The 72,089-nt window shown below is 36.7% G+C and overlaps 2 protein-coding genes across 3 annotated transcripts; one reads left to right on the forward strand and one right to left on the reverse strand.

Moving 5' to 3' along the window:
- The first annotated feature begins 20,559 nt into the window (after positions 1-20,559).
- On the forward strand, positions 20,560-49,395 carry LOC122046420 (poly(ADP-ribose) glycohydrolase 1-like). Of its 2 annotated transcripts, none has more exons than XM_042607106.1 (11): positions 20,560-20,866; positions 21,052-21,237; positions 23,281-23,384; positions 25,200-25,404; positions 25,498-25,602; positions 38,980-39,140; positions 46,397-46,540; positions 47,986-48,046; positions 48,424-48,597; positions 48,932-48,994; positions 49,076-49,395. In XM_042607106.1, exons 1-11 carry the CDS (start codon positions 20,618-20,620, stop codon positions 49,211-49,213), a joined length of 1,590 nt encoding a protein of 529 aa, XP_042463040.1. In that variant the 5' UTR covers positions 20,560-20,617; the 3' UTR covers positions 49,214-49,395. The 2 variants fall into 2 exon arrangements, with proteins under 2 accessions (XP_042463040.1, XP_042463041.1); XM_042607107.1 differs by having other exon boundaries at positions 39,022-39,140.
- A 6,617-nt stretch (positions 49,396-56,012) lies between these two features.
- LOC122049301 (protein ASYMMETRIC LEAVES 2-like) lies at positions 56,013-57,986 on the reverse strand. Its single transcript, XM_042610701.1, has 3 exons — positions 57,672-57,986; positions 56,360-57,220; positions 56,013-56,178 (listed from the first exon to the last, which is right to left on the reverse strand). The coding sequence occupies exon 2, from the start codon at positions 57,197-57,199 to the stop codon at positions 56,372-56,374; it is 828 nt and encodes a 275-aa protein (XP_042466635.1). The 5' UTR covers positions 57,200-57,220; positions 57,672-57,986; the 3' UTR covers positions 56,013-56,178; positions 56,360-56,371.
- Between the last annotated feature and the right edge of the window lie 14,103 nt (positions 57,987-72,089).

Here is a 72,089-nt window from a genome sequence, read left to right on the forward strand (position 1 = left end):
TTGTACATTGAATTGGGAATCCTAAAGTAGTTTGAGGAAGCTTTAGATCAGCTACAGGTGAATGTTGAGAAATCTTTTGCTTCTATAGGAATGTTGACAAAAACCTTAAGAAGAAACTAGTTGTAGTATTTGGAATTGTCAACTTAAAAGGCTTTAGGAAGGTATCTAGGTGTGAATTTTAATGCCGAAAGGATACTAAAATTCCACTTCTCGTGGCATCCTAGAGAAAGTGTCAAAAAGGTTGTTGGGTTGGGTGAGGAAAACACTCTCATTAATTGGTAGGATTACACTTGCTCATTTGATTTAGTATCCAACCCGACATATATGAAATGTTGGATGTACAAATCAACAATTAGATGGCGAAATAGTAGAGATTTCATTTGTAGAAATAATAATAACTAAAGGAACATATAATTCAATAGGAAACTATTGTGTCATCGGAATAAAGAAGGTGGCGGCCTAGGCTTGCACCAAATGGAATTACATAACTTATCATGTATTGAAAATTTTTGCAATTGCATTCTAATTGATCGAGATGTTGAAGGAAACAAGAATCTACAGCATAGTATTCTAATCCATATGAATACAAAACAGATTCATCCATCAAGATATAGTTTTATCAGGAATATAGCAATATTAACATAAAGCAAACAATGACAAGATAAATAGATGCTGATTGCAGTGGAACTATCGTCGTCAATCATTCCTTCGTCAACAAAATACTGAGATCTTACAAAGAAGCACAAGACGGATCTTCTATAGGGTGTTAAGGTGACAGCATTGTATTCTCCATATTAATGGGATGCAAAGAGAGATGTCACAATACCTAACCCTACAGGGACCATTGTGGCAAAAGGTGAATACGCTCGTCCCCAGCGCCCCCGCCAACCCGTCTCAGGGCCAACACGGAGGAGGTAAATGACAACCGACTACTAGCCTTTGAAATAATGACTAGCGCATAAGGGAGACATTACCTCGACTTTGCCGAGATTCGAACCCCAGACCTCATTGTGACAACATTTTATGTGCTAACCACTAGACTCATCCGATGGGACAAATCCTACAAGGACCATACTCTTTTATATGGTGAGTTTGGATCTGTTATCAACCCATCATTAATAACAAATCCAGTTTCAAGGATTCTACTACACTTATGGACCCACATTCAATAATCCAAGTCCGTGAATACCTTAATTAGATCACTTTATCGGGTTGGTTCCTTAAAACATTAATGAGTATGCTATTAAATCAACATGTACGCCCACAAATTAGGAAATAAATCTAACAATATTTTACTTGGGTTACAGGTGATTCTGCATATAACATACAACCTAAATTCCTTAATTGAGCTCAAAAATGCCATAAGTTGTAAATCAATTTGGTCAATCAATTTCATTGGTATAAAATTAAAGAGATCATAGTTATTCTCATGTAATTGGTAACAAGATCCAATAATAATTACAATACTAATATCATTAAGAACATAAATTAGATGTGGATGTGTAATATAGGACTTGCATGAAATGTGATCTACACATATCAATTCTCAACTTGTCCTCTTGATGACCTAAAAGGGTCATAATTATATTTGCAAACACTTTATATTTAACTATAGTAGCAAATCATGATTGTAACCTTATGATTCCAAAAAGAATCCAATATCATATTTACAAACACCATACACTAAACAACAACAATAAATTATGATAACAGTTTATGACTTTAAACAGAGTCTAAAATCACATTTACAAACATTATATGGTAAACTATATTAGTAAATCATGATGACTGTATTTAGAGTGTCAAATGAAATCTATACATGTATCATACAACTTAAGTTCATGCCCCCGGGACAAGGTTGAGTTAGCTAGTGCGGAGCAGAGTTGCTACCATAGGGCAATAGTTCAAATCTCGGCAAAGTTGAGGAAAAAAAGCCCTCCTCCACATTGGCCAACTACAACTTCTCGATTTATTTCCTCATAGATGGTCGTGGGGCCGATTGTGTGGGGTCGCTAGGGTGACAGATTCTACCTTTTGCTACCATACAACTTAAGTTCGTATGATAAATAAAAAAAATACATGTATCCATCAACATAGAGCATCAACAATAAATACAAATTCCTACTAAATGAATACTTCATCCATATGAAGGAGCCCCATACTCATCACATACTGATGAAAAGCTTTAGGCTGCAAGGCCTTAGTAAATATATCTGCAAACATAGAGTCTTTCCGTATATGCTCTACGATTACTTGACTACTCTGAGCTCTTTTTTTTTACCGCTAGATATTTTATGTCGATGTGTTTAAACTTCGATAAATTGCAATTGTTGTTGACATAAAATATGCAACTTTATTATGAAGTAGATCCTTAATGGCCTATCAATGTCATTAAAGATATGTAATGATGTAATACTATTTTGCAATTAAATGTTGTGATCGGATGCTTCATAGTAAGCTATTAATTATGTCTTCATAGTAGAAGTGACTATTAATGTCTATTATACGCTTTCCATGATATAGTCTTTCCATCTAGTATCAAAATATGGCCCGAAGTAGACCTTCTGTTTTCCAAGCATCGAGCAAAAATCGAGTCTGAATATTCAATCATCTTTTGGTGATCAGACCATTGATACATGAGCATGAATCATTAGTTCTTTAAAAATACTGCATTACTCTCTTCACTCCTTTTCAGTGTTTTGTTTTAGAGTTACTTAAGTATCTGCCTAATATCTCTACTGCATACGTTGTAACTAGATGCGTATAGACTTGTGCATATATGAGGCTCACCATAGCTTATGCATAAAGGAACTTCTATATTTTTTTTATTTCAAGTTTAAGCCATGGACTTTGTTGTAAATAGAATCTATCACCTTTATGCACAAGTGTGTTATCAGGTGTAAAGTTTTGCATGTCATAATCGTATAAACACCTTTTTTAATATAGACATTTTGTGAAAGTCTAAGAATATCTCTTTTGAACAATCACGACTTATTTGTATGCATAAAACAAAGGACATTTCACTAAGATTTTTTCATTTTAAAGTTACCTGATAAGAAATGACTTGATTTTATACAACAAACCTTTATTATTACTAACCTGAATATATCATTCACATACAAGACAAATATAACAGACTTGCTTCCACTAAACTTGACATACATGCATTGGCCAATAGGATTTTCCTAAAAGCCTAATGAGGTAACTATCTGATTAAATTTTGGTACCACTAACAGAATGCTTACTTGAAGCCATAAATGGACTTTTTGAATCTAAATACTAGGTGTTTTTGAGTCGTCAAACTTAAAGTTCTCAATTGCACCATGTATATAGTCTCATTAATTTCTCTATTGAGAAATGCATCCTTTACATCAATTTACTATAGATTTAAATCACAATGAACTATAAGTGATATAATTACTCTAAGGGAGTCTTTCACTGATTGGGCAAGAAAATCTCATTGTAATCAGTGTCCTCCTTTTGAGTGAATCTCTTGGCAACAAAGCAAACTTTATACTTTTTGGCATTGTCTCTTGAATCCTATTTGGTTTTAAATATCCATTTACAACCAATATGTTTCGTACCTTCAGGTAATTCGATAAAATTCTCAAATGCCATTGTCTGTCATAAATTTTAACTCTTCTTACATTACGTTAATCCACCTTTAGGGATATGAACATTGTTTAACTTTTAGGAAAGAGGTAGGATCACTTTCTAATACTATGTTAAACTCATGCTCTTGAAAATAAACATAATCATGACAAATCGTAGATATCCTATCCCTAGTGGATCACTGGTGTTAGTCATTTTGTATGTCACGTGGCACATTAAATTAATTAAAATTGAAAACTCACTTAAACTAAAGATAACACGTGTAGTAAGGAGTCCCAAGTCGTATTTTTCCAAGAATAACTAGTAAATGTGTGTGAATTCTAGAATTGATTCCAATCAAAATCTAATTTCAACTAGGTCAAGAATAGCATCAAAGAAAGATATCTCTCATCTAAACATGATCCATTACCTTCTAACCAAATTAGCCTCAATTAAATTCAAGATCTAATGCATCATTTCATTACATGAATCAATTTCTATCCACAATTCGCAACCACAGTAATAATTACATTCAAAATCTCATCCCAATTTTAAGAACCGAGCCTAACATTTATCACCATCACAATCAAGTTTAAAACTTAACTCAATCACCAAGTCTTCTATACTCAATCACAATTAACAATTAAACTCAAGAGCTCATTCACAATAACAATGAACAGAGATAAACAATCAAAACCTCATGTTGAGCATTCAACAATTAAGCTCAATCACCGCAATAATGGATTCAGTGAATAGATTTATACTTCCTAACTAATGAACCGAAATTAACAAGCTAGAAGTAACTTAAATTCACAACAGAACATGGAATGCAAATTCAGTATATAGCTTAAACGAAATTTAAATTGCAAAAGCTCAAATAGATCGAAATTGCAAGAAAGAAATCAAGTCTAGAATTTTCGAAAAGTAACTCAAACAAAATGAATTGATAAAGAAAGAAATCAGATTATCAGATCTGAGCAGATTTAAGAACAATTCAAAGACAAGATCAAGAAAACTAAACCCTAAACATTCCACAACCCAAATCCGGATCAAAACTCTCCACTCTGCTGTAAAAATAGAGATGCCACTGGGAACGCCTCTTGGGCAATCACTGGTGAAGATCCAAATTCCCGGTTAGTGCTAGCTTACAACCATAGCTACTAGGAATGCCTCTTGAGCTCCAATCAGCTATCACTCTCATCACACGAAGACAGATGCTGAATTCTGAAGATTACGTTACTCGGCCGATTGATCAGATCAACTCAAGTGCAGCAGATGAAGAGGAAGTCAGAATGGATTCTGAAGCTACTGGGAACGCCTCTTGAGCTTCGTCGGTTAATGGAAATCACAGATCGGGGAACACCTCTCGATTTTGTGAGTGTGGATCAGAATTTCAACTCGCGGATTGGGAACGCCTCTTGCCACTCTCTGGACTCAAACGACGACGCCAGAAGCTAGGAGATTGCCGGCGATGAAGAAGGATTGCTCACAGATCTGGAAGTTGGGAATGGGAGCTTTGACGTCACGTCGAAGAAGAAGAAGAAACAGAGTCGTGAAAACGCTGAGCCGCAAGACACTGTAGCTTCTCAAAGCTTTTAAACTCTCCCAAATCTGATCGGACGGTCCAGATTGTTTTAGGGCTTGATCAACGGCCGGATGGACTCAGATCTAGATCAAAACCTCCGGATCTTCATCAATGGGTGAGATCTGCTCTTCATTAGGTCGAATGGACCAGATTCTTGACGGATAGCTCAAATCTCTCCGATCTTTAATGGACGATCCAAATCGCTCTAAGGCTTGATCGACTTGTTTAGCCCTAGATTTGAGCCCAAATGTGGTATGATCTGATCGGGTCCATGACCCTTTTGATGCCTACAAAATAATAGTCGAATATTAGCATCAAATACCATAATAATTTGCTAATTTATAATTAGGTCCAAGATCACATGTAATTTACAAAATATAATGTAAATGTGAGTTTAAGCTATGAATAAACCATTATAACATGCATTATGAATCAAAATAATATAATAGCATCATTGTTATCAAATCCCCCACACTTAATCTTGAACGTCCCGTGAAAATCAAGAAATCTAAAAATAATCTCCACACAAACTCCCCTAGCAATACCTAGAAGATAAAAAGTAATTAACTAAGGTCATCTAAAGATCACAAACAATCATGAATATAATCCAAACAATAATCAGTAGGTATGGTAGCTTCAATCCAATTGAAAATTTAAGCAAGTTGTAATCTCGCAAGGTATTTACCTATTCTAACTCTCACACTCGAAAATGCATATATGTGGAGCTCACTCAATGCAACTCACAACATTTCACTACCATAAGTTTGCTTATTTTCTAATTCTCTATCACTATAAAATATAGCATACATGAATCAAAAGGATTTTATCAACAAAAATTGAAATGGAATCAAAAGAACAATGACAGTGAATGAAATTGGCAAAATAAAAGTATTCAATGAAAAAGTGAAGAGATAAGAGTATTGGAAGAATATACTTGATGAGTTGACCATTTTGATATGAAAAGAGATGAATACCATTTGTCATTACCAATTCAAAATATCAAGTTAACCTCCCCTTCAATTTGATGGCTAACATAGAATCTTGATACTCTATCTTCACCCTTGATACTCTCTTGATATTTCTTTAATGATACATATATTTGCTGTGACATTATATTGCAAATTAAGAACTGGATACTATATTATGTTGATTACTGTCATAGATTATTTTTTTAGTACGTGATGTTAGGGGAAAAAAATTAAAGGATACTATAGGAGACCTTAGGATATTGCCCTTAATGAGAATATAAAGAGAGTTTCAACTTATTACTCATAAGAAGTATGCAACTTCTTAAATAAATTAATAAAGAAACAGGTGTCATATTTACTTTATGGAACTTCGGCATAGAGAAGTTTCTTTATGTTAGATGAGTAATTAAAATAAGTTTCTATAAATTCAGAGCAATTACTTCATGCTTTAAAGAATACTTTTGAATCTTTTTATGCGTTCATATGATTTGGCCATATAGATGATTTTTTCTCACGTGGTAGATTGCGAGTTATTTATCTTATATTTATAGGAGGTACTTTTTAGGTGTACTATAGGTTGTTCATCCTATATATATGTGTTTATATACGTGCATTCACATGATGTATTTCATATTGGATGGATTGTGAGTCGTTCACTCCTTGTATATAAGATACATCACTTTTATGTGGATTGCAGATTGTTCACCCTATCTATGTATGTATAGGTGTATACTTATGATGTATTTTCATTATGAGTGGATTGTGGATCGTTTACTCTCTTAGACGATGCATCTTTCTCGGTGGATTGTATAGTCACTCGCTTGGATATTTTATTTATACAAGATGTGTTCGTATTAAGTGGAATGCAGGTTGTTCACCTTTACTTATACGACACAACCTTGATGCGTATATTATTTGTCGTTCACACATTCAATAAATTGAATTAAGTTATAACATAAAATAAGAAAATAATGTATGAAATGTTGAAAAATGAGAAATTTAGAGAAAACTAATAAAGTTAATTAAGAAGGGAATAAAAGGACAAATGACATGAAAACAAAAAGATAAATGGTAAATGATGTTTTGTCCTATTTAATAATACTTTTCATGCATGTCTTTCTTATCTCCACTTTCCACTTTGTGCTCACTCTCCTTTCTCTTTGGCTTTCAGATTCATAGACTTGAGGCAATTTTCGAGCTTGACAGTATTACAAATAGTTGCTTAGAGATGCTCAGTGAAGATTTTGGAGATGATTTTTATAGAGTCCATCCAGTTCATTTTTGTACCACATATTTTGGGTTGTTTATGCATTTATTTATTTTAGTATTTTTTTTTCATTTCATTATCTACATGTGGTCAGTTTGTCAGTCAGGTCATGAGCATAGTAGAATCTTATGTTTACATTTTGTGATTTAATAAAGTGTTGCATGTTCATATTCGGACAACCTAGTGTACCCTTCTCGCGTATTATTTATGATTTTGATGCATGGATAAATATTATTTGAGCAAGGAGGCTTTCTCTTATATAGGGATAAAGTCTCCAAGTTATAACAATATTTATTGATATCAGAGCCTCAGTTGACGATCCGTGTTTAGAAGTTCATGATTATACATTGAGCTCTTGGATGGTCTATAGAATCATCTCCAAACTTACTCAAGTGTCTCTAAGCAAAATAGAAATTGTAAATTTATTTGTGTTACTTGACTAAGTATAATTGTTACCTCACCTTTTAGTTCATCGTAGACTATGGTGTGAGGACAAACTTCTACATTTCGTGGTCATGGTTGTAAATGTACTTGTGCTGTTGGAGAGCTTGAGCGAGGTTGATCACACCCTTCCATACCAAAGAACATCTTGAATCGACATGTAGCTCAAGGCTCAGAACACCCAATTGAGCATCATGGTGAGCCAAAGGCTAGCTCAACAAAGGACTCTAGAAACGATTCAGGCACACCTACTAAAAGTATTCCAATTGGTAAGGTTAGGATAGTACAACTTGCAAAATCAATCAAAGATCGATGCATTCCATTTCATGGTACTACTAATCCATGGAAAGCTCGTGGTTGGATACAAGATTTAGAGGACACATTTGACTATATAGCCTATCGGGATTTGAAGAAGGTACAATTGACCACCTATTTCTTCCGAGGATGAGTAGTGGTTTGGTGGCTTGTGCAGAAGCAAACTTTTAGGACTGGGTCCATAACTTGGAAGCAATTCAAGGAGGCATTTGAAAGTAAGTATTATCCATAGGTTTTTAAAGATGTGAGACATCAAGAATTTTTTAGTATTCGCCAAGGAGATAAAAATGTAATAGACTATCATACTAAATTTGACAAGTTGACAGAATTTTGTTCATCATTAGTAGCAACAGATGTAGATCGTCAGAAATATTTCATTCAGGGACTTGTGCCTTATATCTAGATTAATTCGCACGAGTGTCCAGGAGACCTTAGACAGAGCCATTTGTATTAAAGTAACACAATGAAGATTAAATAAGGAAAAGGAACAACACTGAAATAAATCCTAATCAGAGCATCGAGGAAAGGAACAACAATGTGATAGATGAAACTCTCAAAACAAGGAACAAGACAAAGGAAACATCGTGAAGGGTTCCCCTCGATTTAAGAAGAAAACAAAGAATATGAACACATCATTTTAGGGATCCTCACGCTCGGCTAACACTCACTAGAAGAGAAGATCAAATGATTTAGAGGTTGGTAGTCAGAATCGATGTTATCGTTGTGGACAAGATAGACATCTGACTTCACAGTGTCACCTAGATCAGGAAATTTGTTTCTATTGCAAACTATCTGGTCATGAAAATAAAGATTGCATGTTACGAGCACAACATATTAGTATTAGTTCTAATACCAATTATGAGATGATTATAAATTGCTCCTTTTGTATCATATTTCATTATTAATAAAAGGCAAAGTTAGTTATTATATTTATTTCAGTTCAATGCTGATTGAATAAATATAATAATGTCCTTGGGTAGTAGATTCTTATCTACAACATATCAATTGGTTGAATTGATAGTGAAATATTGTAGATATACATAGAACACTACTCTTAAATATTTTTAGTCAAGTATTAATATACAAGGATAATATTAATACGTTGAGACTAACATGTAGGTCAACAGATGACTTAATCTCACAAGTCATGGATATGAGATATCAGATTGTCACATGAGTATATATTAGATAATATATACTGAATGACCTACCATGAGAATGTTTCATGGATCGTTATATGAGTGTCATAAACATTCTCATGTAATTATTGGTATGAATAGTCTTAGACATGAAGTTACCACGATTCCCTACATAAGGAGTTGTGTACTTCGGTATCGGTAAACGTCACCTGTAACAAGGTGGACAATAAAGTCGATCACTGAGTATACAATGAATTATGCAGAGGGATGTGAGTGATGTAGATGAGATCTATCCCTTCTATATGACGAAAGCGATATCTGTGGACCCCTTGATTAGTAGGACATAAGAAAGCATGACCATACGCAAATGAGTTAATATGAGATATTGATCTTATTTGATTGAGTGTGTCTACTTAGAGATCAAAAAATATAAAGGTTGATAAGAGGATAACACAGTCTATACCTCATTGATCAATCTAGATATCAAGGATAAAGGGACCAAGTCATACAAGATTATAGTTACAGACAGGTTAGGTCGGATCTCGACTTTCTCGTCACTTGGGTAGCAATGATGCCTTGCTAGATGTCGCTCATTGCTTATGTATCTAAAAATTAATTTGGATACATTGCTAACGTTACGAGAATCTATTGATTCACACACAAAGAACAAGTTAATTTGGAGATGGATTCATATGATAGATCATTAGATTAAATCTAATCCAAATTAGACTCATTGAGTTAGACTCAATTAAATCTAATTTGAATTAGATTCATGGAACCAATTTGGATTGATAGATTGATATGGTTCAATGAGTTAGCCTCATTGGGTGAACTTGAGTTCACCAAGGAAGATGAATAGTCACCAAGGAAGATGAATACTTAATTTTGAACTATTGGATTAAATGGTCAATTTTGAGCCATTGAATTGGAAGATGAAAGGGCAAAACCCTTTGATATTCATGAGATGGATATAAATATGATTTATGGATGATAAATTTTGATAAGATGAAAACTTTTCTTTTTCTTCTTCCTTCTTCCTTATCTTGGCCGAAACTCACCTTCCTGGTTGCTAGCACAACCTAAGGTAGTTTTTCTTCTCCACTTTGAGAGTTTGTGAGACAAACAGAGACACTTGTTCGTGTGGATACTGAAAGAGGCATTGACACTTGATCATGCTGAGATCATAGCTGTTGGGAGATCGTGTGCATACACCAAAGGTATAACTATCATGAAACTTAGTATAGATGCTTGTTTATTCTTCCCTTCGTATGGATCCTCTTGATAAGGAACTAGATATTTTTTCGCTGTGCTTTCGCATGTTTAGCACCTTAGTTCCTTACACAACATGATTCCAAGAAACCTCAGACACAACCAAGATAAATATTCCAACAACGTCAACCCCAACCACAACAACAAAAGAGTCAGCAGAGATATCAACCAACTTGGTCACAACCACATACTTCTTAGCAACAATATCCACAATCACATATATACCAGTTACATGCACAACCAGTACCTTCATACCAGTCTACCCAATACTTCTATTCTACTTAGCCAACTCAACTTCCCACACAACCCCTTTTGACGTGCGTATCCTCTAGAGCCCCATCTCAGGAGTCTGCTACTAGACGAATTTATGTGATGACTAATGAGGATGCACAATGAGCTAATGGATCAATTATCAAAGGTATCATTTATGTTTATAGCTTATTAGCAGACCTATTGATTAATATTGGTAGGGCACATTCTTTTATCTCTCCGAGTTTTATGATTAAGATAGGAAAACAACCAGCATCACAACCATTTAGTCTAGCTATGTCGAGTCCGTCAAGAAAAGTGCTGATAATAGACAAGGGCATTAAAGAATGCCCTTTTGTATTTGATGAACATTCTCTCATCATAGATTTATTAGTCTAGAAATGTCAGAATTTGACATTATTCTAGGGATGAATTGATTATCTAAAAATAATGCTTCAGTAGACTGTCGAGAAAAGGTGGTGAGTTTTAGTCCTCCCAGACAACTTTCTTGAAAACTCACTAGTGTTCAAGATCAAAGTTTACTTATCATCTTAACATTACATGCCCAGAAATTGTTGTCTAAAGGTTACAAGGGCTATCTTATATCTATGATTAGTATGAATATTCCTTATTCGAAGCTATTATATAAAGTTCATGTGGTCAGGGAGTTTTCTAATGTATTTTTAGATGACCTACCTGGGTTACCTCCGGTATGTCAGATAAACTTTGCTATTGAACTATAACCCAGTACGACTCTAATATCTAAGGTATCATATCATATGATACCAAAGGAATTGGAAGAGTTAAAAGTTTAGTTGCAAGAGCTACTAGACAGGAGTTTCATTCAACCAAGCGTATCCCCTTGGGGTACTCCAGTTCTTTTTTTGTTAAAAAGAAGGATGGTACAATAAGACTTTGTATTGATTATAGACAACTGAATACAACAACTATAAAGAACAAATATCCTATTTTATGAATTGACAATCTCTTTGATCAATTGAAGGGCACTTGCATTTACTCCTAGATTGATTTGAGGTTAGGATACCACTAGCTGAAAGTCAAAGAATCAGATATACGGAAAACGACTTTCAGAACACGTTTGGCCATTATGAGTTTCTAGTGTTGCCTTTTGGACTCACTAATGCCCTAACATCTTTCATGGGCTTAATGAACAGAGTATTTTTAGAGTACTTAGATCAGTTCATGATTGTGTTCATTCATGACATTTTAGTGTATTCAAGATTGGAGGATAAACATGAAGAACATTTGCATATAGTGTTGGAGACTTTGCATATAGAACACCTTTATGCAAAATTCAGTAAGCGTGCATTCTGGTTACCTTCCATTAGTTGTATGGGATAGTAGTTTCTAGAGAAAGCATATCAGTGGACCCACAAAAAGTGGAAGCAATAATCAAGTGGGAGACACCTAAGACGATATTTAAAGTTCATAGATTTCTAGGCTTAGCAGGCTACTATCATCGTTTTGTAGAGAGTTTTTCTAAGATTGCAAGACCTTCGACTCAACTTACAAAGAAGGGGGTCAAATTTGCATGGAATGAATTTTATGTAGCTAGTTTTCAAGGACTCAAACAAAAACTAGTTAGTGCACCCATTCTTATCATTCCCTCAAGAGAAGATGGGTTTATGCTTTACACAGATATGTCAAACCAAAGGTTGGGAGCAATGTTACTGCAACGCGATTGAGTAGTAACTTGCCTCCCAACACTTGAAAAGTCATGAGAAAAACTATTTAGTACATGACTTAGAGCTAGCAACCATTATACTTGCTCTGAAAATGTGGAGATATTATCTTTATGGTAGCACATTTGAGATTATAAAAGTCTAAAGTACTTATTCACACAAAAAGAATTAAATCTGAGTCAAAGGAGATGGATGGAATTTTTGGAGGATTATAACTATAAAATAAATTACCATCCAGGCAAGACAAATGTTGTAGCAGATACATTGAGCCAGAAGTCTAGAGGAGTGTTAGCTCATTTCAGGGTAGTAGTTTTCCATCAATTTTCGTAGTTAGATTTAACTGAGTTGGGCCAAACACAAAGAGATATCTTAGTCACTCTTATGGCACAATCTCCACTTGTTGAACAGATCAAAGAGTGTCAGCTAGAAAATAAATATCTATAGTCAATTGTTACAGAATAAGGACATGGTCCAAAATTAGGTTATTCTCTTGATGATAGAGCCCTATGGTTTCGTGATAGATTGTGTGTTCCAAAATCACACAGAGTTAAGTAAAACCTCTTACGAGAAGCCCATCATTCTCAATTTGTAGTATATTCGAGTTCGATTAGAATGTACAAAGACCTTAAGAAAAAATACTGGTGGTGAAATATGAAAAGAGATGTAACCGAGTTTGAGGTACATTGTTTAGTCTGTCAATAAATTAAAGTAGAACATCAGAGACCTACTAGAATTCTACAAAAGATTTGTATCCCCATATGGAAATGGAAACATATTATCATGGATTTTATTGTTGGATTACCGAGATCCAAGAAGGGTCATGATGCAATTTGGATAGTTATAGACCAATTAACTAAGTCAGCACATTTCTTACCCATTCATCGCACTGATGCATTGAGTCGCTTAGCATAGTTTTATTACTAAGAGATTGTGAAACTACATAGAATTCCTTTGAGCATTAATTTGATTGAGACCCTCATTTTACATCTAAATTTTGGCAAAACTTACAGAAGACCTTGGGTATTGAGTTATGTTTCAGTTTTGCTTTCCACCCCTAAATAGATGGTGAATTAGAGTGCATTATTCAAACCCTAGAGGATCTTTTACAAGCTTGCATGCTTGATTTTAGAGGTAGTTGGGAGGACTACTTACAGTTGGTGAAATTCATCTATAACAATAGTTTTCATTCAATTATTCAAATAGTTCCTTTTGAAGCACTATAAGGTCAAACATGTAGATCACCTGTATGTCAAGATGATGCAAAGATGGAAAACGTCAATTACTTGGTCCACAAAGTATACAGCAGGATGCAGAGATGGTCAAGATGATTAGATAAAGATTGTTAACAGCTCAAAGTTGTCAGAAAAGCTATGCAGATAAAAGACGCTGAGAAGTAGAGTTCTCTGAAGGGGATCACGTATTCCTTCATGTATCTCCTATTAAAAGTGTTAAGAGATTTGGTGTTAAAGGCAAGTTAGCACCTAGATTCATTGGGCCCTTTTAAATTCTTGAGTGGTGGACCCAGTGACTTATAGGCTTGCTCTGCCACCTTCACTTGTAGGAGTTCATAATGTATTCCATATTTCAATGTTGTAAAAATATATTTCAGATCCATCTTATGTGCTAGATAGTTTGACAGCACCTCTGTATCCAGATGCTACTTTTGAAGAGCATCTAGTCTGTATCTTAGAGCATAAAGAGCACCAACTTCGAAAGAAAATAGTGCGTTGAGTGAAAGTAGCATGACAACACCACTTTGATAAAGAGGCTACTTGGGAGCATGAGGAGCACATGCGAGCACGATTTCCTTGTCTTTTTTTCCTTTAGGTAAACTATTAAATTTAGATGACCAAATCTCTCTCTCTCTCTCTCTCTCTCTCTCTCTATATATATATATATATATAGGTATATATATATATATATATATATATATATATATATATATATATATAGGTATATATATAGGTATAATTGTAATTTTTGAAACTTTTTGGAGTTTTTCACAAAAATGCAAGTAAAAGAAACGCTCATAGCCAAGCCTTTCCTTTATATCTTATCTAAACCTAAACCTTAAATCTCCCAAAACAAAACAAATCTCATCTCTACTCACCCTCACGCTGCCATCATTGTGGTCGTTGTCATTGTCGTTGCTCGTCGACGCCGTTGCTCGACTGACGCTGTTGCTCAGCTGACGCCGTTGCTCAGCCATTGTCGGCGTCGTTACTCTTCCGCCACTTGGTGTGGGGAGCTAGTGTCGCGGTTGGTGCTCCACAGTGAAGATCTTTCAGTTTAAGGTGGAGTTTTCTGTTGAGGATCGATGTCTCAGCTAGAAGGGGGGTTGAATAGACGATCACCCCAACTTTATTTTCTTCCTACAATTCGTTAGTGCATAGCAGAATAATAATGAAAATAAAGTAAGAAGAGAAAGCAAACTCTAACAAGATTGTTTAATGTGGTTCGAAGATAGCTTGCTCTTATTCCATGACTTATCTTTTAGGTCGATTAACCATATCCATAGATGGATTAGTCTCCGACAATCTCTGGCTATGAATACTCCTTCTCAGTGGAGCAAACCTCCCACAAGACACTCTTCTTCTTTACAAGATGGAAAATAAGATTAGAAAGAAGAGTGTATACACTCTTGGAAGCTTGAGGACAAACACTTAGGAGTATTCAACAAGAATCAGTAATCTCCTTCATGCCCTGAGCTTCCTTTAAATAGAGAGGAAAGAGTTGATCCCATGTCAACTCATTTCCTGCACCAGTCAACTGATCCATATATCAGTCGACTACTATAACAACACAGCCAATAGGTCTCCACATAATCTTTAATTATGCTTAACAACTCCCTACTAGTCGACTGACATCTCCATCAGTCGGCTGGTCTTCACAACTATTGGGCACAGAACCATTCTGTGCTCTCGTGAATTTGGACCAGTCGGCTGGCCTCAGTACCAGTTGACTAATCCCTTACATTTACTCACACTCATCCTCTTCGGAGTCGTCCTTGAAGCCCTCTTCCTCAGCCTTCGTCCCTTAGATGCACTCGAGCCAGCGGCTCCTCTCTGTAACATCTTTCATGTTGCCTTAAAGTCCGCTTCCCTCGTCTCGACTCCATTGCTTCTTGTCTGGCGGTCTCTCAGATGCACCATCCTTCACCGATCACAGGGAGCCGAACCTTAGGATGATTCTTTACTAAACTTGGCCGCACCAAGTTTCTCATATGTGGTTCACCAAATCCTGCACGACTTAAACACATCAAACATATATGAAACCTAACTTAAATTCTTTGACACATATATCGTAATCATAATCATACCTGATCAAACTTAGGTTGATTGAACGCATATTTTTTTACTTGTTTCTCCAAACGATCTTGTGCATGATTAAACCTACCTCAGAGATCATACATATACTTAATAATTTTTTATTGTTTGCTGAATTTGAAAACCTAGATCCTATGAATTTTAATCTCATGTCATTCCTATATTATACATGACCAGAATAAGCTACTCCCTAGCACTTCCTATCATAATTTTCCAATATGTAATATTTTCTATATCATGTTGTATCTTCCTTGATATCACGTTCTTAGCTATTAGCCTTTATTCTGTATTTTTGTTTTCCATTATTCCAGTAGCTTTGGTAGCATGTCTAAGTTAATTGAACTTTGCTAACCATTAATGTCTCAACCTCCCCAAATGGCTATTATGTTTCTCTTACAAAAATTTTGGGTATCATGTGATATTTCTTTAATGATACATATGTTTGCTGTGACATTATATTGCAAATTAGGAATTGGATACTATATTATGTTGATTACTGCCATAAATTATTTTTTTTAGCATGTGATGTTAGAAAAAAAATTTAAAGGATACTATAGGAGAACTTAGAATGTTGCCCTTAAAGAGAATGTAAAGAGAGTTTTACATCAGTACTCGTAAGGAGTATGCAACTTCTTAAGTAATTAATAAAGAAATAAATGTCACATTTACTTTATGAAACTTTGATCTTGAGAAGTTTCTTTATGCTAGATGAGTAATCGAAATAAGTTTATATAAATTTAGAGCAATTGCTCAGTACTTTAAAGAATACTTTTGCATCTTTTTGTGCGTTCAAAGGCTTTGATCAAATAGAGATGATTTTTCCTTATGTGTTATACTGCTAATCATTCATCCTATGTTATATGAGGTACTTTTCAAGTAGCTTGCAAGTCGTTCATCTTATATATATGTGTGTATTTGTATATGTATATTCACATGATATATTTCATATTGGATGGATTGTGGATCATTATATTCACTTCTTGTATATATGATACATCACTTTTGGATGAATTACGGGTCGTTCATCTTATCTATCTATGTATAAATGCATACTTATAGTGAATTTTCGTTATGAGTGGATTGTGAGTCGTTCACTCTCCTATACGATGCATATTTCTCGGTGAATTACTGGTCACTCACTTGGATATTTTATTTATACAGAATGTGCTCGTATTAGGTGGAATGTAGCTCGTTGACCTTATACAATACAAGCTTGATGCATATATTGCCTGTATATTCACACACCCAATAAATTGAATTGAACTGTTAGATAAAATAATAATGTGTGAAATATTGAAAAATGAGAAATTTAGCGAGAACATGTAGTTAATTAAAAAGGGAATAAAAAGACAAATTATTGGTGCGAGAAGCATCCGACGATCGAACCTAAGTTTTGATAATGACAAAGGGATTCAAAGTTAAGATTCCTTGTTATCTAATGTGCTTAAATGAGGTTTCAGGAAAGTCCTAACTGCGGTTAGGCAGGTGGAAAAACCTAAGGGGCGGTAACCTTAGGTCCTAGGGGGTGATAACCCTAGGTGAAGGAAAATCCTAAGGGGCGGTAACCTTAGGTCCTAGGGGGTGGTAACCCTAGGTGGAGAGAAACCCTAGGGTGCGGTAACCCTATGTCCTAGGGGGTGGTAACCCTAGGTGGAGAAAAATCCTAGGGGACGGTAATCCTAGGTCGTAGGGGGTGATGACTCTAGGCAGAAAGTCCAGTCAGTCTGGAGGACCGGACTTGTACCAGGTAATCTCTCCCGAGGGGAGTAGGTGAGGACACATTCCCCGTAGAGGGAACAGTAGGCGTCGGGTCGACCTAGGGTTTCCGGTCGGAAATCCGAAGTCAGACCCGGACAGTCCGATGACTGTCAACCACTTAATTTATCATGTTTATATATGTTCTAACTTTGTCTTGCAGGGTACGGTGTTGTTTTGGGACTAACATATCTTGCAGGTACAAAAGGAACAAGTTAAGCCTCGGATGAACAGTGTCCGAGGCGTCTCCATGGCGCTTGAAGGCGAGACGTGCAAGCCGAAGCCAGCTATGCAGAGGAGCTGAAGGCGTCTTCATGGGGACTGAAGGCGCCTTGGACCGCGGCTTGGAGGTGCCTTGGAGTGGCTTGAAGGCACCTTCAAGTGGATGATGTGCGACCGGATCAGTGCTGATCCACGCGGATGACTCGGCGGGTTGGAAGCGCCTCGGATGGGCTTTAAGGCGCCTTTAGCAGTGAATAAAAGGAGGTCTCGAGCAGCAGTCTAGCACTTCTTCGAAAAAGCAATCCTTCTGCATCCAGCTGCTAACGAGTCCATCCCGAAGTGCTGCAACAACATCCCGACGTCCCGGAGCTCTGAATCTGCTATTTTCCAGTGTCGTTGGTATATTTAATTTCTGTTTATTGTACTTAAATTGTAACATCTTTTCGATATTATAAGTGTTGCCCACCATAAACGCTCAACGAGCGTGGACCTTGAAGTAGGAGTAACCACATGCTCCGAACCAAGTAAACAATCTGTGTTTGCGTGTGTGTTTGCTTTTATTTTTCCGCTGCGTATTCCGACTCTGTTTTTAAATCATACGAAATAGCCACGAACGCTATTCACCCCCCTAGCACTTCTCGATCCAACACAAATGACATGAAAATAAAAGATAAATGATAAATGATGTTTTGCTCTCTTTAATAATATTTTTCATGTATATTTTTATTATCTCCACTTTACACTTGAGGCAATTTTCAAGGTTGGTTAGTATTACAAATAATTGCTTAGAGATGCTCAGCGAAGGTTTTGGAGATGATTTTACAGAGTTCATCTAGTTCATTTTGTACTGCATATTTTGGGTTGTTTATGCATTAGGTTATTTCAGCATTTTTTTTTTTCATTTCATTATCTACATGTGATTAGTTTGTCAGTTGGGTCATAAGCATAGCAAAGTCCCATGCTTGCATTTCGTGATTTAATTGGACAGCTTGGTGTATCTTTCTCGGATATTATTTATGATTTTGATGTAGGGATGAATATTGTCTGAGCAGGGAGACTATCTCTCATACAAGAATGAAGTCTATGGTTCATGACCGATCAAGTTTCTATGAAAGAGGCGAAGACAATTCCTAAAATTGGTGCAACACTATAGGGTGGTGATTTTGAACTACTGGGATTAAGAGTCCTTCAAAGAGATGAATCGTTAATTGAAGGATTTCTACTCAAAGGAGGTCCTACCTTTATGCTTGATGTAGAAATGCAAACGGTTGAACTAGAAAGCTTGCACACATGAGACGAAGGATAAAATCATTCGGAAGATACATGACTTAATAACTTGTTTCTGCAAAAGGTCATAACTTGTGAAAACAACCAAAATTGATACACTCGAAGGAAGCCTGTATGGGTAAAAAGCCCTTTCCTCACCTTGTGCGGTTAGGAAAGTTCTCCCAACTTAATGCTAGTGCATAGGAACTTCCTTGAGCAGAGGCATCCTAGTTGAGTTGATTCTCTTCGATCTCAATCTTCATGACAACCACAATCATCATACCCTGCGGGGTCCAAAAATACTCCTGGTGAGGCAGTTTGCATCGAACGTGACATTTGACCAACGACCCAACCATATCAGGTGTATGATTTCATTGTTGTCTCCTCTAGTACTGCTTAACCTTTTCTTGCCCAACCAAGCGACTCCCACATGTGTAGCGGCCTACATGGCTCGTGTGTTGGCCCACAGGGGTCTCCTTTCTCTTCGGCTATATAAGGGCGAGCGATGGTAAATGAATGTATGATTTTTGGTGGTAAAGGCTTTTCCCCCCACTCGAGTTCTCTTGTATTTTCCCCGTGCATCTATGAACTTTCATTCTCAGCCCAGGACTACCTTAATTGTCGGAGGGATCACATCGGCCACGGCGATGTCCACTGACGTATGTTGATGGAATGGATGGCTGAAAGGCGAACACAACAATGTGAAAGGAGGGGGAGGGGAGAGGCCCGAGCTTAAAGGACACCATCAATTCCCTCAAATCCCTGTAGAGATGTAGGTCTTGCATCAAAGCTACATTGATAGAGAATGAAGAATTGTGATAATTTATTGTGCAGCATGAACATAACAAGATTACTTATAAACTTTAATTTTATATATAACCCACGAATTGACTTAACTTTTATTTTTTTCTTTTGCCGGTATACAAATCTTTTAACTTTTCTCAAATATTTATTTATGTAAATCTATATTTATTTTTTCAACAATTACCTTCTTGAAAAAACTTGAAGACGCTAAGGAATGAATCATCTTTTATCACATATTAATTCTTTATGATATTTACTAAGTAAAAAATTATATTTTTATTTGTTGCTAAGAGGGCTCAAATTGGGCACCTCCTCATGCAACATGATATCAACATGCTAACCACTAGGGCAAAGCAAGAACAATAAAAATTAAAATAGAGTAAATTTTTTATAATGACTACCCCACCACTAAATGACCCCATATCCTAGAAATCCTGAAAAGATTTTTCAGAGAGACACCAATTTATTTTATTGCTAAGAGGACTCAAACACGGTGCTTAGGCAACATTATGTAAACATTACATTTTTATTAAGCCTAAGATATTTATTCAAGATGAATTATGTAATGGATATTTAAAAAATAACTTTAATTTTCAATTATTAAGCCTAAGATATTTTAATTTTTAATTATATTTGTTAGTATACTATAAATAGGCGGTTCCACCCCCAGTCCACACGGCGGCGGTCGTCACGTTGGACTTCGCTCGGGTCGAGTAGATGGAGACGAGAGGCGATCTCGCCTCCATCCTCCCGTTCCTCCCTTTGGTTCTCCGCTCCTCTTCCCTATGCTGGCCCTCCGGGGCCCTCGGATCGCTCAAAGCTCTCGCCTTGGGCTCCGACGTCAGTCGCATCCGCTCCGGCGAGGTCCTTTTTGACGCCATTCTCGACCTGAGGGAATCCCTCGGTCTCTCATCCCAACCCTTGGCCTACGGATCCGCCTCTGGATTCTCCTCCTTCTTCGATGAGGTGTTTCCACCTTCATCTCTCTATATCTTTAATAAAGGTTTATATCGAGGGCCGAAAATGATTTTTTTTTTCCTTCTTCTTTTGACTATTTATTTCAAGCGAATAATGAGGGTTCAAATTTGGCAAACGATGAATTTGAAAGCCCAAATTGCTTTCTTTTTTTGGTAATCCTTTTATTTTGGCAGCTGATGTCAAAGGAAGATTCGAGGATATGGTTCGACAATGTTGTTCCTGAGATGGCTAGATTGCTGCTGCAGCTACCTTCTCTCTTGGAGTCGCATTATCTGAAATCCGATGAGCTGTTTTCTGAAGGGAAGTCTGGCATCCGCATCATGGGTCCTCAGGAACCGGGCAGAGTGTTTCTTAGTCAGGTGAGACTCGGTGAGATCAACATAACGATTCGTATTTACCTTGTCAGTCGATTTTTTTTGTCGAGTAAACTTAAATTTAATTTTAATTTTCTTTTGTCATCCACATAGTAAATTCTTATTAAAATTCTCTGTCATTCAAGGGCCATCAAGTAGAGAAAATAATATAAAATTCTCTATCACTCAAGTGTCATGAAGTGGAGGAAACAATATGGATTTATACTCTTCGTGTGGTCATGATATCTTGTATCTCTGAACCCCTATAAAAATGTGGAGTTTGTCTGTGAATGATAACAAGTTCTCTAGTTTGTTTCATTCCTCAAAGATTCTCCCTCTCTCTATTTTTGTCCTAAAAACAGCAAAGTGATATGAAAGCTCTGCCAACCTTCATTCACTCATCTTAGAAACTTTGACAATTGAAGCATACAAATGAAGCGCCTACTTGAATCCCAAAATATTTGATATGTTATTGAAGGTCGTATGGAGCTGCAAGAAGAAATTGACCTCACCAATCAATAAAGAGAAGCATTACGAGACTCTTGTAAGAAGGACAAGAAGGCTCTACACCTCATCTATTAAGCGGTGGATGAATCAACTTTTGAAAATATTGCAACCATAAGTACTTCAAAACAAGCATGGTACATTCTTGAAAATGTCCATTAAGGATTTGGCAAAGTAATAAAGGCATGACCATAAGTTCTTCGTGGTGATATTGAGGCATTTCATATGCCAGTTTTTGAATCTATTAAAAACTATTTCTTTAGAGGTTTATCCATAGTCAACCAATTGCGAAAATACGAGAAAAACTCTTTCACCATTGACAAGCTCATGGGTTCTTTACTTACAGGCCCATGTACATTGACTGAACAAGAAGAACAAAGAACCTCTTGAGAAAGTTGTGCAAGAAAGTCTCAATGTAGGCTAACAAAAAGGGATCAAAGAATGAGCAAGGATAAAATCAAAAGAGGATAAGGAAGAGGGTGTGGCCAATAAAGAGGCTATGGCCATCATCAAAGCCCTTGGGGTCTTGGACAAGAAAACTCTCATGGTTAAAGGGATGTAAAATTTAAAATTCGTTGCTATGTTTGTAAAAAATTGTTCACTATGTTTTAGAATGTTAGCACAACAATTATAATCAAGTTGACCAGAATTCTTATCTTACAAAGAAAGAAGATGAAGACTCCATTCTTTTGTTAGCACGCAAGATAGATGTTGGAAATCAAAGCCTGTGGTACTTGGATAATGGTGCAAGTAACCACATGCATGAGCACAATGAATTGTTCGTGAATCAATGGACAAAAATGTTTCTTTTGGTGGTTCCTCCAAAGTACCTATGAGAGGCAAAGATAAAATTCTTATCAAAGTTAAAGATTTGGAGGAATTAGTCGTAGCTTCAATGGTTGATAACATGAGATAAAATAGATAGCATGGTCATGTTTAAAGGCCACCAATAATTTCTAGTTTAAAAAAGTAGAATGGATTAGATTTTAAGGTGAATGTGTTAGAGGGAGATAGATAATGTAACAGGAATTGATTTAGTTGATTGAAATATCATTAATCAGGCGTCCTTACACAGAATTCATTCGGTAGAAATAAAAGATTCATATAACTGACTTCAAATAGTCGGGAGTAATATGGCTTGATGGTGATAATCTCAAGAATATGCTAGTAATGAAGAAGAAATGGTAATGGATAAAAGTTAGATAAAAATGCTTCTTATAATCGATATTAAGAAGTATATTGAAGTTTGGATATGAGAATATTTTCAAATGAAGTGTAAAATGTATTATAGAAATGGAAGAGTATACATTTTTTTATATGCAAATTTATTTTCCAATGACTTATGTTACTTATCTTTCCCCCCGTATTTTGTCAAGGGTTATTTTCACAACACAATTTAAGAAAATATATTAAAAGCTTAAAAGCAGCTTCCATAGTGGAAAAAGTACCAAAAAAAAACACAAAAAATATCCTGGTTATTTTCATGTTAATTTTATTTAGCATGCTATATTCTAATACAGCATTAACATTTCATGCTTCCATCAGGAACTGATAGCTGCTCTTCTATCATGTGCAATGTTTTGTTTATTTCCCACCAGTGATAGAGGCTTTAGAGGTCTTCCGATCATCAACTTTGACAACTTGTTTGCGTATGTACTTCTATTCATTTTATAAGATACAATTTATAAGCAGGAACTTTTAATATTATATGTAATTGCTAAATTGGATTTGATGGCATTAATGATCATGCACAAACATGTATTATTAGATTCTTATGATAGTGCAGAAATTGTACACTGACTTGGTTCTTGGAATATAGCTACATATTCTGTGTGTTTAAGAAGTTTATTTAGCAATCTTTCAAGTTTTAACTGTCTCCAGCTACCGTTGTTTTTCGCTTAATCAAGTAAACTACCTGGATAGACATGATCTCATTATTTTCCTGTAAATGGTCTATGATAGGCTTGATTTCAGTTTTTTGTCTTATTGTCTCACATCCTTTCAGATTTATTCAAAAGATAGAATTACAATGTCTCATAAGCTAGTGGCACTTTGGTGTAATTTTGAATTAGTATTTGCTGGTTCTAAGTGCTTGCTATGCTGGAACATTTTAGTGGTAGTTAAATCAAATGTTGAACTCTGAGAATGCTCAACTGTTTTATGCTATCTAACATTCTATGTTAAACTCTTTGTAACTTGAAGATAACAAGTGTCATAACTTAGCTAAGGATTTTTAATATTCACTCATAAGCAAGTGCTAGAAGGGGAGCCTTGGCGTAACGGTAAAGTTGTTGCTTTGTGATCAAAAGGTCACGGGTTCGAATCATGGAAACAACCTCTTGCAAAAAGCAGGGTAAGACTGCATACAATGGATCCTTCCCCTGGACCCGCATAGCAGGATCTTCGTGCACCGGGCTGCCTTTTTCTTTTTTTACTCATAAGCAAGTGCTAGCCATTAAACTAAACCTAGATGTAGTTAGCAGCAGTGTGTATTTTGAGAAACAAGAATCTTGCATTGGCTGCATAAACATTACTGGAGATGCCCATCTCTGTATTTCTAACTTGTAAACTGATTATTATTATTATATGAAGTCTTTGTTATCTTTGGTCACAAGGCCATGGATTCAACAGGTTTCAGATTCCTTAAATACACAGGTTGTAGGAAAAAAAAGTTGAAACCTCTAAATGTGCCATATAAGTAAAAACTATTGAACGTCAAAAATTATCAAATATAACTACGCCTATTGGTCGAAATTATATGTAATTGCTACCTCAAGCATTCTTTGAAGTTTTTTAGTGATTTTGAACTAGACCAATTTTTCATAAGCCACTTTATCATCAAATTAAAATTACTCCAATTCCAGAATAGCAATGTACTTCAAAACTTTGCTTGCACTTGTTCGTAGTTGCTGATCCGTACAATTGTTAATCCAATGAATCATTAAGTTTGCAATTCGGGACAGTCTAGGGTCTTGGGTGCATAGTTTTCTGGTTTGACGGAAACATGGTGCCAGCAGATAGTGAGGAAGAGAAGAAAAAAAAACTGCTGGAGCTTGTAGTTTTCTATCAGTAGCTGGTTGTTAATTTACACTAGATAGCAGCCTGTATCCAGACTATTTTCTTCATGCATTAATTAGAAGATACATGGATACATGGTTGATTTTCTTACCTATCATTTGAACATTGATATCCAATATCCTAGTGTCCCGATTAAAGTCAAACCCTTCCCTGACCCACCTTCTAGCTCTCATACAATATCCCCTTTTGCACCATTTTTCATGTTTTAATCAGTTTACCTTTTGCATTTGAAAATTGGTATCTACCTTGGTGTCCCTGATTTGCGAACTCGCACCCTTCCTGTACCCACCTCCTTGCTCTCATGCATTGCCTTCTTTTGCACCTTTTTTCAGTTATTAATTGGTTCACTTTTTCATTGCAACTGCTGAAATGATTATCATTTGTAGGCCTCTCTATTGGAATGAGAAGCAGCACCAAGTACAGAAAGTTAAATGCATCGTTCACTATTTCGAAAGGATAACCTCAAAAATGCTAACTGGATCTGTTTCCTTTGAACGAAAAGTTCTGCATGTTGACAATTCTGACCATGGTTTAGCATATTCATCAACTACTTACTGGAGGTCATCTACTACGCCTTTATGCCCCTTTGAGGTAATGTTCGATGCAGATGTGAATTTTTCATTAAAACATTTTAGTTCTAGAGTGGTACACTACTGAATTCTTGTCTCTCTTATTTTCTGATAGGTCTTTTCTGAAGGCTTGATAGAAGACCAGCCATATGAAGCTATTGAAGTGGATTTTGCAAATGAGTATTTTGGAGGAGGAGCTCTTGGTCAGGGATGTGTGCAGGTTTTCTATCTTGAACTTGCAAATCTAGTTTTTTACTTCACACTGTTCACTGAAGCAAGTTCTTTTTTTTTGCTGTGCTTGATAGCAGTTATTTCAGTTTGAGGGTTTTTGATTTTATGGTTGTTTACTAAGTTATACAAGTTTATGTTTTACTTTTGGCTGAACTGCTAATGATCTTGTAATGCAAATGAAGTCTGGTGATATATGTTTATACATTGATGTAGTGTTGTAATGACGTGCTTCAATGATGGCATTGTTAGAAGTTGGTCTCCCATGAGGTTGGACAAAAATTTGACTTAAGACAACCATCATGGGCAGTTGCACCCATGGCTGTTGCTGCCGGTCCTTACGAAGCCCCCTTTTGTTTTGATAAGATAGATAGAAAGGGTAGGGTGGGATGCCAATAAAAGGGAAAAAGTCTAGTGTGTGGATTACATATTAGAGAGAGAATACATCATTGAAAGCAGCGAATACCCGGAGTAGCAAAACACACATGTGGTTGTCCCTTAACAATTCCATTATTTGATTTGTATCACATTTGGCACTCTGCACCTAAAGGTAGAATGAAGGTCAAGACAACATATCAAATCATTTTACATGCTGAATCCGACTCAGATGATCATTAATCTATCAGCTTTCTCAGCATGCTATGTGAACTATGGTCAGTTTGAATCATATAGCATAATGCGTTGCAATAGCAAAATGATAATCATGTCAACTAATGACAAATACGTACAATCAATAGTAGTGATGCATATGATTGTACAATAGACGTGGATAACTTGTAAATCACTATGGCATGATAACAAGAGTGCAAATATAATATATATGACTCAAGAAAATAATTGAGCCAATATAAAGAATTTCCTCGTCTGGTTTGGTTTCTCAAGAACTCAACCAGTTGGATTTAACTCAACTCTACACATAACCAGCTCCGCTCAGTTTTGACACCAAGCCAAACCCTGTATCAAAATTTACAATTACCAATAATCTCTTAAACTTGGTTCAAACCCTCCCTCTCCTAAGTTATTGACATCCAATGGTGCAACTTCCATGCATATGAAAAATAATCTCACAGCAATATAACATAGAATTACAGCAACCATCCTGGGCCAAACCTATTCCTTATTGCCAATTGGTTCCTTATCTAATCCTCTTAATATGAAAAATAATCTCACAGCAATATAACATAGAATTACAGCAATCATCCTGGGCCAAACCTTGATGAAGATTGCCAACTATTCTACAATATGTAATAAATGACAAACCCCAATAGAAGTCACAAACTTAATTGTTATTGGTTTGACAATGTGCTATGGATCGCAACCCCTAAATCATTATGGACCAATTTTACTCAATACTGATCCACTTTGATCCCTTGCAAATAGTGCTCACAGTAACCCTCATGGTAACAAAAAATCGTTGAGTTTTTGAGCTTATACTTGATTACTCCGACCTTGACCAACTAACTCAACACCCCAATATCTTCGAAGTATCAGAATGGGCAATCAAAGAAGCCTATCCATCAGAAACATCAACCAAAAGGACACTTATTTGCAATGTTGGGTCCATGAAGAATCCAAAACCTTGTGATGGACATCCTATCTCAACAAGATAGGAGAGGGTCCTTCCTAGGGCGGGCAAAAATAACAAAATTCCTGTCCCTCCCCGACTCCCAACTCGCTCCCGCCCGAAATTTCCCCAACCCGAGTGGTCAGGATTTTTCCCGTCTCGATGTTGCAGGAACACAAGCTCTACCCGACGGGATTCCCTACCTGACCCGAATATATTACTAAGGGGGCGTTTGGTTTAGGGGAATAGGAGTGGGGAATGGGAATGAGAATTATTGATTGTCATTGTTAATGTTTGGATTATAGGAATAGGAATGCAAATAAGGGAATGAATCCTTGAAATTGGGTAATAACTCATTCCCATGTATCTCCCATTCAATGAGTCATTACCCTATTTTCATCAATCAAAATATTCTCTTATTCCAAAAATACCCTTGACCTAAAACTAAAATTTTCTCCCTTAATATCAAATATCAAAATATATTTATTTATTTTTTCTTTCATATCACTTCTCTCTACTTGTTCTCTCTCATCATATTTTCTCTCTCATCATTTTATCACACACTTTCTCTCTCCTATCACTCTCTTTCCTTTTTTCTCATTACACTTTCTCTCTCATCATATTTTCTCTCTCCTCAATCTCTTCCATCGCACTCTCTTCCTTCTTTTTTTCTCATCATACTTTCTCTCCTCAATCTCTCCTATCATACTCTCTTTTCTCTTTTTTTCTTATTACACTTTAGCTCTCATCACACTTTCTCTCTCCTCAATCTCTCTTGTCACACTCCCTCCTTTTTTTCCTCAACATACTTTCTCTCTCATCATACTTTCTCTCTCCTCAATCTCTCCCATCACACTCAATGTTCTCTTTTTTTCATCACACTTTCTCTCTCATCATACTTTATCTCTCACCATGACACCATACTTTCTCTCTCATCACACTCTCTCTCCTCATTTTTTCTCATTACATTTTCTCTTTCTTCATCCTCTCCCATCATACTTTCTCTCACATCATATTTTCTCTCTCATCTTCTCTCATCATGCTCTCTCCTATCACACTCTTTTTTCTCATTTTCTCTCATCACACTTTCTCTCTCTTCATTCTTTCACATCACACTTTCTCTTTCTTCATTCTTTCTCATCACACTTTCTCTCTCATCATACTTTCTCTCTCATCATTCTCTTTCATCATATTTTTTTCTCACATTCATCTTTCTCTCACATCTAATTTTTTCTCTTATTTTTCTTTAAGGGTAAAAAAGAAAATTTTGATTTATTCCGATAGAAAATATGCAACTAACCAAACATTTCTTTTAAGAGTGATATCCATGCTCATACTCATTCCCATTCCATAATATAATGATTCCCATTCAATGAACAAAATTTCGTTCCGTGCCGGGCGGAACGGGCGAAACTTACCGTTCCGCCCGCGCACCGAAACCGGCACCGGACGAGCGACGGTTTCGTCGCGTCGTGCGTGGTGTGTCACGCGCAAGGAGGAGTCGGGAACAGCATCGCCAGAAGCTTCTGGCGTCGCCGGAAGCTTCGCGGCGCCTGAAGTGTGTCGCAGGCACAGGAGGCGTCGCGACGCGACGTCTCTGGCGACGCCGAAAACTTCACTGACGGTTTAGGCGCCGCCGGAATCTTCGCCGGACTCCTCCGGCGCCGCCGGAGGTGTTGCCGGACACCTCTGGCGCCGTCGGAGGCGTCGCGGGCGAGTCGCGGGCGCGGGCGCTGGGTCGCGGGAGCAGGCGCCGGTCGCGGGCACAGCACTGTGCAAAATTATAATTTAAATAAATTAAACAATTCCTATTTAATTGAGATATTTTAAAGAGACTTTCATGAACCCTAATTAAATTATCCCAACAAAATATAAAAATTCTAAAAAAAATTTATATATAAAATATAAAATATAAAATATAAAAAAATATATTTAAAATTTTTAAAAAATAATCAATTTTATTAAATAATATTCTGAAATTATTTTTACTATTTTAAATTTTTTAAAAATTCTTTAACATTCTAAAAAAAACAATTTTTATAAAAATTCTATTAAATCAAATTTATATTCTTATATATATATTTTAATTATTTTATATTTTTTACTGATTTAATGTTTAAGTAAAATTACCGAAACCGTATCGGCACGGCACGATACGATACCGAAACCGTATCGTTCCGGTCTCGAACCGAAACCTCGGCACGGGTCGAAATTTTAAACCTTGTTCCCATTCCGATTCCTATTCCTAGGAAAGAACCAAACGCCCCCTAATATTTTTAATCAAACTTTTTTTTTTAAAAAAAAACATAGAAAACTAGGGTTCAACACATCTTGTTCAACAGCCGTTCTCCATTATTTTTCTCAATTATATGAATAGTTTTCAAACTTGGCGTGAAGCAGATAATCCATAACCGATAAGAGCCTAGTGGCCACTCCGATTGAACCCTGCCATCCTCCACCTCCAGCTTCGATTGGCCCCTCCACTCTGATATTTTCATTTATTATTAATTAGGTGTACATGGATGCATCTAGCGGAAGTGGTAGCTCTCCTTCCACCACTCAACCTCAAACATTATCTCCATCCAAAACAACAATAGGGAGTAGTAGATATTGGAGGCAACAGGAAAAAAGTAGCGGATGTATGGTCACACGCCAAGAAAATTATGAGGAGGAATGACAAAAATGAGGTCATTGTTGTTGTTGCTACTTGCAATTATTGCAAAATTGAAGTTCCTGCCCATTAGTAGAACATATGGGAATAATGACATTGATGAGCATGTGAAGAAATGTAAAAAGAATCCTCATAATGTGGTGAAGTCAGGTTCTTTATTTGGTTACTGAATACCGAATGGTAGGTGTTAAGAAATTTAAAAAATATTTTCGGGATATCATCTCCCAACCCAACGGGATCTTGAACATTTGGATCATGACACTTGTCGAGTACGGGATCGGGAGCAAAAAAGATTTCCAATTTTTATAGGGACAAGGATTGGGTAAGATGGTTACAGGACGGGTCCCTACCTGATTCCACCCCTAGTCCTACCTCTCGACGCCAACCCTTCATTGGTATTACATGTTTGTTGATAGTCATCACCATGGATTAAAATTTTATGCCGAGTCGGTCAAAACGGCGGAACATTTTGTTCCTCCTGCTGATCGGCACGACCTGACACCAAGCCCAATGGCAGTTGTGGAGGCATCGCGTGAACGCGGTCGCTGCAAAAGGCTCGTGTGACCCTCGCAGTCGGCCGAAGGTGTCGCACGACCCCAGCGGCCGAGCCGGAGCGGTCGCACGACCTTAGCGACCCGGCTGGTGCGGTCGCATGACTCCCTGGTCTAGAGCGGTCGAACAACCCAGTGGCCAGAGGTGTCTCACTTAGTATTGCGAGTGAGCGGGTTTTTTTAATTAAAATTGAGAACTTTTGTTGATTATCTCAATCAACTCCTAGATAGGGATAATCCAAAGAGGTTTAATTAAGCCCTAATAAAATTATCTATTTAATTATATATTTTATTTATTTTAATTCCAAAATTATAAAATAAATTATGTATTTATTTATTTCCAATTTTTCTTTTAAAAGAATTATTTTTTAAATATTTTATTTTTAATTATTATATTTTATATTTAAAAAATACCACAGAGGAATTGCACGACTCCTCCAACTGCAGAGGGGCTGGGGGTTTTAATTAAAATTTAAGTTTATTATCTTAATCAACTCTTACCTATAATAGGAATAATCTAAAGAGGTTTAATTAAACCCTAATAAAAATTTTTAATTAACTATATATTTTATTTATTTTAATTCTAAAAATATAATTAATTAAAACGCCGGAGGGGTCGCGTGACTCCACTCGCATGAGCTGGATTGCACACCGATGTCTTAATTTTTAATTACAACTTAGTTTAATAATTTCAGTTAACTCCCAGTACGTATAATCTAAATAGATTTTATTAAACCTTAATAAAATTATTATTATTATATATAAATATATATGAAAAAAATTAGAAAAATACATATGATAAACAAATAAATTTTATTATATATTTTTAGAATTAAAATATATTTATTATATATTTTTAGAATTAAAATGTATATATTTTAATTCTAAAAATATATAATAAAATTTATTTGTTTATCATATGTATTTTTCTATTTTTTTCATATTTTTTTTGTTTTTTAAATATTTAAGTTAAATATCTTATTAATATATTTTATATTTAAAAAATACCGAAACGTTATCGGCATGGTACGATATGTTAGGACCAAAAGTAGCTAGAGGGGGGGGGGGGGTGAATAGCTCGTCGCTTTCGCTCGTTGCTCGGCGTTGCTTGTTTCTTCAAAGATGTGCAGCGGAAATACAAAGAAACAATCATGCAATGCTAACACGGTTGGTTTACTTGGTATCCACCTCACAAGAGGTGACTAATCCAAGGATCCACACCAACACACACACCCTCCACTAAGTAAAACTCTCCTTTATGGTAACTACCAAGGGCGGAGAAGTCCTACACAACTCAATACAAGAAGAGAGGGAAAGGATACAAGAAATACAAGCTTACAAGCTTACAATGAGTATAAACCCTAACCCTAGCTTCTCTTCTTGGCTTTGATCCGCCTCTTGACTTGGAGAACTTCCAAGATCCTTCAAGAAGGCGATCCGAGCTTTGTGAATGTGGAGGAGGCGAGAGATCCGGAGTGAATCGGTGAAGAGTCGGAAGGAATCGTGCGCTGCGGCCTTTATCGACGCATCGGTCGGATCCCGATCGATTCGAATGTTCCCATCGATCGGAGGCTTTTGATCGATCCACGGATCGATCCGGGAGCGCGCTCCAGATACGCTGGATCGATCCACGGATCGATCCAGCTTATCGCGCGAAGACGTCCCGATCGATTCACCGATCGATTGGGACATCTGGATCGATCGGAGGCTCGCTCCAGAAGGCCCGGATCGATCCACCGATCGATCCAGCCTCTGGATCGATCCATCGATCGATCCAACACTTGGTTTTGCCCAAAACCAAGTTCCAAGCCTCTCAAACCAACATCCGGTCAACCTCGACTGTTGGTAAATCACGCCAGCATCCGGTCACTCCTTCGACTGCTAGACTTCCCACCAAGTGTCCGGTCAATCCTTCGACCCACTGGACTTTTACCGATGTCCGGTCAATCCTTCGACCTATCCAGTATTTCCTCGTGCAAGTATCCATCCTTCACCTACTGGACTTCCCAACACCGGATCCGATCGTCCTCGATCCATCCGGATTTTCCTTCGCCGGCTTCACTCACACTTTCACCCACTCACTAGGTTTTTCCAATCTGCCTGGCTTCACCCGGACTTCCATTCTACCTAACATCCTAGGACTTCGATCAAGTATCCGGTCAACCTCGACCTACTGACTCTTCTTCAATCAATTTCTTATCTCAAACATCTAAACTCAAACCAGGACTCAGCGGTCAACCAGGTCAACGTGCGACCTACACCAACAATCTCCCCTTTTGATGTTTGACAATACCACAATAACACTAACAATCAAGTTAGGCTAATCCTATAGCCTCAATCTTCATGCCACCGGGATAATGAACACATAAATTAAGCTCTTCATTTTCCCCCTAAGAGGGCACACTCCCTCTAGGTAATGAAAGCCTAACTTACACCCATTCATAGGTCCTTTCATTCTCCCCCTATTGGCACACATCAACCCATCTTTGGGCACACATCAACCCATCTTTGGGCACACATCAACCCTTTCCCCAATTTTGGGTACACATCAACAAATCCATTTGTTGACGACTCTCCCCCTGAAGAGTTGCTCCTCGTTGTTCACAACATCACTCGTTGTGATCAACATGATAATGAAGGTCCCATACCCTTCATTTATCCTTAACTTCTCCCTCAATGTAGACAAATACCCAACCTTGAGTATTTTCTAACCACTTGAGTTCCCACTTGAAATAATGAGGATATCCACTCCCCATTTCAAGGTCAAAAGCTCATACATGAGCATTTTCTTTAAAGAAGGTTAACCACCTTCCAAGGTTCATGAAAAATAAATTTTTCATGTCTTTAAAGAGTCCCTCCCCCTAAAGACATGATGGTAAACTTCTGTCATTGCACCAACAATGACTTGGAATCCCTAAACCTTTAGGAAACCCAGATTTAGAAGTTTTGAGGTTCAAATACTCAAAATTTGAAACAAACCTCAACCTAAACTTCAATAAAGCCTTCCTTAACCAATCCATCCTTGTTTTCTCATGAAAACACCCTTTGTATGTATACAAATGTATTTTGGGGTTTTGAATTTGGTTACCTAGACTCAAAGAGGTTCAAAGATGCTGAAATCAGGCCTTCCCAGCCAAAATCAGCAATTTGGATCGATTGGAGTTGGGTTCCAATCGATTGAACCTTTCTGAATCGATCCACTGATCGATTCAGACTACCTGGATCGATCGACTGATCGATCCAGCGAGCTTCTGCTCGCGGGAGACTTGCCTTCTGAATCGATCCACGGATCGATTCAGGCACTCCAATCGATCCATGGATCGATCGAAGCTCTGATAGTTGCTGAAATTCCATTTCAGTCAACTTCAGAAACCCCTAGAAAATTCTACAAAAATCCAAAAATCATAAAATTTCGTGTAGACATTATTTAGGGCAAACTTAATCATGGAAAAATAGTTTTCTATGAAAATACATCATATTTTCAAAGATTGACACAAGCTTGAAAACTTGCTAAAACTTTAGCGTTTTCTTCAAGTTTGTGTCTAACTATTCAATGGTGATTACTATCAAAAGATAGCCTTCACCATGGTTTTCCAAAAGCATTTTAAAAACATTTTCAAAACCAATATCCCATCATGTTCCTTGGGCATAATGCACTTGTACATTAGCTTTCCCAATAATGGGAAAACACATAACTATGTGTTTTGATGAACCTAAAACTCAAAAGAGTGCACTAAATCAACATCTTGAGCTTTATTCATCATCCTAACATCTCACTTGTATCTAATGTGTACTAAAAACACATACAAGTCATCTTATAGGTCTTTGTGAGATGTAGATTTTGGTTTTGCCTTTAATCTAGGGATCATGCATATCTATCTAGGCATTTTGGAGATATTAGACACCCACCTAGGATGTCACTTGTTAATAAGTGTTGTTAAATGTCTTTTGTCCTTAATTACAAGGAATTAAACTTAATGCATGATAATGTTATGGCATACATCAAAAAGAAATAATTTTTCAAAAGAAAATATCCTATAACTACATGATGTATGAATGTCATGACATGGTATTTTTGGATTTTTCATAATAAAACACGAATGCAAAAATAGACATGATGTCATGGCATATGATGGGCAAACAATCATGGCAAGATTTAGCATAAATAAAATATACCTAGATTAACTATCTAAGTATCTTTAAAACCTTAGCTAAACTTACAACTTAAACCTAGATTGCCCTAAAGTGCTTCAATAAAATGCCAAAGCCTAAATTGGCATTTCTAATTCCCTTGATTAATTTATGCCAGTCGAAATTAAGCATATCCTCAAATGTTGGCATATTTCATTTTTCACAAAAGTAGCACTTTTAAATTAAGGCCCGGATTGTCTTAAATTTTCTAAGAACATACCAAAATCCCAACTTGGTAGTTCTTATGAATTTCCCAATATGTGCCATTTAAGATTAAAATCAATTCTTCCACTATTAGGCACATTTTACTCTTTCAAGGAGTAAATAATAATTCCATTTCATTTTCAAAGGTTAACAAAACCTTGAAAATGCTCCTTGAGTGTCAATTTCCTCAAAGTTGGGTTAACTACCCTTCTAATCGGAGTTGACACTCTCTAACCCATCTATGGGGTAGAGAAAATGCTCCTAGGAACCCAACACCTATTGATGCTCCTTGGATACTCTAGGTATTCACTAGGGATTACTTCCCTAGATACCTTCCTAGTGACTTTGTTGGGCTTCTTAAAAGCCTTGGTCACATTTTCTAGGTCATTTCTAGGGATATCCTCCCTTGTGACCTTGTTGGTGACTTTCTTAGACTTCTTAGAAGCCTTAGTCACTTTTATTGCAAAAACACTCTTAGGGATGACCTCCCTAGTATTTTTGACTTGACCACTAGACCTAGGGTTTGTTCCATAACTGTATGGAACTCTATGGTAAGAGGGAGCATCCTTCTTAGCCTTTGGTTTGTATCCCAAACCTCTATGGCCATTTGATGACCTTTGTGCTCCTAGCCCTAGGTATTGCTCATTTTGCCCTTTTAGAATATTTTCCATCCTTTTTAGGGTCTTTTCCATTTTATCAAGTCTTGACCTCAAGACTTGATTTTCTATCATTAAATCCTTAGGTTTTGGTCCATGAGCCTTTTTGATCTTGGGCATGTATCTATTTTCCTTAGTGTTCCCGCCCAAGTGTCTATCTACCTTCCTAACCTTAGGTTGGGTAGTTTTGGCATGTAGGGCCACATGCTTTTCCTTAAAGCCCTCATGCTTCCTATTCTTATGGTAAATCGCATTAAAATGATAAAAATTAGAACTATCATGTTTTTTACCATAATGTAAAGGGGTAGGCTCAATAAAAGATACCTTCTTCTTTACCTTGGAGGCTCCCCCTTGACTAGTGCCTCCTTGAGCCTTGACCACCTTCTTCCCCTTGGGGCATTGACTTCGGTAATGCCCCTTTTGATTGCAAGAGAAGCATATAATATGCTCCTTGCTCTTCTTTGTGTTGGGGATGATCTCCTTGGGCTTCACCTTGCCTTTTTGTGCCACTTGGCCCTTCTTCTTGGCCAATTTAGGGCACTTGCTCTTGTAGTGCCCATGTTCCCTACACTCAAAGCATATAATATGATTTTTATTATTAATTGAAATATTTATACCTTTGCTTATAGGGGTGGCATTTTCTTTGGATCCGGAGGTAGAAGCTTCCTCTTGATCGGACCTTGATTCTCCTCCATTTGATTTTTCTCGACTGTGAGGTGATCTTTCTTCTTTGTCTCTTGACATTGTTCTCCCTTCTTTGTAGGCGTCATGCATGATCCTTCCTCAATCCCGGAGGTGGAGGCTTCATCTCATTCCGGTATGAAGGATCTCTCCTCCTCGTTCCTTTAGGTGGATACTCTTTCGATTTTCTTCTCGGAGGTTGAATGCGTCTCAACCTCCGAGTCCTCTTGGTCTTGACTCAAAGAGTTCACCTCTTTGAATCTTCTTAACTTTGTGTTGAGGAGGGATCTTCATAGATCTTGGCCAATTTGCTCCATAATTCACTTGTATCTTCAAATCTACCAATTTTGCAAAGGATGGTGTTCGACAATAAATTGACCAAAAGCTTGGTCACTTCATCATTTTCCTTGGATCTTTTCACTTGCTTCCGAGCTCCATTTGCTTTTCTTGAGAAGCTTCCCTTGACGATTCATTGGAGCTTCAAATCCTTCCATTAGAGCAAACCATTGCTCTATCTCCATCATAAGAAAGTTTTCGATTCTTGATTTCCAAGAATCGAAGCTCGTGGAAGTGTATGGTGGAGCCACCCTTGTGTCAAATCCAAGTCCATCTTGGAATTGCATCTTGAAGTTGAGCTTGATAAAGTCTTGAACTTGAAGAATTTGCTCCAACTTCTTCACCCTCTAGCTTTTCTTGTTATGCTTGACCCTTCCGGCGATGATTCCGGTGAAGAGCGGCCTCGCTCTGATACCACTTGTTAGGACCAAAAGTAGCTATAGGGGGGGGGTGAATAGCTCGTTGCTCGGCGTTGCTTGTTTCTTCAAAGATGTGCAGCGGAAATACAAAGAAACAATCATGCAATGCTAACACGGTTGGTTTACTTTGTATCCACCTCACAAGAGGTGACTAATCCAAGGATCCACACCAACACACACACCCTCCACTAAGTAAAACTCTCCTTTATGGTAACTACCAAGAGCGGAGAAGTCCTACACAACTCAATACAAGAAGAGAGGGAAAGGATACAAGAAATATAAGCTTACAAGCTTACAATGAGTATAAACCCTAACCCTAGCTTCTCTTCTTGGCTTTGATCCGCCTCTTGACTTGGAGAACTTCCAAGATCCTTCAAGAACTGGCGATCTGAGCTTTGTGAATGCTGTGGAGGAGCTGGCGAGAGATCTGGAGTGAATCGGTGAAGAGTTGCCGAAGGAATCGTGCGCCTGCGGCCTTTATCGACGCTAACGGTCGGATCCCGATCGATTCGAATGTTCCCAATCGATCGGGGAGGCTTTGGATCGATCCACGGATCGATCCAGAGCGCCTCTGTGCTCTGGAGTAACGCCTGGATCGATCCACGGATCGATCCAGCGCTTATCGCGCGAAGCAGCATCGTCCCGATCGATTCACTGATCGATTGGGACATCTGGATCGATCCACGGATCGATCCAGAGGCTCTCTGTTCGCTAGAAAAGGCCTGGATCGATCCACTGATCGATCCAGCTCCTGGATCGATCCACTGATCGATCCAACACTTGGTTTTTTTTGCCCAAAACCAAGTTCCAAGCCTCTCAAACCAACATCCGGTCAACCTTGACCTGTTGGTAAATCATGCCTAGCATCTGGTCACTCCTTTGACCTGCTAGGACTTCCCACCAAGTGTCTGGTCAATCCCTTTGACCCACTTGGACTTTTATCAGATGTCCGGTCAATCCCTTTGACCTATCCGTATTTCCTCGTGCCAAGTATCCAGTCAATCCTTTGACCTACTTGGACTTCCCAACACCAGATGTCCGATCGTCCTTGATCCATCTGGATTTTCCTTTGCCTGGCTTCACTCACCAGGACTTTCACCTAGCTTCACTCACTAGGGTTTTCCAATCTGCCTGGCTTCACTCTCCAGGACTTCCATTCTACCTAACATCCCAGTTAGGACTTCCCAGTCAAGTATCCGGTCAACCTTGACCTACTTGACTCTTCTTCAATCAATTTCTTATTGTCAAACATCTAAACTCAAACCAGGACTCAGCTTGGTCAACCAGGTCAACCTTGACCTGAGGGATGTTGCACCAACACGATACAGTATTGAAACCATATTATTCCAATCAAAGACTAAAACTCTGATACGTTTCAAAATTTTAAACCATGGCCACCGCTTTATATAAATTCGTTGTTATGTTGCAAATCTTGCCACTGACATCAACAATGCATATGTCATTGCAGGGTAGAGCATTGCCTACTATAAACCACCTTTCCTTGGTTTAGGAAGTGTTGTGTGCATCCTAAAGTTGTAGGAGATGACACATAAAGAAGTGAGTGGGTGGGGGATGGTGCAAGTTGGTAGTAACACCCCCACAACACCTTGATTAAACCAAAACTTGATTCAGCTCATTAGCCTTGGTTCAACTTAAGTACATTGCATCCAATTTGAGCCTCCTCCAGACCCTACTTCTCAACAAGAGTTTTATTTAATTCTAACTGAATCAGTTATGTCTAATTTATCCTTATTTAATCAATTTAGGTCCAAATAAATTTAAGTAATTATATATAGGTTAATTAAACCTTAGTGGATAAAGGCTTGGTTGTTGTTGTAGATTAACTAAAATTTTGATATAACAAAAATTGATGCAGAAACAATTGAAGTATATGTCTCTTGGTAAAATAGCTGCCTCCTGAATAACGAAGCACAAACAAGAGTATTGTACTGACATTTAAGGAGACAGTACATTTTTCTGGTCATATTCATTTTATTTAAGTAATGATTTATGGTAATGGCATTGATTTTTATGAACATGAATCATTTCATGATAGCTTTTATGTTTTGTGTTTTCATGTGTATGTGGTTCTGTAGAAAGATAAACATTATCAACATTATCTTGGGATTTCAAAACAGGAAGAAATCCGATTCATGATAAATCCAGAGTTAATTGTTGGGATGCTTTTCTTGCCTTCAATGAATGCTAATGAGGCCATTGAAATTGTTGGAGTAGAGAGATTTTCCTCTTACAGTGGGTAAGTGTCTTTGGTGAAACTGCAGGATCATAATGGTCTGTAATATTTTATTTGCTTGTCATACACTTAATTGTACTTTTCAGTGCTGAATACACGAAGAAAAATAGATTCATTAATCTTATTGTGATATGAAATATTTTTGGAGGTCTCCTTGCAATATCAATACTGGTGAAACCATGCAAGATAGACATGTTAACTTGGTTCCTCTTCGCCAATTGGTTTGCTAAGAAAAAGAAAAATATTCTCATCATTCAGTGCAATACTGGTTAGATCATGCAACATAGGTCTTATTATCTTGGTTATCTTTTAGTTTTATAAATTGACCTGATATGTAATTTTTTCCCAATCAATTAAAGTAACTGTGGCTATTTGATGTACAAGGGCTGTGTCGTCAATGTTGACAAGTTAGACTGAATTGACTTCCCATACATATGGGCAGTTTGAGAAGGCAAAAACGATTTTTTGAAGATTCAGTGTTCCTTCAAATCATTGAATTTATCACACTTTAGGGGTGTAATTTTCACTTACTAGAATGTATCCCACTTGGTGACCATGTGACAATAAGAAACCAAGAGCCACACATATAAACAGTTACTAACTAAAGAGAACCAAAAAGTTTTCAACAAACTATAAATATATTTTCATCTTTTTTTTACAAAAAAATATAATAAAGTAGAATCAAATGCAGAATCAACAGGTCGAGGATTTTTAAGTAATTCCAACTCTAAAATCAACCTTTGCATGCAAAATTAGAGACAAGGAAAAATAGAAAATGGGCACAAATTGCTTTGTTAAATGAGTAAATAGGAAAGATATGTATGCATGCATTTAATCTTAATTAAATAATCAAGAAAATGATTTATATTACAACCTTAAATTCATTTGAATTCTTTGAATTATATCTTTTATTATCAATTCACTTATTTATTAACATTTAGAGTCACAATTATTGCTTTTAATTATCACCATCTTTTATCACAAGGGAACATAATATTTAATTATCATCTTTTAGTCACCACCAATAAGTCTGTCACTAATAAATCTACATCACTAGATCTCCTAAGAAGTGACTCTTTAGAGCTAGTATCCTATCCTTAAGAGTGTATAACATTACATGACCTATGGGCTAAGCCCTCACTAGTGTTATACAATGATGTAATTGTCATCTTTTAGTCACCACCAATAAGTCTGTCACTAATAAATCTAACATTACTAGATCTACTAAGATGTGACTCTTTAGAGCTAGTATCCTATCCTTAAGAGTGTATAACATTACATGACCTATGGGCTAAAGCCCTCACTAGTGTTATGCAATGATGTAACACCCTCAGACAAATAAATAGTGATGGTAGGCATTGCTTGTTCGCACAACCTCATGTTAGTGGTCAGGTAGTCTAGTATAAGACTATGTTTAGAGTTTTTACTTTTTAGTAATTTTTTTCTCCATTTAAAATCATTATCATTTAGCTTAAGTTTTTACACCATGATGGGTTTATATCTTATCAGTTAGTTTGAATGATAACCTAAACCAATTTTCTAATATAAGTTACAACAATTTACCCTATATTAGCACAAGGTTTTTGGGAACAAGGTATAAAACATAAAAAATACAATACAAGTATCAACATCTAATCAATGAAGAGTAATCAAAGTATTCATTTTAATTTTTAAAAACAAACTCTTCTCATATTAATCCACATATCAACACCTACATGTGTATAACATAAAAGAATATAGGTTATTTATTATGATAGTTTAATTTATTTTAAAACCCATTTAGCTATTTAAAGTCTCATTTTGCCTTTTTTAAAAAAAACAATTATAGAAACATATATATAATTCAATTTATATATTTATTAATGCCCAAGAAAATATGTAACAATTTATAAAAGGATCGAAAAGAAGGCTAGGGAGGATGAATAGCCTTGTGATAACTCAAGAAAGAAAATTTTATCGTAAAAACAAAAAATACAACAAATTGAATACACAAAGAAAAAAGAAAGAGGAAAGTGAATGCACACCTGATTTTTATGTGGTTTGCTAGTCTCTGGCTCTTACTCCATGGCGTATGATCTTTCGGTAGGTCATTCTATGAAATCCACTAATTTTCTTCTTCTCGGAACTTTTTCGGCGGTGAAGAAACCCTTACAAGCTTCAAGTGTACAAAAGTAAAAGTAAAATTACAATTATGAGAGGATGAAAGCTTGAGCAAAAATAATGATAGAGTTTCGTTGTCGAGTAAAAGTTCTTTTTCCCTACTTCAGCGCCTTGATCACTAGTCAACTACTTATTGCTTGTCATGCTGAACAACTACTCCAACCGTCGCTTGGGTCGACTGCTTATCAATCATTAGTTAACTGTTGTAATCTTAAAGGTTGTTATAATGAACTAATCATTCTCTGTAACCAATTAACCATCTTCATTTGATTGCTCCTTACTGTCATTTCACTACTCCAATTGTTGTAACGAATTAATCATTCTGATATAACTAATTAACCATAACTCCAATCAACTCAAATTAATTATTAGTTGATTTCTCTTCAAGCATGAATTAAAGAGAATGAGAATTTTCATCCAAAAAAAAAAAAGAGAATGAGAATGCTTGGAAGTGAACAATATGTTCTGCAGTCAGTTGGTTGCTGAGTCGACTGGCACATTCTAATTTTCAATCAGTCAATGTCATTGTTGATTCAACAAACAGTCAGTCAACCAATTGTCTTATTTCAACTAATATTAGTGACCAAACCAATTCTAAGGTTTTCATTCATGGATAATGTAGCCCTTCATTCCATGATTACATGTTTACTCCACTCATCGTTGCACAAATGAAATCCACCAAGTGATGAGAGAGAACCTTCTATAGGACCTTAACTAGAATCTTCTTTGTCTTGCCAAACCTAATCTTGTAAGGTCTTTGTCTTGCCAAGTATACGATCAACCTTGATCTGCTGGGTCTTCTCCTTACTAGGTATTCAATCACCTTGTTCTACCATGACTTCTCCTTGCCAGGTATATGCTCACCCTTGATCTACTGGGACTTCTCTCGTATTCTTATTACAATTAGACACTAACTTAACCCTTTGCCTAACACTAAAATGTATTGCATCAACAGGTTAAAGGATGGATTCACCTACCTCTATGTACAACAAAAAGAATGCGTGCTCTTCTTAAATGAGTATCTACAAATACAATATACAAAATAATTTTAGAAAATTCAAAATAAATCTCCAATAATGGTTTTTTGGGTTTTCTTTGAGTCATTGTAGGGAAAACTCCGATAGGGTACTTTCACAACAATATAAAAGATCAAATGAATGCAAAAAGATGTTCATAAGCTCTGACGATAATTCTTCTCTAGACGGGCAAGGGTTATTTAGCTTACATAGCTTCTGCAATTTGATTCCATTGATAAAGACTTATTATTATTATTATTATTATTATTATTATTGTCTTCATATTTTTGTATAAATAAGCATGTTAGTCTACAATAATGAATCAATAAAGAAAGCATTTTTTTCCCTCTATTCTATTCTCTTTTATGTGCTCTATCAGTGGCGATGTGTGAAAAGATGCTATGGTGTGTTGCATGAGGAGCAAAGGAAAGAGGGGGTATGTGAGGATGTGGGAGAAAAGAGAGGAGAGAGAATTTATAATCCATTTTTTAAAGTTGTTCTAATGTGACTTAATGCGATTAAGCTAGGTAATCCCTATTTCAAATTCGGTTCGACCATAAATTGGCCAAAATAAATCCAAATTAGCCCTGGTTTGAACCCACATTACCCTAATTACTAGGTTTACTCAATTGATTCAATCTGAATCCAATTCGACTTCAACTTAATGCTGAAAACCAAATGTATCTCTTCAGTTCAACTTTGTCATCTAAAACTTCTGAAAATTTAATTTAATGTTAAAAAAACTAAATGCGACAAAAAAATTGATATCTAACATCCCCCACTAAAATAAATTTTAGTACTAAAATTTAATTACTTAGAGGAAAATAGGTGAGGATATTTGGTGCACATTCATCCTCATGTTCACAAGTAACTTCTTGATTGAAGTGGTGTTGTTATCCAAACTTTATGAGTTGGATGCACTTGTTTCGTAATCAATGCTCCTTGTGGTCCTGAATATGAAGTGGGAATTCCTTGTTGGTCACATCAAGCTAGAATGATACCATTTGATCCTCCAAGAGATATGTCCGATCCATAATGTGCTTCCGCAAAAACATGGAACATATTATGCACTCGTGTCAAAGTTGGCAGTAAAGCAAGTTGATAAGCTAGTACACCAATTTTTCTAAAATTAGAAAAGGTCCAATAAATTTGGGGTCAACTTTACTTTTAGACCACCTTTTTGCTCCCTTGGTAAATTAAACACGGAGAAAAATATCATCACCTTCTGTGAACTTCAACATTCTTTTTTTTTCTAGCGTCCACAACTTTTGTGTTAACTTTGAGCACTCTAGAGTCCATACAACTCATACTTTGTGGGCTTAAGAGCTAGTGCTCTCCTACCTCCTCCGATAAAATAGGAGATCTACGTGAGCAGCCATATAATGTCTCAAAATGTATCATTTGTTATTATAAACAAAATCTACCAAATGCAAGTGGTCCTCTCAACTACCATCAAAATTCAATACACATGCCCGTAGAAGATCCTCCAGAGTAGTCTTTGATTATGCAGTCTGATTGCTTACAGTCTAAGGGTAAAATGCAATGCTAAAATGGAGTTCATTTGCCAGAACCTCAAAGAAAGGATGGGTTTCGATTGGAAATGGTACTAAGGGGAGTCTAATAATCTCCTTGCAATATAACTCCGCTACGTTCTAAAGAGCCCGTCATACGAATAGGTAGAAAATGAGTTGATTTGGTCAATCAATTTAACAACCTTCCAAATCGAATCTTGTTCCTTCTATGTCATTGGTAAACTCGTGACAAAGTCCATAGTAACATGCTCTCACCTCTATATTGGCATTGCTATCTTTTAAAGCAACCCATCTGGTCTTTGATGTTCTACCTTAATCTGGTGGCAAACTAGATATCGAGCTATAAAGTCTGCAACATCTCTTTTCATATCTTTCCATCAGTATGAGCACTTTAAATATTTATACATCCAGTTACTACCAAGATGAACTGCTAATTTCGATTGATGTGCTTCTCAAAGGAGATACTCCTTAAAAGGGTGTGTCTCGGGAATGCATAACTTGCCTCAGAATTGAAAAGGTCCATCCACATCACAAGAAAACTCTAGCTTCAAGTGTAACTTCAGTTTAGTTCACTAGCTACTAATCTGAGATTTATCCTTTTGATTTCCCTTAATGTGCTCTACTAATGGGACTCCGCAACCAAGGATGCCAATATAGTTCCTTGTGTCTGCCCCATTTTAGTAAGATCTAAAGTTATCTTACTTGGTATTTATCACTCTGTGTGACATGCCAATACTCTCTAGTTTTCCTGCTCAATGCATTTGCCACTGTGTTAGCTTTCCTAACTCCTCTTCAAAATATTTTTTAATTCGTCCTAATCCAACTAAAGTAGGTTCCCATTTAAAATTTGGTTCAACCATGAATTGGCAAAAATAAATATAAATTGATCCTGATTTAAACCCACATGACCGTAATCACCATACCTATCCAATGGGTTCAATTCAAACTCAATTTGGCTTCAGCTTGATGTCCAAAACCAAATTTATATGTTCGGTTCAACTTACTTTGTTATCAAAAAATTCTAAAAAATATAATTTAATGCGAATAATTAAATGTGGAAAAACTTGATATCTAACAGAATTGACCTTCGTTTGAAGTTTTGATTTATGCGGCTTCCGCTTACAACTATACTAACTCTTGGCATGGTTAAGCAAAGAAAGCACTAAATCAAAGATATTGGAGAAAGAAATGGAAACAACATATGATGCAGAGAAGGAATATACTTTGAGGAGCTTTCTGTTTCTTTCATTCCCTTCTTTTTCTCCCTTTTGTTTCTTTTTCTACATTATCCTTATTATTCTTTTTTGTGGCCGCCTCTTTTTTTATCTATCTATATATTTCTGTTTGTCTTCTTTGATCCTTACACCTGTTCACTAACATCGTGGTAAGTGCGGGGTGTTATACACCTACTGGTTTACATGTTATTTTGAATCATGAAATCACTATTTATGGAGTTGGAGAAGGAATTTTCAGATCAAGTCAGTAAAAGGAAGATTTGTCCAACAAAGTCCTTTGATTTTAGTATATGGTCATTACAAGTTCCGATCTCTTGATATAAAAATTTATGACATTCACTATGGTGTTATTTTTGTACAATGAATTGCTCGTGCACAACTTCAGCTGATTATTACAGACATCAATCAATCCAGATTATAATCAAAAGTCATGACATCAGTTTGGCTATGGTTATTTCTGCAATGACATTTGACATTATACCACAATACATGAAGAAGATATTTGAAGGTAGTCTATTCTACTGAAGGTTCTTCTACTTTGAGGCGGGGGAATTTCTATAGGATGTCAGGTTATGGGACCATCCCCTCTTCTTTGCCTACTTCAGTACTTTGTCTCTTTTGTGCCTACTTTGGCAATCCTAGATGAAGGCACGATCTGTATTTATGCTTTCAGCATATTAGGTTGCTTTTTATGTATGTTATTTTTTCTCTCTTATTGGAATATGGTTTCCATAAGAAGAGAAGTCCTTATTGGGTAGTCTTAGGATCTTAGCTTACGGATCACATATATCCTATTAATGCAAAGGTTTTTTTATGATTGAATATTTTAGTGCAGTGGTAGGTTCTATCTACCCTCTCACTCTCATTCATCCTTGTGATGCCTGTTCTCAAACTTTTAGGTTAATATTTTATCATAAGTATAACCAGTATGGTTTTTCCCCATGTTTAATATTTTTCTGAAGGCTTTCCATACAATTTTATGCTTATTCTTGTACTTGTTTACTGCAGTCCTCACTTTCTGTCACATTTCAATAATTGTTGGAAGTTATTTTTCTTCAATATGAGTTTGCATAGGTACCAAAGTTGCCGCCTCTAAGTATGTATAATTTGGATTTGATCACAGCCATTTGGTTGTAGCTTTTAAAACTTCTATACTTCGGGATTCTCACTGTTGCCCATGATATTGATGCAATTATGTTATGCCATTCAAGATATTATCAGTCTTAACTCATCACTTTCTTACTCGCTTGAAACGAATCCCATCTATTGTTGACATGTATTTTCTAATTATTTACTTGCTACCATCTTCTTGATAGATATGGCCACTCTTTTCAATTCATGGGTGACTATCAAGATAACAAGCCCTATGATTCAATGGGAAGGCGGAAAACATGGATTGTTGCTATAGATGCTTTATGTAATCCAAGAATGAGGCAATATGGAATTGAATACCTTGTTCGGTATGCTCTCTGTAATAGAGTTGCCTTTGTTTAACATGAAATGAATTCAAGTAGCTTGTCCAAAATGACGTGGTTCTATATTCTGAATTTGTAAAGCCAAGGGCTGTGCTAACATTATATGCATGTTGATCTCTTCAAGAAGATATCTTTGTGTCTATTCATTTACGGTTATTTAACCTTTGGACCTTATATAGCAGTTAAAGATATGTATGGATAGTCAGTTATATTTGTTGCATTTTAATTCAATATATGAGTAACTAAGACCTTTTGTCCTGCACAGCTTATTATCCAACAAGTAATCACAAATTTTGATACTATAAAAACCATGCTTTACAATGTTTGGCTTCCTTCCAAGTAGAAAGATCTAAAGCTCCATTTAAGTCTCATGTATATTGCTTTTAGTCCCAATTAGTCTTCATTACTGAAAGGCTGTTGACAAACATAGTTTCTTTCATTATACTTTACATCTACGTTTGCCTCATATTGTCATCAAATGCATACCAGTAGATGTCCATGATGCTTTACTACCTATTCTAACCCCTATGTTACTTGTACTTGGATACAAGAATTAGACACAAATGTGGATTGAAGTTTCTAACACAATTGTTTTTAAAAAGGTTTATATGTGATCAATAGGAATTTCAAGAGTTCTCTTGGAGCATCTGTGTCGGAACTTGGGTATAGTGGGGATGTTGTAGAGTGCAAGTATAAGAGCTAAGACCTATGTGAAAGAAGCTTTTTCTATGGTTTTATTATTGGGTTCCATTAATTTATTAGATTCCACTTACCCACCGTGGCTACTATCTGCCAAGTCTGTATAGTTGTTTACATACAATTCATCTTGCATATCACATACCTAGAAGATATTTGATTTTTGATATACAAATCTGCAAAAGTGATGTTTATCATCTTTAACAAAATCAAGATGAACTCTTGATTATTTCTAGCGAAAAGTTGAATTTTTTTTAAGTGATTTATGAGAAAGCTACATGGAGATAATTATCAATAGATCATGCAAAATTTTCCATCATGTAGTAACAGTGAAGATGAAAGATAATTCATGTGTAGAATTACTTTAGATAACATTTACATGATAAGAAGGGGAGTCTTGGTACAACGGTAAAATTATTGTCATGTGACCTTGAGGTCACGGGTTCGAGTCGCAGAAATAGCCTCTTGAAAAAAATGCAAGGTTAGACTACCTACAATTGACACAATGTGATCCGACCCTTCCCTATAATTCTGTACTGGTGGGAGCTTCATGCACTGGGCTGCCCTTTAAACATTTACGTGATAAGTTTAGGAAGACATCAAGTTATGTGCTTCATATTATAGTTCCTGTTATCATGCTATGTTCAAATACATTTACATCATAAGTTTATGAATGGGAACACCTGTGATTTCTGAAATTATATTTTCTTATATAATTCATTTATTTTGATCAGGGAGACAAATAAAGCATTATGTGGATTTTTCGACCAATCAAAGTACAAGTGCAGAATTGAGGTTCTTTCAAGGCATTAGTTTATGCAAAAAATAATAGTAATTCCTGAATCATTGGTTTCTGCTGATTTTTCCTGTAAGAAATTTGATAACAAGACTTGGTTTAAAATGGAGCTACTGCTTAATGCAAAAAAGAAACTGAGTGCAAAATTTTCTGGATCAATTACAATTACTGTTTACCAGATTCACATTTATGCCAGATTCAGTCATCATCCAGTATATTCTGTGCTTAATATATTTTCTTAATTCTTTGAAATGTTTTGTCATTCTTATATTGAAATGCCATTTCCACTTCTGATTATCTTGAAATTATTTTCTAGTATATTCATTGTTGTTCTTCATATCTTTAGTTGTCTGAAACTTTTCCTAAACATGCCAAGGATATTGGAAATTCCGAAAGTAAAGGTAACCCGGAAGGAACTAGTGTCAGCGAAAGTTCTCAAGCGAGAAATTTTCAAGGCAGCAGAGGAATTGCAACTGGAAACTGGGGATGTGGTGCTTTTGGTGGTGACCCTGAAATCAAAAGCATGATTCAGTGGCTTGCTGCATCAGAGGTATCATCCTCACGTTGCTGTAAATTATCCATTAGGTGATCATATCAAGTTGGTATACTTTGCTGGATATGACTCCTGTATAATTGGTCTCTGTATTGCTGTAAATTTTTACACCAACTTAACCTTGACATCCTTGCTCATCTTTGCATATGTTGCCTTAGTAAAGAAATATTAAAATTTGAAATGGTGTAAATTTGTGTTTCGAGCTCTACATTCTGGTGTTTCTAAGTTCAAGTATTACACCCAAGTGTTTGGGTCTTCTTCTGAAGGAAAGATGTCTCAATCGTGCTTCATTTCTTAAATACTAACTCCCGAACTTATTTGCCTGATGCAGGGATTGAGACCTTTCATCCATTATTATTCATTTGGAGAAGCAGCCTTGCAGAAATTAGAAGAGGTAAGTTCTCTAGGCGTGCAATATGTAACTATGAAACCTTGATCAATTTATGATAGAATATAATGCTTGCGCTGGTAACAGGCAACCCGATGGATCCTGCAGCATGGATGGACAGTCAGTGATCTTTGGAGCATGTTAGCTGAATACTGCGACCAAAGGCTGAGTTCCAAAACCTTCAATGGGTTCTTTGATTGGCTACTACCTTGTAATTATTTTTAGGACATGCTGTCTCACGTCTGGATAGCTCAGTTCTCCGAGTTATACTGCTAGAAAAAGGTACATTTCTGTCTCCCAAGTAAAATATATCTTCGTGGACAATCTCCGATTTCCATGGTACTTGTTTAACCTGCAACCTGGATCGACAAACTTTTGGTTAAATCATAAGCAAGCCTCCAAGTAAATCTGGTTGTTTGGTTGCTTAATGCTGATCATTCCACTGTGAACCACCAAATTAGCATGTTCTTGTCCTGTTTTGTTTTGATCCATGAGTGCATTCCGTTTTGAAGTTAGCGCAAACACTTCATCTCGTGCTTTACTTTTTCTCGTGCAGACAAATCTCGTTGCATTTTGATGTTATTTTCTTTCCTACGAGATGCTTCATAATGTTTATAATAGAAAGTTGTGAGGAAAAATGTATGTGATAGTTCTTGTGAATGATTTGCTTTTCTCCATATAATGCTGATCTTCCATATTTATTGATTATCTCCAAAAAGAGATCACTCCTTTTCATTTCTCATGCTCATTTCTAATATTGCCTTTAGAAATGAACCCTGAGACTACTCAAACATAATGCTTTTATGTCGGTTAGTTTGTTTGTCGGTATTAAGTCAAAACATAAGAACTTTGATGCATCATCAAATCCCCACAACATCTATAAGTATCTTATACAATTCATGGCCCCCAGGGCTAGCTCAGGTGGTTAATTCATAAGATAATTATAACTATAGTGGTTGGAGGGATAAAATTCGACAGATGATTTTATCACCGTTGCGGGTCTGTCCATGTACTTGTCAATTTGGGTTCTTGCTTAACTTTCTCTCAATAGTATGGGGTAGTGATGAGGGGCCGCTAACGTGGTAGTATCACTTTGGGAAGAAAAAGTTATCTAAATTCAAATAAGTACACATTTTTATTGATTAAAATTATAGTGAACAATTAAGTCATTCTAATATATGTAGACTTAAACTTGACAAATCATGTGTAGCAAAATTAGATAATTTGTCCCATTTTAACATATAAAATTATCTAAATTAAAATAATCAATGCAATGCTTCATGCATTGTCCTAAATTATAATGCACAATGAACTTCTTTTGGACAAGTATATTATAATAATTACTGATAATAAAATTTAATGATAATATTTTTCAAGATGCAAAAGTCCATAATTGATTTCAGAATTTATACAAATTAAACTTGATCAAAAGCCTTATTTCTTTTTAGGTCTTATAGATGATAAATTGGTGGATACACTTCTTTAATTAAATGTGAATATAATTGTAGTTGGTGGATACACTTCTATAAATTGGTGAAACATTTACCTTCCCAACTAATTTAATTGTCCAAATATTTTTAATTTCAAATGAAAATTACATTTCACATTTATTTACTTATTTTACTAGTAAATTATCTAGTATTAGAAACTCAACCACTAACTTCTTCACTCTTTCAATTCATTTCCTCTCGTGACTTGAAATAAATTTGCAATGAATTCACTGCCATCTCAATCTTTCTTTCAATTTCCCTCCATCAAGTAATCCATTTCGCCATAAATGACATTAAATATTTCACCACTCCTTCCATCTGTTTCTCTCCCAAATTCACATTGTCAACATTATTTATATTCTTAATACCTTTTCTTCATACTTAATTGGCAATTAATAGGATAATTTTGTTGTGACAATTTAATTGTTAATCTCTTACTTTAAAATCATGTTAAGTTTGATTGGCTATGTATGTATTTAAAAAATTTAAACTAGAACTAAGAAAATATTAATTTAAATATTTATAAAAACTATTGTTTATATCTATGATTACTATTATTTTAAACTAGAACTGAGCAAAATAAGATACATGAGTAACTTAGAACATTTTAATTCTAAAAGCTATTTTTTTAAAAAAAAAATATTATTACCATGCAATTCAATAAAACAATTAAATATGAACAGAGAGAAATGTTTAAAATCTTGGTAAGTAGAACAGGAATTAGATTTTATTAATTCCATTAAATGAATACATTTATTATAATTAAACGAGTGATTTGCAATATAGTTAATTTTTTCCCTTGCACATGTTATAAAAATAGAAGGATTGGTATGATATTGATCTAGATTCTCAAGGTTTATTTTTAAATTTTATCAGAAGATCTTATAAAGATATCTTATATTCTTTTAAATTCATTTCCTTTTTTTATATCTCTTTGATTCTATCCCATAATTTTTTTAAAAAAAATAAATATATTTATTATAATTAAATAAATACGTTTTTTTACTAAATGAAAAGATTTTTTATAACTAAATAAATAATTATTTTTTATATGGAAAGAAAAATACTTACTACACCTACATAAAATTAATAAAAAATTTTAAAATAAGTGTTGCCAAGAATCAGTGGGGGACGTTCCTAATGTCCCAATTTTAATGGGACCCCTAATTTTTAATATTATTTATATTTAATTTTTAAACAAATATTCATTTTTTTATTTTTGATTATTTTTTAAAAAGTTTATTTTAAAATTTGGATTATTTTAATTTTATTTATTATAGATTTTTTAATTGTATATCTTATTTTTAAAACCCTAATAGAATCCCTTAAACCCTTAACCTTTAAATTATTGTCACAAACATGCTAGAAAAGTTTCAAGTGTTAAAGTAATAACATATTAAGCTATACAAATAAGAAATGTTTTATATAAACTTACAAAAATCAATGATGATCATTAACAAAAAAAAGTGAAGCAACTTCTTTATCAACTTAATTATGATGAGATTGAAAATTTAAATTTTTATTAGATATGTTATTTGGTATGATATATTATTCCTAGTTAATATTATTAGTAAAATTTTACAATACAAAGATATAAACATTGTTATTATATTAGATTAGTTAAAAGCTCAAGTGTTTTTTTAATTATTATTGAGAAAATATATTACATTGCTATCATTTTGATGGAAGAGATTGCAAATAAAATGAACATAGAGCTAAAATTTCATTAAAAATATTTAATCAGAAAAATTAAATAATTTGATGAAAATGGAAATAATGAAGTGAAACTTTCACAATCTTTAATTTTATTTTAATTATATTGTTGATAATTTGATGAGAATGAAATTAATGAGGTGAAACTTTCACAATCTTTCAAAATTAATTATTTTAATTATATAAATCATGTCATTTTTTTCACTTTAAAATATGTTTGAACATTTTATGATATATACAAATAATTTTATTTTTATATATGACATAAAAAAATTAAAATTATTTTATCACGATTTTCTAAAATAAAAACATTTAAATCTTGAAAGTTTTTTAAAACGTCACATATTATCATATAGATTGTTTAGATTTATTTTTATAAAGAAATAATAAATCCAAAGTTAACTTTTTTGTATGGATAGCTTGTAGAATATTTTTAACAATACTTTAATATAGTAGTCTTATTTATATCTTAAAAAATTAAATATTTTAATAATTTTATCAATTAAAAAGATTATTATAATATAAAATTTTAATTAGTAACTTTTGCATCTCAAAAAGTTAAAAAGTAAATTTTATATAAAATATATTTTTAAAATTAATATGAATTTTTTAAAATATATTAAAGGTCTAAATATTTTTTTTCCCGTTTAGAGCCTCCAAAATAATTGAGATTGCCATGGAATCACATAGCATAATCAATGTAAATACCCTTCATGCAATTTTACTCTATCAAAATGATATCAAAGTCCTATATATAATATATAGGTGGCCAATGTTGGAAGAGGGAGCTACAATGAAAGCACTCGGCCTTGATGGCAGCTAGATATGAGTTGAACATCTCTCGCGCGCACTGGCTCATACTTTTTTTTTACTCACCACAATGTGAAAACATATATGCTAATTAATCAAATCCAAATTAGACAAAACAAAGATAACAATTGAACCAACCAACTACATATTGTGTACAACTTTATGAAATAGTCTTCCTTTTGTAAGCTTTTGAAAGTGATACAAAGATTTTTCAAAAAAACAAAAAAAATAAAATTGATGATTACTTATCCAACTCCAAAAAAAATAGAGAAAATGTTTTAAACATCTAAAGTTTTTCAAAATATGTTTTCTATCTCTTCTAATATTTCATGCAAAAAAACTTTCTTTCTTTGATATTGCGTCAAGAAATATGGTGGATGAAGTCCTTTTTTTCCTTTTTTTATTGCTCAAATAAAACAAATAAAAACGTCTTAAGCAAATAAAAACTATTTGTTCTCTTTTCAATTATACTCACATCTCTAACAATAAATTTAAAAATATCTTAAGCAAAGAAATTCTAGTTTTCTATGTAATTAATATCTTTGTTACTAATGAAACTGACACTTAAATTTAAATAAGAATAACAAAATATAGATATGTAAGCGCATATCCAATGTAAGATTTTAAAAAAGATTTGTGAAACTAAAATGATGAATAAAATTTTTTGAATCATTATGGTCATGATGTTTGAGGTTTTTAATTTTTAAAACTCTTTTTCTCTCGAAATTAACAATATGGGTGAGACTAATATGAGGTTTGAAATTTGCATAGAGATTGTAAATAGAGTAGTATTCTTTTATACAAAACTCATTTAAAATTCTAAATATCGGAGGTGTTCTAAGACATAAGCGAAGTTTTATGAGCTTGGGATGCCAGTCAAGGTAATTAGGTTGCCGACTCCGAAGCCTAAGAAAGATGCTTAGTTGGCAAGCAGTTTGAGAGCTGAGGAGGGTGCTCGAGTTGTCAAGCGCTTCAAAACCTAAGGCGATTGAGAACCCTGACTTCCAACACTTTAGAGATCGATTGAGAAGAACACTGAGACAACCAAACACTTTGGAGATGTTGAGTACCATAAGATGTAGGACGAACTGAGAGGTGCATTGGTATCACATGTGTCGAAACGCTTAGGTTGAATTTGCTGAGTTGGAGGAGAAATATTATTCACTTAATATAAAAGAGATATTTTATTATTTTAATATTTTGGTCAATGTGATGTCGATTAAATAAAGTTGTTTTTTTCCCCTCATCGTTGGATAGACACACGTACTCTCTCCTCTGCCTTCGGATTCCAATCAATGACATCGACTGACAAGGAGGAAGGCAGACAGAAAGCATGTATTTAAAGTATCCTCTCCCTCCCCGTCTCTCCCTCTCTGTCTCTCTCTCTCTCTCTTCTATTAAACAACCCACACACAAATAAACAAACACTCTCTTCTCCTCCTCCCTTTCCCTTCCCTTCCCTTCCCTTCTTCTACGTTGGAAACCGTGCAACTCCTTCGCCAAACTCCAAGATGAAGGAATGGTCAAAAATGAGTGTTCATGGTCTTGGCACTGTCCCCATTAATACCTTCCCTTTCCCCTTCCCCTTCCCCTCATTCATTGCTGATCTTCCTCTCAGCTTCTTGGTTCATGTTAATCATCTTAAATCTCTTCTTGATTCTCACGCATCTTCTTTCCATTTCAATTTTTTTTATATATATTCCATCTCCAGATTATGGTGCATTCAAATGATTCTCAGCTATGTTTTTCTAAATAGGACGTACAATCAAATTAAATTTCTAGACTATCCGCCACGAGCAATAATCTAGAATTTAAAAAAAAAAATTTAAAAATGAAATATTTTAAGGGAAACCATGCATGCAAGACGACAAATGCATGGATGAAAGCATGTGTCCCATCCACGGCTCCTCTTCCTCCGGCGGTGGGAGCCACTTCCGGCGGTGGAGCCACCCGCTGAGGTGGGCACAGCTGCGCGCCCAGACAGGAGACGTGAACGGTGGTGCAACTTCATTTAAGAATCCACAAAGTCATCATTGCTCCACCACGTCGATCGGCATTATGATTATTATTATCTAATATATCTGTGTGTGTATCTCTCCTCTCCTCTCCTCTCATCTCCTCTACCTGCGCAGCCTTTAATACGTTGCGAACTATCTTCTCCCAACATTGCCAAATCTCCCAAAAGGTGCTGGTTGGTCATTGAGAAATCAAAAAGGCAGGATGATGAGGGTTAGGATCTCGAGACTGCAAGGGGTTGCACCGTTGCAGTAGGGTTTCCCATTTGACCTTCTTGGGATTCCAATGACAAAGATAAGAAAAGGGGAAGCAGATGAAATGATGCATGCATGTGTGCAAAGAGGAAAGATACGGCAGATATACTTTATGTTTATAGGGATCGACTCCGTAAATCTATCTATCTATCTATCAATCCTTTTTCTTCCCTAGCTACTCTATAAAAGAAATACACACATATATATAAGATAAGATGAAGATAGATAACTAGGAAATGGCTGATAATAAGAAAGAAAGAACAAATTAGCAGTACATGCATGTGTATATTCTAGCTGGCCAGATTCTGGCCGTTTAGCAATACCCTTTAGAAGGAGTAAATCTTGCTGGCCAGAATCTGGCCAGCTAGAAATCCCTATCTCCCAATTAAAATGCATGCATGGATATGCATATAATTAATATGGCCATATGAAATTACTAAAATACCCATGCATATGCATGCATGTGTATATTCTAGCTGGCCAGATTCTGGCCGTTTAGCAATACCCTTTAGAAGGAGTAAATCTTGCTGGCCAGAATCTGGCCAGCTAGAAATCCCTATCTCCCAATTAAAATGCATGCATGGATATGCATATAATTAATATGGCCATATGAAATTACTAAAATACCCATGCATATGCATGCATGTGTATATTCTAGCTGGCCAGATTCTGGCCGTTTAGCAATACCCATTTAGAAGAGTGATAGATATATATATATCATCAGTTCATGGAACAAAAACATTATATAAATCATGTAGCAGATATATTAAAGGACGATAATTCCCTTCTTTGTAGTTTGACTAAATGTGATAAGCCAGGACATGTTCTTTGTCAGGATGTCTTTCTATGTCACTCCCTCCAGCGAATTCCAATTCCAAACCATGCTCGCTCCAGATGTTTAATCGACCTGCAACTCATCAGACACGAGAGATCCATAATTTTTCCAAGAATCCTTATTTATATATCTATCTATCTATATATATATAATTAGCATAAGAATTAATATTATTGTTGAATTTTTATTTAGGGGATTAATTAAAGAGTAGGAATTGAAGTGATCATATGATATGATTTGGCAGTGCACTAACCTTTCAGGATGGTTACATGGATCCGACGCTCGAATGCTCATCGCCGCCGGTGGCGCTCGGCCTCGAGTAGTGTCCGCCGCCGAGCAGCCTGATGGTGGCTGGCGAGGCGGAGGCGCTCATTGCCGCGGCGAGCCCCGCGTCGTAGGCTCCGTTGGCAGTGTCTCCGAGTCTGGCCGCCAGTAGATCCGCGTCGGCGTGATGGTTGCGCAGCATCATGATCTGGTGGCTGGCGTTGTGGTAGTGGTGGTGGTGGTGGCTTTGCGGGAAGTCGAAGCCCGTTGTTGCGCCGACGAAGGGGAGGGCGGCTTGGTGGTCGAGGAAGGAGGAGGGGTGTTGGGCGGCGGCGGCGGCCGGGGAGTGGGAAGAGGCTGCCGCCGCAGCCGCCGCCGCTGCTGCGGCGGCGGCTGCGGACTGGTACTTGGAGAGCTCGGACTTGGCGCGGGAGAGGTCGATCTGGAGCTGGCGGAGCTGGTGCTGGAGGATGGAGATGACGCGGACGCAGCCGTAGACGGGGTCGAAGAGACGCATGTCCGCCTCGTAGGCGAGCGAGTTGACCGCGTCCTCCCGCTGCAGCGGGTGCAGCTCGTTGAGCAGCTTGGTGACGTTGCTGGCGCCGAACACCCGGTGCACGTGCACGAACTTCTGCGGCTGGTCCGGCGGGAAGTAGGGCGCGAACACGCAGTCCGGCTGGCACTTCCGCCGCAAGAACTTGCACGCCGCGCACGGCGAACTCGTCGAAGACGCCGCCGCCGCCGCCGCCGCAGCCGTCGCTGCCGCAGACCTCGACGACGACGACACCTGCACCACCGAAGACGACGAAGACGAACACGACGACGCCATTCGATCTCCCGCTCCCCCCTACTACCTCCACAAACCGATCGGGTTACTCATATACAGATCAACCGCCCCCCAGCGATCATATATATAGAAACATCTAATTCCTTTTGTTTCCTTAAAAAGCAGTAAAGAAGAAAAAAGAAGGAAAATATTTCGCTGATTTTTTTCTAATTATACCCAAAAGAACAGAACAGAACAGAACAGAAACAAGAAATAAAGATACGACCTTTGCGCGGATCTCCGCCGAGGCAAAAAAATTAAAAACAGAGATCTCTTTTCTGATTACCAACCAGTCAAAGAAACCCTCGAAGGGCGCATGATGCCATGCCATTTTGGCGTGTCAATTGAAGGACAAAACCCCAAAAAAAGAAGAAGAAGAAGAACAACAACAACAAAAAAAAAAAACACACTAAAAACCACAGTTTTGAGAAAAGCAGCGGAAAGATTGCTGCCGCGCATCCATTTTGATCAGTACCTTTCTCTTTAATTCGACGCAGGTAAACAGGCAGGCAATGATACTCTCCGTGCCTTCTTCCCTCTTCGACCGCCGGAGGCCGGCGGCTGCCAACTGCGAAGAGAGAATTATAGAGAGAGCAGCAGCAGCAGCAAAGAGGCGGCGGAAAAGCTACGATGATGATGAGGGCGGAGGCAGAAGGGCATATAATTTAAGAAGGTGGTGTGATTGATGTGGGGGAGAAGAAGAAGGAGAAGAAGACGAAGGTGAAAGATTGTGGCGATGTAAATCGTCGGTTAATTCCGGGTGGATGTCGGAGACAATTGATGTGATTGAGAGAGAGAGAAGACATGAAAGAAAGAGCATGTCTTGATTTGACCCTTCCTCTGCCATGCAATTTACTGCTGTCTTTTTATTTATTTATTTTTTATTTTGTTTATATTTTTATTCAATCCTTCAACTCCTCTCCTTCTCGCTTTAAGGAAGTTTATTCCCATTCAACAGGCAGAGACTGCAGATGCAATAACTCGGCTCAGATCAGATATATTCTCATGCATTTGAACCTCTCCATTTTTTTTTTACTGTTCATCTGCTTTTTCTTTTCCATGTAATTCTCGTGGGTTATAATAATAATAATAATAATAATAATCCTAGGGCATCGTTGGACGTATCACATCAGCACTAAATTGTAGGTGAGCAATTAGGTACCGTTAATTAATTACGCATTCAATTCATTTGACATGAAACCTAAATGGTGCAATCAATTTGTATGGTTCGTGTGGAGCTTTGTAATGGCTTGTCCATCGGAGATGCTAACTCGGATGCTCGTTAATTTACTCACACATTGGCGTGTGTTTTATGGATCGAGAAATGTTTCTCGATCGAGAGATAATTAATTAACGCATTGAGGACGGGACGAGCAGGAGCAATGATTTCTCTATCTATGTGTGCTCGGCCGGTCCTCGGTATTAATGGCGGTGTTGGTGATGGACCCGTGCGAGCCCACTGGGGACGTATTAATGTTGTGGGTCGATAATGGACCGGTGGTGACTCGCTCGGTGGGAGCATGCTTGTGTTTAAAAGTCTGTGGTAGGGTCGATGACACAATGATTTGGGAGAGACATATTAAGTTTAGGTTAAAATTAGTAAGTGAAATGATAAAAATGAATGGCGAGCTCCAAGATAAGCACGTGCCTTTAAAATCGATACATGCACTGCACCTACATCAATCATACCATTTAATTTGAAGCAAATATTCTTGAGTTTGAAAATAAATTAATTAATAAATGAAATAAATCTTTAAATTATTGTGTTCGCGCTAGCTAGTATGGATAAGATTGTCGTTATCTTCTTCGCACTCACAACGCCATACCTGTTGGCGCTCGTATTGTAGTCACACTCAATGTTCGCGGCATCCACACTTCTGCTTGCACAGGAGTTGAGGCCAACATTGTGGTTGTGCTCGTGCTAAGGTCTCACTCGACATTCGCATTCGTGTATACTTTGAGATCATGCGAGAGCTTAAGCCGCACTTGGGCTCAACGTTCACTGTCCCCAATTGACCTTGCACCGCGCTAAATAATGACGTAGCCAGGATTTTTAATTAGGGGAGCCGAATTCAATACAACACAAAATTAAATTATCCAATGCTAAAAACTCGAAAATACTTAAAGAATATAAGTTGAAATTTTAAATATTAGTGTAGATCAATTTTCATAATCAAAAGTATATGATCCTGTCCGAGCGCTGAGTCGACGGACGCTGGGGATCGGACGTGGTGCTCTCTGCTGTCTCTGGCTGGTGATGTGGATCTCCGACGAACCTGCAAGGAAGTCGAGCCGAGAAGGGGTTCCCGACGACGACCCTCCGACGCTCAAGTCAGGCAAGAGGAAAATGATGAAGTGACTCCCAAGATGATAGACTGCGTACCTCCGGTGAAGTTTGTGGGCTCTTATATAGAGCTCTAGGGAGGCTTGTGCACACTTGTCGAGGCGTACACGTGTCCTTTACCATACCTCAGTATAAGCTTACCAGAGGAGCATGTCTGACATCATACTGTTACAGTCTGAGCACATCTCTGATAGGACAGCAGAACCTTCCGTCGTAGGATTCTGCGTATGACCTGATCGTCGAACATGCCTGTTGTCAGAAGATGTTCCCCAATGTCCCCTTGTCCTTTTGTCTCTTTTTTCCTCGAGCCGAGCGTCTATCCGCTCGGCAGGAATCGGTCCGACCGGGAAGATTCCACTCCATCGCGTGCTCGGCTGAGACTGTTCCTTCACAGTATTGCTGTCTTACGCCTCGGACGAGCGGTCTACCCGCTCGGCCCGGCGACCCTGTTCGCCATGAGCGTCGGAAACCCAACTCCCCACCGGGTTGTTTTTGATTCCGCTCGAACTCGCTAGGCCGGTCGGCCAATCGGCCAGACCTTAGGTTGACCATTTTGCCCTTTGCCCTCCACGTGGCGTTGACTCCCTTCAAAAGGGGTCCTCCGTCCTTACCGCCGGATCACTTGCCTCCCCTTCAAGTCTAGTCGAAGGAGGCGATTAGTCCGACTGACTGGACCGCTAGTTACGCCGAGCGGCGTTTCTATGAAACTGTCCTCCGCTCGACCCCCACGGGGGTAGCTATAACGTAAGTCAACGCCAACATTCCTCGGATCTTTTCGAGATTTGTGCCAATCTTCGCTATTAAGGCCGGGCATGCGCTCATTAAATGCGTTCCAGTAGCCGAATGCCACGGGGGCCTTGATTCCTCTAATTTCAATGAAAAATTTATCTTTGTGCAACTTCGTTTTTACTTTGCATGTTTGTGGGTGATTGGTCTGGGCCTATGACACACAACTTGGCCAACTAGGCCTCCCGAGCGAGCGTAGGTGGCATACGACTTGTCACTACTTTTCCTTGCCGCTTATCTTCAAGCGTCTTTCATTCCGGCCGGGGGGTTTATAGTCGCCGGTTCGACTCTCGATATTTAACGTCGGAGCTTGACGGTCTTTCGGCCGGAGGGTTTATAGTCGCCTGTCCGACTCTCGATATTTAACATCGGAGCTCAACGGTCTTCCGACCGGAGGGTTTATAGTCGCCGGTCGGACTCTCGATATTTAACGTCGGAGCTCGACGGTCTTCCGGCCGGAGGGTTTATAGTCGCCGGTCCGACTCTCGATATTTAACGTCGGAGCTCGACGGTCTTCCGGCCGGAGAGTTTATAGTCGCCGGTCCGACTCTCGATATTTAACGTCGGAGCTCGACGGTCTTCCGGCCGGAGGGTTTATAGTCGCCGGTCCGACTCTCGATATTTAACGTTGGAGCTCGACGGCCTTCCAATTCGGCTGACGATGCCCTATACTTGCGCTAATTTTCCGATTTTTTTACTCCTGCATTTCAAGTATACAACCGAACGGAAAGTATACAAAATACATTACATTGGCGCACCTTTCACCCTGCCCGGTAAGGCTGGAGGTGGTTCGCGCTCAGTGGTGCTTCCTCTTGAATGCCGACCGAATTTTTATCTCGGCCCCATGCTGAGATGTTCTCCGGTCGGAACTCTGCTGCCGCTCGGCCTCCTGACGCTGACATCGCTTGTTGCTCCAGTCGCTGGGCTTGCGCCAGCTGATTTTGTTGCTCCACGAGCTTAGCTGCTCTTGCCTCGATTAGAGCGTCGAGCTCCTCCTGGGAGAGTATCACGGTGTGAGGTCGTCCAGCTTCGTCCATCTTTTCCGCTCGGATGCAGGTGCGTTCCCACAGACGACACCAATTTGATCCTGTCCGAGTGCTGAGTCGACAGACGCTGGGGACGTGACGCTCTCTGCTGTATCTGGCTAGTGATGTGGATCTCCGGCGAACCTGCAAGGAAGTCGAGCCGGGAAGGGGTTCCCGGCAACGACCCTCCGACGCTCAAGTCAGGCAAGAGGAAAATGATGAAGTGGCTCCCAAGATGATAGACTGCGTACCTCTGGTGAAGTTTGTGGGCTCTTATATAGAGCTCTAGGGAGGCTTGTGCACACCTGTCGAGGCGTACACGTTTCCTTTACCATACCTCAGTATGGGCTTACCAGAGGAGCATGCCTGACACCATACTGCTACAGTCTGAGCACCTCTCTGATGGGACAGCAGAATCTTCCGTCGTAGGATTCTGCGTATGGCCTGGTCGTCTAACATGCCTGTTGTTAGAAGATGTTCCCCAATGCCCCCTTGTCCTTTTGTCTCTTTTTTTCGCGAGCCGAGCGTCCATCCGCTCGGCAGGAATCGGTCCGACCGGGAAGATTCCATTCCATCGCGTGCTCGGCTGAGACTGTTCCTTCACAGTATTGCTGTCTTACACCTCAGACGAGCGGTCTACCCGCTCGGCCCGGCAACCCTGTTCGCCATGAGCATCGGAAACTCAACTCCCCGTCGGGTTGTCTTTGATTCCGCTCAGACTCGCTAGGCCGATCGGCCAATCGGCTACACCTTAGGTTGACCATTTTGCCCTTTGCCCTCCACGTGGCGTTGACTCCCTTCAAAGGGGGTCATTCGTCCTTACCACCGGATCAGTATAAATTTCAAATATAAGGAGTGGAAAATGAATTTAAATTTAAAATTTTTGACCTTAGCCCTTGGTTGTAATTGAAATAACAATTCGTCGATCCTGGAGTTTATTTATAACTAAAAGTTAAAGAATCAATTATGATCTCATTTTCTCATAATATTTAATATTCTTACATATGAGACCTCCATTTCAATCTAAATGTCATCCTAACTAGAAACTTAATGAAATAAATTTATATTTTACTACTTTATTTCAATTAATGAAATATTAAAGAAGAAAAGAACAGTTTACTCCTCTTATTATTATTGTGGTTGGACAAAAGGGAAAAAGAGTTGCTTGTAAAGTATTGATAGTTAGAAAAAAATAAAAAGAAGATCGTTGCTTTTGATATTAGTTTTTTTAAAAAAAATTCAGGAGGGGGCGGTTGCACCCTCCCGCCCCCACATGGCTACACCACTGACGCTAAGCTCCATTACCTCTAGGATTGTAAATGAATCAAATGTTTATGAATAAGTTTTGGCATAGTAAGAGCAGGGTCGTACCTGAGTTTTCGTAGGCCTGAGTCGAAGTTTCAAAATTAGGCCCTGCAATCAATTTTTCTTAATCAAAAGTATTCTTTATTAAGACCTACAAAATATAAAGCAAACTATTAATTTGAAATTGTATATACAATATATGTAATTTAGTTAAACAATAATAAATTATAGATATTACCAATACTCACTTAAATATAACACGTACGTCTTGTCGTTTTTGATGCAAAAATGTCAATTAAGCATGAGAAATCAATATATTCCACAATTTTCTTCTCAATTGATAGCATGGCCAGCCCGTTCAATCTTTCTTGTGACATAGTTGATCGAAGATAATTTTTTATCAATTTCAACTTCGAGAAACTTCTTTCGGCAGTTGCAACTGTAACTGGTATAGTCAACAAAATTCTGTAAGCAATATAAGCATTCGGATAACAACCATCCACATCTTTGAGATGATTCAACACGTCTATTGCTCTTTTTGCTTCTGTTGGTAAAGAATGCTTCAAAAGAGTTAACTCCATGAATAACTCATGTCCATCAATATCAGAATTGCCATTATGCTTTAAACATTGTTCAAGATTTTCACAAGATCTTAACAAATTATCATCATCAACACACTTTAATTTCTCCAAACTGAATAAAAATCCAAAAGTTTCTTCATATTTTTTAAATTGTTCAAACCGGCTTTGTAGAGAAGAATACCCTTGATCAATCAAAAAGAGAAAGTAGTTAACTCTGAAAGATTCCTCCGCGGATTGTGTTACCTCATTTGTAACAGTTTCATCAAACTATTTTTTTCTTCTAATAATACATTTTTCCTTGAATGAAGCTTCAATTCCCAATTCATTTGCCATTTGTTTAGATTCATTAACAGCCTTTTCAAATCCATGTGCTCTATATTCTTCAAAATTCAACATAAGACCCTTTATATGTTTAATAGCAACATCAATATCTACATCTTCAGCTTGAAGAATCTTGCTTACAATATTTACTGAATGCAACAACTTATACCAAATTACCAAACCAACCAAGAATTCAAAATTTTCAAGATCATGTGTTGCTAAAGACTCAGCCTCACTCTTTCCTGTTGGATCATCACCCATGTCTGCTAAGTCAAGTAAAGCATCCCTTATCTTTGAAATTTGTTCTTTTATCGGTCTCACACTTTCAACGTGACTTTCCCAACGGGTGTGTGACAATGGCTTAAGTGTTAGACCTTCCACGTGATGTTTGAAAATTTTCCATCGCTTGGTAGAAGATGAGAACAATTTATATATCCGTTGTATTACTCCAAAAAATGACATAGCTTGAGGACAACAATTCGCAATATCACATAATGCCAAATTTAGGCTGTGACATCCACAAGGAGTATAGAAAGCTCTAGGGTTAATATCTAATAATCTTCTCTGCACTCCATTATGTTTTCCTTTCATATTTGATCCATTGTCATATCCTTGGCCTCTTATATCATCAAGATTAAGTCCAAGATTTTTCAACACACTTTTTAACTCAGTAAAAAGTCCATGTCCTGATGTATCATCTACCTTCAAAAATTTAACCCAATATTCTTCTATCACTGCAGAGCTTGCTGAATCATCCACACAACATATTACAAGGGACATTTGTTCCTCATGACCTGCATCTGGAGTACAATCTAGTATAACTGCATAATATTTGGATTTTTTAACTTTTGCAATGATTGATTTTTTCACTTCATGTGCTAGCATCTGTATCAACTCATTTTGGATTTTAGGACCAAGATATGTATAATGAGTTTCCCTTGATTGTATCCGACGAATGTGTTCTTTCATTATTGGATCAAACTCCGCTATCATTTCAATCATTTGCAAAAAGTTGCCATTGTTTTCAGCATAAATTTTCTCATAATCTCCTCAAAATGCCAAGTTGTTTTTTTGCCAATCTATGCACAATAGCAATTATCCTCTTTAATAGTTGTCTCCAATGCTCCTTCTCTTTGTTGATTTCTACTTGTATGCTATCATCAATTGTCTTATTTTTTTTTCCAACCTTTTCTCCAATTCAATCCAATTAATCATACAATTAATATGTTCCTTACTTGCTTCATGATTTTTCAGATTACGACTCAAGTTATGCCAATCTTTGTACCCTTCATTAGCCAATAGATCAATTTTGTACATGGTACTTTGAGTTTTGAATAATTTGCAACAGAAGCAAAATACTTTGTCGGAAGAAATTGAATACACAAGCCACTTTCTATCTTTTTTTTCGCCATTCGGTAGTAATCTCTTGTAATGTGATGCATCAAAATGCCTACCATTATTGTCTTTAGGAAACAAAACACCATCAACTCTACTTGAACTCCTTTCAACTAAAAAATCCCGAATATTTTGATCAATCTTATCCCAATTTTCTGGATCATCAATATTAAGTGGAAACAAAGTCTCTTGATTTTCAGATTGATTATTAACCACATTCACATCATCTTCATCATTCGATTCATTTACATTGAGGGTTTGAATCAATTCTATATCCAAAGATTGATCAAGTTCTTCAACATGAATGTTGTTTTCATTCTTTTGTTCCACATTCGTTAGATTATCAATTGTTTCTTCTACCATCATTCTCTTGTTACTAGAAAAATATTTATCAATATCTCCTGCTTGACTTTGAATTAATGCTTCTTCCTTTTGCTTTCTCTTTCTTTTCTGATAGTCAGATAGATGTTTGGGATTGGGAGCCATTAATTATATATTTTACCTAAAAAATGTGTAAGAATTATCAAAATATTAAAACTCTTATAGTCTTATGTTGTCCAAATTTTTCTAAGGAATTACATTAACTACAAGAAAAACCCATCTCAAGAGAAGAATTTCCAATTTGATATTTTTGCCTATATTATGCTCCCCTTAGTTAACTGTAACCAAATATACAAGATATAAACAAGATTTCAATTCTTACTAATGATCTTAATTATCAAGACAAAATCAAAAAAAAATCCAACGGCATTGAAAGATACAAATGGAAGCTTTAATCTTGTGTCTCATACCTTATCGAACCTTAGGTAAAGAGAAATGGAAGCTCTAATCTTTAATCTTGTGCCAGATAAATGGAAGGCTTCAGTAAAATCTGTAAAGAGAAATGGAAGCTCTAGTCCATCATTGGCGAAATCTGATTTATTGTCTTGGCTGAAGCAAAATCCCAGATAGCAAAATCCAAACACAACAAATTCAGCGACAAATTCTGATTTCTGCAATAAGTAAAGAGAAACAGGGTTATAACATTAAAACCCCAGATTGAAACATCATCAAATTCAAACCCACTAGAGAAGATGTGGAGGAGAAGAGACCGCAATAATAAGGGGAGGAGAAGCATCACAGGTGGCTTCGTGGAACAACGGCGAGTCGGCGACGCGGAACGACAGCAGCAGTGCGGACCGACGACGACGACAGGAAAGTGAAAAATCGAGAACATGTGGAAGAAAAAGGGAAAATAGGGTTCAACTTATTATTTTACACTTTTACATAAAGTTTTTAAAATTATAATTAAGTCCTTGAAAAGTGTAGCTCGATTATTACAAAGATCCATTATTGTGCTCCAACTATTGGGCCCCCTAAGATGATGGGCCCTGAGACAATTGACTCTTGGGACTGTGCTCAGGTCCGGCCCTGAGTAAGAGCTTGTTTATATTCGTTTAATACACATAAAGCCAATTAAACTAATAAGTTTAGACAACTCGTTAAACTAAACGAAGAAGTTTGAACATATATATGTGTAGCTCGTTAATATTCATAAATAGAGATAGTAAACTACTCATGAATCATGTTCATCACTAAACTCTTATAACTCTTATCATGGTAAATAAATAAAAAAGTCAAATTGAACAAACAAACTTGTATTATCAAACTTAATAACCCATCAAACAAGTTTAAAATTATAACAATTTTAAATAATAAAAAATATTAAACTAAGAGCTTAATAACATCTAAATGACCTAAGCTCAAGCCTACCTTGAACTAAGCTTATGCTCCTAAAAAAGAAAATAAGTCAAGCTTACATAGCAATTTAATAGCTTGATTTATTTTAGGCTTAGCTTGGCTTGACTCAATTATTTTATCAAACATGCTTAAACACCATAAATCTTGACTAGGTTTGACTCATTTACAACCCTATCTACCTCCTAACTTTCAATCTACCAAGTGCTTCAGTGACCTCATGGAGTCCGAGAGTGAAAAAGGAGGCATTTAGTTGCAACTTTTGAAAATCACCCTACTTCCACATCTTGACTTTTTGAGATAGAATTTTTTTATTTGTTGCGAACTGTAAGTGCACGGCTATATCATTAGTAATATAAAAGATTATGAAACCCATAGGGACTGTTGATTAAGCACTAGTTAACTTTACACAGTGAATTATCTAGACAATCGAAAGATAGTTGGCAAACGCTAAGAAAAGAAAGAGAAAAGAGAAGAGAGAGAGAGAGTAAAGAGAGGGAGAGAATGAGCGTAGTGAAGCAAGGATGATAGATTCTAGGATTTCGATTTTGTTATGATGCTAGTTAATGTCCCTATGCATTGTTTATCTACCTAACTCCATGCTTATACTCGTGTAGGACTTCTAACTATAGTCTGGTACAACCACGTAAAAGTTGCACCAGAGAGTTTACCCGAGTTCTAATGTCATTAATTAAAGAAACAACTCTAGAAAGTTCGGTTAATAGGTTACCCTCTGTCACATGGCCCCCCGGTCATACAATCGCTAGAATTATCTAATGTACTTCCTAACGGTAGCACTGGAGTATCCACTCCAATTAGAATACTCTAACAAGGATTAGTCCTTATGTTAAGATCTTTTGACTCTAGAAAGTGGATAAGTATCGATGTCCTGTGTCACTAAGAGCATAAGATGTCCAGTTGAATGGATATCCTCTGTCACTTAGGATCCCTCGATTATCCAGTAGTAGCAACCTTAACATAGAGACAAATCCCTCACGTCTACATAAATTGACCTCACACACATTTTTTCAAACACATACAAGATACAACATACATAAAACATGATATAAACACTTTAATGCATAAAAAAATATTTATATACATAGTTCATACATCACATCATATTATAACTACTTCCTACATCCTAGATCTGGAGAATCTACTCCATTACAAGGGAGATACAACCAAAGACAAAGTAAGAAGCAAACTACAACTCAATACATGGAGATAGAGAGAAGAGATGTTCATCTTTGAAGCTAGCGTAACATTGTGGTTGTGGTTGTGCTCGTGCTAAGGTCTCACTCGACATTCGCATTCGTGTCTACTTTGAGGTCATGCGAGAGCTTAAGCCGCACTTGGGCTCAACGTTCACTACCCCCAATTGACCTTGCACCACGCTAAATAGTGACGTAGCCAGGATTTTTAATTAGGGGAGCCGAATTCAATACATCACAAAATTAAATTATCCAATGCTAAAAACTCGAAAATACTTAAAGAAATATAAGCTGAAATTTTTTAAAATTTTAAATATTAGTGTAGGTTAATTTTCATAAACAAAAGCATACATTTTAAATTTAAGAAGTTGAAAACAAATTTAAATTCAAAATTTTTGACCTTAGCCCTTAGTTCTAATTGAAACAACTATTCATTGATCTTGGAGCTTATTTATAACTAAAAGTTAAAGAATCATTTGTAATCTCGTTTCCTTATAATATTTAATATTTTTACATATGAGACCTTTATTTCAATCTAAATATCATCCTAACTAGCAACCTAATAAAATAAAATTTGTACTTTACTACTCTATTTCAATTAATGAAATATTAAAGATGAAAAGAACAATTTACTCCTTTTATTGTTATTGTGGTTGGACAAAAGGGAAAAAGAGCTGCTTGTAAAGAATTGATAGTTAGAAAAAAAAATAAAAGGAAGATCGTTACTTTTGATATTAGTTTTAAAAAAAAATCAAGAGGGGGCAGTTGTATCCTTCTGTCCCCACATGGCTACACCACTGACGCTAAGCTCCATTACCTCTAGGATTGTAAATGAATCAAATGTTTATGAATAAGTTTCAGCTTAGTAAGAGTTTATTTATATTTATTCAATACACATAAAGTCAATTAAACTAATTAGATTGAACTAAGCTTAAGCTCCTAAAAAAAAAAAGTCAAGCTTACACAACAATTTAATAGCTTGATTTATTTTAGAGTTAGCTTGGCTTAACTTAATTATATTATCAAACATGCTTAAACACCATAAACTTTGACTAGGTTTGACTCATTTACAACCCTATCTACGTCCTAACTTTCAATCTACCAAGTGCTTCAGTGACCTCATGGAGTCCGAGAGTGAAAAAGGGGGCATTTAGTTGCAACTTTTGAAAATCACCCTACTTCCACATCCTCACATTTTGAGATAGATTTTTTTTTTAATTTGTTACGAACCGTAAGTGTACAGTTATATCATCAGTAATATAAAAGATTGTCAAACCCATAGGGATTATTGATTAAGCACTAGTTAACTTTAGACAGTGAATTATCTAGACAATCGAAAGATAGCTGACAAACGCTAGGAAAAGAAAGAGAGGAGAGAGAGAGAGAGAGTAAAGAGAGGGAGAGAATGAGCGTAGTGAAGCATGGATGATAGATTCTAGGATTTCGATTTTGTTGTGATGCTAGTTAATGTCCCTATGTATTATTTATCAACCTAACTCTATGCTTATACTTGTGTAAGACTTCTAACTAGAGTCCGATACAACTCCGCAAAAGTTGCACTAGAGAGTCTACCCAAGTTCTAACGTCATTAAGTAAAGAAGTAACTCTAGAAAGTCCAGTTAAAAGGTTACCCTCTGCCACAAGGCCTCTCGGTCATACAATCGTTAGAATTATCTAATGTACTTCCTAACGGTAGCACTAGAGTATCCACTCTAATTAGAATACCCTAACAAGAATTAATCTCTATGTTAAGATCTTTTGACTCTAGAAAGTGGATAAGTATCGATGTCCTGTGTCACTAAGAGCATAAGATGTCTGATTGAATGGATATTCTTTGTCACTAAGGATCCCTCGGTTATTAGGAACCTTAACATAGAGACAAATCCCTCACATCTACATGAATTGACCTCACACACATTTCCTCAAACACATATAAGGAACAACACACATAGAACATGATATAAACACTTCATTGCATAGAAAAATATTCAAATACATAGTTCATACATCACATCATATCATAACTACTTCCTACATCCTAGATCTGGAGAATCTACTCTATTACAAGGGAGATGCAACTCAATATATGGAGATAAAGAGAAGAGATGTTCATATTTGAAGCATAACATCCTTGGAAGCGCTCTCTTGCTGCAGAGATGGACGGATCGACGAAGATGAAGAATCTAGGGTTCCTCCAAGAGGGAGAACCTTTCCCCAAGGAATGGGGATGAACCCCAAGCTAAAGATTCCCTAAAAAGGGAAGAAAATCCTTTAAATAGGGCAGGGCACGGGCCCTGGCACGGCCCATGCCACGGCCGTGTGAAACCACACTGCCAGCTTCTTCTTGGCCTCAGATCAGGTGACACGGCTGTGTCGCTTCACAAATCACAAGACCATGTCTTGCTTGGCCTTTAGATGGGTTGCACAGCCGTGTGGAGTCATATGGGTGTGTTCTTCTTCTCCTCTGGTAGGCCACACGACCGTGTGGATTCACACGGCCAGGGTCTTTTTCCTCTCTGGAAATGTACACGGTCATGTGGAATCCACACGACCGATGTCTGCTCCACCTTTGTTGAATGACACGGTCGTATAAGCCCACACGACCAAGGTCTGCTTTGCCTCTAGAATGTGGCACGACCTTGTGAGTTCACACGACCGGAGCTTGATTTCTTCTGGAGTTGATCTCGTGTATGTTTTTACTTCATTTTCACTCTAAATTATGTCCTATCAATTAAAACAAGCAAAGAGCATATTTTTGAACAGAATATAATGGAAGTATGATCTTATAATAAAATAAGGTACAATAAACATAGATTATACTAATGAAATATAAGTAGATATGCATCAAAGTATGTATAAAAATGTATATAATCTACATATATTATTATTCCCCTCAAATCTACCTCTAAATTAAGAACAACTAGAACTTCCTAAGAGAAGAAATGAACATATTGTTCAAACTATGAGAAAGAAAAAGAGATAGAAAAGTGTCGAGAACTAGACAAACTTTTGCTAAAAGTCTAGATTCATAGATTTAATTTTGACATTAAATAACTTAATCTTATAAACCTCTTGCGGGTATGAGTATGGTTCCCTCCACTCAACTTGATGATTATGTTTCATTTTGTAATTCCATTTTCTTCAAGCCCTAATATATAGTTTTAACTGCCTATGTATTTTAAATTTTCTTACGGCCATAATAGTTTTGAATATCTTTGCAACATTCCACCCCCCCCCCCCTCCCTAAACCCAGCAGGGCATATTGTTATGGTAAGAGGTAGTATATGCTCTATGCAATGAGGGTTCTGTAAGGACATGTATGAGCTAAAGGAGAGTGAATAGCTCGCTTCGCTTATTTAAACTTGATTTGCAGTGGAAACTTGAAGCGTAGAACTCCACAATACTATCACTTGGATTTTATTTGGTATTCACTTACTTGAGGTGACTAATTCAAGAAGTCTAGCTTTCTCTCACAACTTCAATATGAAAACCTCCTTTATGGAGGCGGAGAAGTTTTGTATAAACTCAAACAGGAGAATACAACAAGAAACACAAATAAGTTTACAAATGAAATCGAAAATAATTTGACAACAATGAATCTTACTTCGCTTGCTCTTTTCTAGCTTTGGTTAGCCTCTTGATGTTTGAAAAGTGCGCAACACTTATCACCAAAACCTCAAGAAATGGCACTTTCAAATATCCATGAACTCCCCTTTTCTAGGTTTCTCTCGGGATGGAAAACGCCTCCTAATAGATTGGTCTTACCTCCCAATCGATTGCCACATTAGATTAACCATTTAAAACTTATAGAATGACTCTTTTTCTCTCATCCAATCAATTGATGTTGATTGACCAAATTGATTCCGAAGCTTTCTATTCTCGTGAAAAGCACTCAATCGATTGGAGCTACTAAATTGATTAAGCCAATCGATTTAGCAACCTTCTGTTCTCTTCGCAAAAACACAACCAATCAATTGCCCCAATAGATTGGCTTGCTGAATAAATTGCTCCAATCAATTCAGCAAGCTTCTGTTCGCTTACAAGAAACCTTCAACCAATTGCACTAATCGATTGGAACTTGCTCAATTGATTACTACAATCGATTCTGTAGGACTGTTGAGAACGAGAGAGGGGGGGTTGAATCTCGTCGCTTAAAAACTTTTATTTTATTTTAAACAAAACTTA

The sequence above is a fragment of the Zingiber officinale genome, chromosome 2B (genome assembly GCF_018446385.1).
Source record: "Zingiber officinale cultivar Zhangliang chromosome 2B, Zo_v1.1, whole genome shotgun sequence".
Classification (NCBI taxonomy): domain Eukaryota; kingdom Viridiplantae; phylum Streptophyta; class Magnoliopsida; order Zingiberales; family Zingiberaceae; genus Zingiber; species Zingiber officinale.

Excerpts from the sequence above, each read along its gene's own strand:
- LOC122046420 (XM_042607106.1), top strand. The coding sequence starts at position 20,618 with ATGGAGACGAGAGGCGATCTCGCCTCCATCCTCCCGTTCCTCCCTTTG. Across the intron at positions 48,598-48,931 it reads AGTGGCTTGCTGCATCAGAG|GGATTGAGACCTTTCATCCA; the intron begins GTATCATCCTCA and ends TGCCTGATGCAG. Across the intron at positions 48,995-49,075 it reads CCTTGCAGAAATTAGAAGAG|GCAACCCGATGGATCCTGCA; the intron begins GTAAGTTCTCTA and ends CGCTGGTAACAG.
- LOC122049301 (XM_042610701.1), bottom strand. The coding sequence starts at position 57,199 with ATGGCGTCGTCGTGTTCGTCTTCGTCGTCTTCGGTGGTGCAGGTGTCG.